We start from the raw sequence: 72,089 nt of genomic DNA on the forward strand, positions 1-72,089 counted from the left end.
TTCCTTACCAACCTGTAGTCCTCCATGACTCACTTAGACTTTTCCTTTGCTTAATCATAATTATGACTTTCCTTACTAATGTGTGGTCCTCCTTGACCCACTTGGACTTCCCTTTGCCTAACCACAGTTATGGCTTTTCTTTGCCAACATGTGATCATCCTTGATCCACTTGGGTTTTCCTTGCCAACGTGTGATCCTCCCTAACCCACTTGGACTTTCCATTTACCTAACCCTCAAGTTAGGACTTGCTTTGTCTAATTTTCAATTAGGACTTTACTCATCAAGTATTGGTCCTTCTTGACCTACTTGACATTTCTCACATATTGTCCAATAACATATTGTCCAAACATTGAAACTCAAGCTTGAATCCACTCGAGCTTAGCCAAACTAGTCAACCTTGACCTGCAGAATGATTGCATTAACAATCTTCCAACACATTTGCCCTAGGCCATTTTTTGAGCACTAGTCTCTGAAACAGTGTCATTTGTCCTCGAACCCAATTCTCGAGCGCCTTCTAATGCTACCTCCGATTCTTGAGCACCCTATGACTTTGAACTTAGTTTCCAAGTGCTTTTTGGTTCCGACTTTGATTCCTTAGCACTAGCTTACTAGACCCAAATGTCGAGCCAAATCTCTTTCCTTACTAGCTTAAACTAGGCGGTCATTTCTCATAATTAAAGATTATTATGGAATATAAACAAACAAATTAAAAGAAAAAGATAAAAACCTTGGATAATCCCCAATTTGATTCACCGGAGCAACGCTATTTATGTAAATATTAACCTTCTTTCAAGTTATTATGCATAACCTTAATTATATGTTTACTAGGTAATCACATAACCAAGGTTATGAAGAATAAAATATAATTTAATGTTATTTGGTTCTACAATAAGTAATTCAATAAAAATTTATTTGTTTGAAGACTTTAGTGTATAGCCTAGTTTAATATTTTACTGTATTACCCTTGGTTTAACCTTAAACACTTTTGTTGACTTCACTTTTAGTGACTTTGTACGTTTGTTAGGAACTTCATTCAACTAGGGAACTTCATTCACATTTGAGTCTAGATATATTAAAAACTTATTAATATGAGTATTTCCTCGACACCCATCATTTACTCAGTCGCTTCCAAATCTCTATAACACTGCGACTACATGATAAAATTCAATGTAATTAATTTAGAAGGAAATGTTGGGAAAAGATGATAGGAAAATCATATAATAGGAAGCATATCTGCATCTCAAAAATAAAAGAACAAAAAATAATATGAAGCATATCTCTCAATTACAGTGACATATATCCCACAAGTTTTGTCCAAAATGGAAATCATCCAACAAATTAAATCTAAATTCATCCAACAAGTTTTGTCCAAAATAATATCATGACTATCCAAAAGCATATTAAAATATAAGTACCAACAACCTGATTCAAATATCTAATTCATTTTGGAAGTCAAAGCTTGGTTTATATGGATCGATCTGAAAGAGCTGTTTTACCACATAATCTCTCCTAACTGTCTTTGGCAATACAAAAATGTTACCAACATTGTATTCATCCTTGAGGATGTACTCCTCGACACCCATAATTTCATACTAAGAGAAATAAGAAAGTTTCATTAACTCATCATATATTCTCATTTTTCTATCAATGTTTTATGTTTATTTCTTGAAGTAGGTGAAAATTTCTTTCATCTCCTCATTAGCCTCCATAACAACAGTAACATACTTATGAATCTCTCAATATCTCTCACCAATTCACCTAGAACATTATTAGACTTCCCTTTTTTCTTTCTAGTAGTTGGCTTCTAGCTTAATGGACAAACTGATGAATCTGGAGTCTCCATCTCAAATTTCCTTATTTCATCTTTGACAAATTCTTCATCTTCGTGACTTGAGCCTGCTCATCTATTTCACGCTCAAACGTGTCAACTTCTTCATCACATAAATTTATCTCTTCTACTGAATTAGCTGGTCTACACCAACTCCTATGGAACGATCTTTCCATCACACGAACATCAAGTCATCAAGGTGGGGGAACTTTTTGTTCCTTAAACCAATAGCGGTCATATAACTCTAAATTAAAAATATATCATTAGAAAAACATCCCACAATCATCAAAGAAATGAAAAACCACAAAATTAAAAAAAGTTACCTTAATCCAATCATCAAAGACATCCTTTGTTACAATGATACACTTCTTAACATCGTTCTACTCAATCCATTACTATGATTCAACATCTTGTTGATAGCACAAAACTGCCTTTTCAGTAGCTTGTACATTGACTCGATATGAGGGCTAGCCTTCGAATTGCTTGATGACACTTTAGCAGCCACGAGTTTCTCCAAATACAGCAAGTACCAAATTCTAAAACCATTCTCACTCTTTCAAGCTGAATCTTTACTCAACTCAACAAGGTTGTCAACTAATGCAGCATCTTCTTGTTTTGTCCACAAGTGTTTGATGCTATGAGTTTTTCTTTTAACCTTCATTGGCATTGAACTTTCTATTTGTTCAGCTGAGATTGATAATAGATATGAAGTTGGTGCATCCTTAACTGTTGCTACTGCTTTTAGCCTCTTCTAGTTCTTTCCTTCCATTGAAAACTAAAATTAAATTATTCAAATACAACATTGTGCATGCGCAAAACATAATCAAAATTTTTAAATAGATAATATATAAAACCCAGATACAATCAAATTATTCAAACATAATCAAATTGTTCAAATTATTCAAGTGGTTAATAAACCCAAATACAACATAATCAAATAGTTCAAATACATGAAAATAAAATCCAAATTTCAAGAAACAACATTATATTTAATTAACTGATGATTGCCAACTTGTGAACATATCATTCATAAGTTTGTCTCTCCATTCAGTCCAAGCAAAACTTATCTCACAATTTCTGATCATCATCATCCTCATCATGGATTTCCTTTGAGTCAAGGAGACCAACCTCATTCTCTATCGGATTAATTGTCATTTTAGATCTTATAAAATTATGGAGAATACAACTAGCAGAAATAATTTTACATTAAGTCTTAACAAAATAAAAAAACTTATCTCTCAATATAGCTCATCTAACTTTTAAAATGTCAAAACACCTCTCAATGCAATTTTTTATTTGAGGTATTTCATGTTAAAATACTCTTTGACTGTCGTTGGTTGGTAACCTTGCCTCCACCTTGCCTCCATTCAATGAAGTGATATCTTTGACCTCTTTATGGTGCCAAAAATCCTTCCCCATTTATGTATCCAACATCACACGAATAATAACAACTTATATATATTATAAGTGAAAATTTATATGTAAACACACACCCCTTGAACCATTTCCACCTCTCATACATGTAATTTTCTAGGATTGGTTTTGACTTCCTAAACAAAATGTTGTGTAATCTTAGAACAGAGTTCAAAACCAAATGAAATTGCCTACTAATTGTCTAGCGAAATCTAGCTGTTTGGCGTTTTAGAACCTTATTCTTCACATTATGTGCAATAATACGAAGAAAAGAAAATAACAAAGTTTAGCTAAAGATATTCTATCCATCCTACCGTTATCAACACATTATCGATCATTATGAAAAACCATCTCAATAAAGTTTATAGATCTAATATTATATTAATAGATCTAATATTATATTAATAGATCTAATATTATATCTACATAATGCCTAATTAGCATATGATATGTTCCTCCTCAACCTAGCACTCCTCTTGACAACTAAGACAATTGTCAACGACAAAAACATAAATATCTTGCTTTCCACCATCTTCATGTGCATAATGAGTACATAAATCATTTTCATCTCTTGCCTTACTGACAACCGAGTCATATCTGTCTATTATGTAAAAAGGGCAGCAAACCAAACAAGAAGTAAAACAAGAGAGTTAAAATTTCAAAATTGTAAACTAGGAACTTACCTCTACACCGACGGCAAGCTTCTAAAACAAATAGATCCAAAGATGTGAGAACCGGTCGGCATTTTGAAAGCAAATTGAAATGAAGAAGATTTGTACGAAGGGGGAGAAACAGTCAGCTAGGGCTTTGATTATATCTCAAGTATAATGAGATTTGATAAAGATTTAGGGGTATTTTCATCTAAAAGGGTAAAAATTGAAGGAGAATTTAGGGATTTTTTGTTAACCTCGAAATCACGTAAAACCTCACACTTCCGAGGTAATCATATTCCAAGTTATATACCTCCACTTGCTGACGTGATGGACATGCTCCATTACTTGAGAATTACTAATTACTTGAACCAAACATGGTTAAATAACATAACTTTAGGTAGATAACCAAGGTTATCAACAATAACCTTCAACCAAACATGCCCTAACTATGATTGGTCAATATCTTCACAAATATGGCTTCAAACGATGACAACGTTTTCCTTTTTTAAAGTTGGCATCAAGTCTCTAGTCAATTGGGGACAACTAGTCCGACCCTATAGAAGTTTTCCATCGGCAATCAAGATAAATCGGGAAACACTCATGATGGTCGATCCAAATGATCCACATTCTCAAGCCTGCTACGCATTGAAGGGAAAATTCATTGTAATTCGCCACAGCTAAGTATCAATTTTGAGATTCCTAATGATCCTGTCCGAGGGCGTGAAGCTAGATAGCCGAGGAAGTGGCAATTATGCTGACTGGATGAAGACCTCGTTCTCTGTAAAACAAAACCAAAATCAGGGAAGGGGTCTCTGACGTTGACCCTCTGACGCTCAAGTCAAAAACAGAAACAGGAGACGAAAATGATAAGTACTCAGGATAAAGTTTTTTCATGTCTTTCATCATACCTAGTATCCCCTTTTTATACTTTTTCGGACAACCTTCCATATTCTCATGTTTAATGTTATTTATTACTGACAGACGATGTCTTTGTCTTGTCTTCTTCCCATTTAATAATAGATAGAGTGTTTTATTTGGTTTTCTCCCTCCTTTATTAATTATCTGTTGTTTCCTCTTCTATCATTTTATTGATTCGTTGTATATAATGCCAATGCCCTTCTCCGAGATAGGCAGGTACCCCACTCGGCTTGGGCTCCCAGCCTGCTTATCTTATTTTCCTGTCGACCAGGTTAACTGTATTCGCTTACTAAGATGGTCGATCGGACAAGGGAACCTTTGATCGGCCAATCAACCGCTCCCCCCCCCCTCGGATGTAGCTGAGCCTCGCTTAAGCCTTGGTGTTGACCGCCTTGACCTTTGATCTACACCGTGGCCATTGACTCATGCCAAGTAGGCTCTTATCACCTCATCACAAGCCTCCCCTTCAAGTCTAGTTGAAGGAGGCTACAAGTTCGACTGACTCGACAAGATGTGTCTTAGACGACTCTGAAGCCCATGCGGCCCCAATGCTAGGCGATCTACAAGCCAATTGCCACGCAGCTGCATTTTGACGTTGTTGGATTCAGCCCGATGGCTCGTTCATTGTGCCAATCGAGCTCGTTCATTGTGTCGATCAGGCTCGTTCCTTAATCGAGCTCGTTCCTAGTAACGATCGGTAAGATGAGCAGCAATACTTGGCAAATTGTCTTCTATTATGTATTTCCTAGGGCGAGTTCGGTTGCGACTGACATCATCTAAATTTCTTGAAGATCGTGCAAATCCCTGCTAATTATGGAGGAGCACGCGGCCATACCCTTTTAATTAAGTGCATTGAATGTTATCCGATGACCGTAGGACACTTGTCCCTTGCTTACGCCGCATGCTCGATGTGACAGGCGAACATTCACTTGTGACGAGACATGCACTTTTTCAAAATCAACAGCTGGATCTACTTCTAGGTTTTTGTAACCTTGGATCGGACGGATGAGGTCGATCGGTTGCGAGGTTTATAAACCTCGTGTGCTTCACTCTCTGCCTCACTTTTGCATCTTCATCTTCGTCTGTGAGTATCTTGGTGACACCGTGCTCTTCACCTTCTCCGCGATCCTTCTCCAGTTATCTCCGTGATCTCTCTAGTAAGTCATCATCTCTTTTCAATCGAAGTTGTTCATCGCTCTTAGTGTCCTCTTTTCCATTCGAGCTTCTTCGTTGTTTCTTTCTTTGTGTCCTTTGATTTCTAATGGCAAGCTCTTCTCAACTTCCTGCCTCTATCCCCGGGCTATGGTATACATCCATTGAGTTCTGGTTCAATGGAGGTGATGCTGAGAATTTGAGAGCTACCTTTGAGATCCCATCAGAGTATCAAATTGGTTTTCCTTCAGCTTTTGACCGCCCGAAAGAGCCGCCTCCGGGTTTTGTATATTTTTTAGGGACCAATTTACCATCGGTCTATGGTTCCCGATCCACACTTTCTTCTCTGCCGTTTGTAAATATTTTCGCATTTTTCTTCATCAACTGGTGTCGAACTTCTTTTGGCTGTTGTGCAGGGTCATCGTTTTATTCCACTTGCACAGCATTCCTCTTACTCCTCGGCTCTTCAACTATTTCTATTATCCCAAATTATCTGAGCCAAGGACTTTTCTTTTTTAGGCACGAGTGGGCTTAGTCTTTTTTGACAAGATGTCATCCTCCAACAAATATTGGAAGGACTACTACTTTTTTGTTCGATTTCCTGAGTCGTCAGACTTCCCAACCAAGTGGCAATTAGAGGTGTCGAACCCTCCAAAGTTTAAGAGATACAATAACCACTCGGACTACCTCCATGCAACTTCCTGCTTGACCGGTCAGAAATATCATATACACAAGTTGCTACTGGAGGGTGTCCTCTATGTGTTCGGTCTGAGTCCGATTCACACAAGACTTCCGTCCAGCCTAGGTGCGCTCCTTCTTGGTCTAACTTTTGAATCTAACTGATTTTTCTTTTTCTTTTGTAGCCCAAGTCATGTTGCGTGCACGTCTGGCCGGCAAAGCCAAGCTCGCGGACGCTGAGAACAATGCAGCAGTCGTGGCCGAATTGGAGGGTCGCAGTTTGCAGCCGGTCAGTTCATATAAGGATCCACTCGATGAGGAGTAAGGAACTCAAGTGGTAGGAAGTGGAGCCGGAGGGTGTCAGACGACCACGAGTGATGCCGTGGCTGCCACAGCTGTAACGCCCGCCCCTCCTGCTAGTAGGGCGGGGTTACTTTACTACTTGCGGAAACATACATACATATTAAAATTTCTTTCCAAAGTAAAACAGCGGAAGTATCATGAAGTCATGCGGAACATTAACATAAATAAACTTAGTTCATGTGAACATAAAAAAAAATATAAGCAGGTCTTTTATTTGTCTTAGCCGAGTCACCACCACACACATCTCTTGACTCTCCTGCGGCTCCCCTAGTTCATCCATTCTTTGCCTTTATCTGCGGTACAAGGAAAGTAAGCTATAAGCACACAGACTTAGTAAGATCCTTTTCTACTCACGAAAACCATATATCATAGCATAATCATATAAGCATATAACAATGGAAACATAATCATCTAACATCATATTGTGAAAACATAGCATCATAACATATCATCTCATAAAGAACATCATGCTATATCATATCATAAATCATAAGAGCATCATGTCATATAAATCATAAGGGCATAGCATATCATAAAGAAATATCATGATGTATCATATCATCAATAAAAGAACATCATGTCATATAAATCATAAAAGCATATCATATCATAAATCATAAGAGCATCATGTCATATAAATCATAAGGGCATAGCATATCATATCATAAATCATATCATGCAAGATGTCTTTTAAAACATGTGTCATGTCATGTGCAAGATGTCTTTAAACATATCATATAGTACTTGAACATAATATCATCATGAGGGCCCGGCTTGTACCACACACATACATAAATGCGCGCAATCCCTAGGACAGGGTAGCTAGCCCCGAACCTACTAGGAAACTAGGTCTGTACTACGACCGTCGACCTAGGGGCGTACTAAGGAGCTCATCCCTTTTTACTAGATCCGTTCATAGTCCGTCGGCCTAGGGCCGCTTATGGAGCTCACCCTTGGTACAAGCCATACAAAGTAAAATAGCATATCATGGTTCATGTCATAACATAGCATATCATATCTTGTCATATCATGAAGAGTGCTCTTAGTCCCCAAGGGGAAGCAACTCTTAGGTCTTCACTTGTCATATCATAGAGAGTGCTCTTAATCCCAACAAATAGGGAAGTAACTCTTAGGCATTTACTTATCATATCATAAAGCATGCATACTTGAGCACATAACATATCATAAGAGACATTATCATGCATGGATCATAAGCATACATAAATGAGCATATTACTTGTCATATAATAAAGCATGCATACTTGAGCATATAGCACATCATAAGAGACATTATCATGCATGGTTCATAGGTATAAATGAACACATCACCTATCATAGAAAAACATAATCATGCATGGAATCATTAAATAATATCTCTTAATTCATAACGTAACATGTGAGGCACATCTAGGCTTCTAATCCCATCATGGCCGAAAGTTCATGAAGGAGGAAATAAGCTCTAAACAACATACAAGCATAAATATCAAGCTAACTTCATATCATATCATAAGGAAAGTCATAAGAATGTTAATCCAATTTTTAAGCTTCCCTAGGTCTCTAATTCTTTCATGGCCGAAAGTCCATGAAGAAGGGAATTAAGCTCTAACAACATACAAGCATAAAAATCTCATGTTAACTTCATATCATATTATAAGAAAGGTCATAAGCATGTTAATCCAATTTTTAAGCTTTCCTAGGTCTTGATCCTTATCATGGCCGAAAGTTCATGAAGTAGGAAAATAAACTCTAAACAACATACAAGCATAAATATCAAGCTAACTTCATATCATATCATAAGGAAAGTCATAAGCATGTTAATCCAATTTTTAAGCTTTCCTAGGTCTTGATCCTTATCATAGCCGAAAGTTCATGAAGTAGGAAAATAAACTCTAAACAACATACAAGCATAAATATCAAGCTAACTTCATATCATATCATAAGGAAAGTCATAAGCATGTTAATCCAATTTTTAAGCTTTCCTAGGTCTTGATCCTTATCATGGCCGAAAGTTCATGAAGTAGGAAAATAAACTCTAAACAACATACAAGCATAAATATCAAGCTAACTTCATATCATATCATAAGGGAATTCATGAGCATGCTAGATTTAATTTTTAAGCTTCCTTGGACCCTAAATTTGATCATGACCGAAAGTTCATGAAGAAGAAAATCAAGCTCTAAACAACATACAAGCATGAATATCTAGCTAACTTCATATCATATCATATCATAAGGGGATTCATGAGCATGCTAGGTTTAATTTTTAAGCTTCCTTGGACCCTAAAATTGATCATGGTCGAAACCCTAATTCCCTAAGGTGGCATGTATTTAGGTTCCAAAAATCATACAAGTGTGAAAAAACACTAAGTACTTTCATAACATATTAATAAGCAAGTCATGATCATGGTAGACTAAATTTTTAACCTCTCTTAGTCAATTTCTCTATTATGACCGAACACTTCATGAGCATAGATTTAGGTTTAAAGCAACATACAAGCATAAAAACACTAAACTAATCTCTTATCATAGGGTACATATCATAAAGACATAGTGAGCATATTTAGTTTAGGTCTTAAGCCTTCCTAATCTTTTATTCACACTTGGCCGAAAGTTCAAGAGCATGGATCTAAGTTTTAGGTAAGCATACAAGCATAAGAAACATTCACTAATTCCTATACTAGGGTACATATCATAAGAACATAGTGAGCATGCTTAGTTGGTCTTAAACTTTATCTAAAATCTTTGTTCAAGTTTTTGGCCGAAATTTCCAAAAAGTGATCCTAGGTTTTTTTTTTTTTAAGCATTCTAACCTTATAGAAAGCACGTAAACAACTTGTACCACAGGTGAGGGGATACTTACAACTTGTTGCTTGTTTTTCCTAAGGAAGATGGTACCCTTGTTAAGAGGAAGAAGAAATTTCTCTTCTTAGTTTTCTCCTTTCTTCTCTTGCTTGTAAGGAGTAGATCTTGAGGACTCCTTCTTGTGAATTTATTTTTATTAGCAAGAAGAAACTTAGCTTGGATTTTCGGAAATGAGAGAGGAAGAGGTTTAGGCCTCGGTGGAGAAGGAAGAAGGAGAAGGAAGGAGGAGGAAGAAGAAGGAAGGAATAATTAACCAACTTTCTTTCCCTTTTCTTCTCTCATTCCTATTTATTCCCAATGAAAATGAACATGTCCCCATTCATCCCCTTAACTCCTCTATCTCCTCACTCTCTTAATTCCCACGAAAATAGAGAAGAAGAAAGAAAGACAACTTGTCTTTTGCTTGCTTCTTTTCTTAACCAAGAGGAAGAGGAGAAAAGCTACTTGCTTTTCTCTTGTTCCTTTACTTAATTATATTCTTACTTTTAACTACTATTTCCATTCTTTTCTATTCATATATTATTCATTACTCTAGTGGTTGCCATACACCAATTTAACTCTATCATTTTTGGGAGGTTCAAGGTTCAAACCTTAACATCTCTTTCTTTTTATTTCATTTTGGTTTGTAGTTCCATTTCTCTTTTTTTTTTCTTTTATTCTAAAAGAAAAAATACCCATAAGTATAGCTTATCATTTCGTGGGTGTTACAACAGCGGACCTTCCACCTGAACGGTCGTCTATAATCCTGATAGCAGTCGCTTCGAAGTTGGCAACCTCCGATGAGCCCCTTTAACACCGAAAAAGGCACCAAGTGAAAGGTTCCTCCCGTACTGCTACCTCAACCCTATAGACTCCCACTGCAATCAGCTCTCGACCCCCTTCCGAGCGGGGTGAGACTCCTCTTCCATCCCTATTCGAGCGGGGTGAAACTTCCCTTCCACCTCTTGAGCAAGTCCTTGGGGAATTCCCTGTGTCTCTCTCCTCCGACCAGACACATTCATCGTCTGGGTTGCCCCAAGAGACAATTTACGTGCCATCAGTCACCTACCACCGCCGAAGACCCAGAAGTCTCACATCCGCCCAGCGTCAACATCTCAGTCAGGTGGCAGAGAAACCTCGGCCCCGTCTGCTTCGAGTGGCCAGCACCATATAACGGTTGTCATCCATCTACCGACAGATGAATGGCGTGACTCGGACGACGCTGGATCCTGGGCCCCAAAACACCAGATAATCATCCAGAGTCCGCTCGCACAGATATGGACTGATGCACGGGCCCGTGTGGCGGTCATGCCTCCAGGGGCGCTTGCCGATAGCTATACCCAGATGTCTACTGGGATAAGTATTTTATATGTTACTATTTGTCACCGCTCCCCTAAGAACTCTCTGCCTCCTCGCAGTATTGGGTAGAGAGCCTAGCCATGTGTCAAAGGTTGGCATATTTGGAGCAAGAAGTCAAGCAACTACGGGACCCAAGCGGCCAATCATCTGCTTCCCAAGCGTAGCTGGAGCAGATGAGTGCTGAAGTGGCTCAACTAAGAGCTGATCTGAGTGTGAGCACCGAGCAACTGGAGGCGGAGAAGAGCAAAGGAGCCGAGTAGGCTGACCAATTGGCTCAACTTGATAAACAGGTCAGCTCCTTCGAGTCCAAGTTTAATTTGGTGAATGCCAGGAAGATCCGAGCCATTGAGGACTTGGAGATAAAAAATAAGGAGTTTCGGGGTTTGGCCCAAAATCTAAAGGACACTGAGGCCACTTTGAAGGCCGAGCGGGATGGACGATCAACTGACCATACCGCAGCGAAGGCCCAACTGGCCACAAAAGATGAAGAGCTGGCCAAGTTCATGGAAGAGATGAAGGCTTCCCATGCGGCCTTGGAGACTTACTAGGGAGCCGAGTCGAACAGGTTTGATCTCATGAAGCAGGCCTACATCCACTCGGATGCTTTTAATAATAAGGTCGTTGATCGACCACTCCGTCTATTCGACCTTGCTATCGACGAAACGCTCCATCAACTGAAGGAAGGCGGCTACCTCCCCTCCGCTCTGACAAATAAGGTCATCAGTCGGGATAAGCTAACTAAGTCACTACTCAATGATTTCTTAGATTATTTGGAGTGAGCCTGTTGAGAGTTTTGCCTTTGTAAAAAATTTGAAGTATCACTGAATGCTTGTCCATCCGACTAACCTTTATATTCTTCTAGTATTTTAATTTTTCGACTCATTTTTCGAGCATCGCGTAAACTCAAGTGTGTTGGTGCAGCGGGGACCGGCAAGAGGGGGGTAAATTGCCTGCAAGTAAAAATAACCCTCCTCAAAGCTTTTCAACTCTTAAAATAAAGCAACACTTAATAACAAAACAAAATGACAGAAAAGAAATAAAACTCAGAGTTTTAACCTGGTTACAACCAAGAGGGTTGTTAATCCAGGGCGATGAAAGGCGCAGTAAGAAAACTCCTTCTCTGAAAGCGGAAAAGTCTTTTACACTTTGAAAGCTCACTAGTTGCTTAAACAGAAATTACAGAGTTGCTTTTTCGTATGAATTCGTTGTATTAAATAGTTACCCGAGACCCCCTTTATATAGGGGTTCTAGTGCTTATCCTATAACCTGAACCTTCGGGATCAGGTTTGACTCGAGAGGGATCGGTCGACCGATCCCCAGGTTCGGTCGACCGAACCTGCTGTACCTGCCAAGTCTTCTGTCCAGGTGTAGTCTCTGAGGATAAAGCTTTTGTTCGGTCGACCGATCCTTATGTTCGGTCGACCGATCGGCCAACGGTCTTCCAACTGAGTTGGCCCGATCATCTTGCGACTAAGTCTCTGGATTAGCTTCGGTTCAGTCGACCGATCAAGAGGTTCGGTCGACCGATCAGCTTCACCAACGGTCAGATTCTTACATGGCAGTCGACGTGTCTGCTGCGGTTGGCTTCGGCTATAGAAGGGTTCGGTCGACCGATCAAGGGGTTCGGTCGATCGAACTGTTGACAAGTCAACTTCCAGTTGACTTGCTCCGGTTCGGCTCCTTGGGTGATTACGGCCATCCGAAATAGGGCTTACCCGAACCCAGTTCTCGGCCTTCTCCTCGAGCAAGCTTCCGTCCGGCTTCTCGTCCCTCGAACGCCGCACGCGTTCTTCTCGCTCCACCGGAGTACTCTTCCGCAGCTCTCTCGTCCTTCGGACGCACAGAGCCGGTCGGCTCCCTTCCCGTGACATCCTTCTCGGTAGCTGCGTCTTCCGCTCGACTTCCTGCACTCCTAAGTTCCTGCACACTCAGACACAGGGTTCAGACAAAACGCAGAACCTAACTAACTTGGTTAATCACATCAAAACTATCACGGGGTTCAACAAAGTGTGGCTTCACTGATCGGCAATGAGTTTATCTGTTTATCTGATCGATCGGTTCCAAGTTTAAGTTCGTCACTCAACCGATGATGAAGACAAGGGTTTAAAATCGTCGCTCGACCATTGGTGAAGACATGAGTTTAAGGTCACCGCTCGACCGTTAGTGAAGACAAGGGTTTAAGGTCGTCACTTGACTATTGGTGAAGACAAGGGTTTAAAGTCACCACTCGACCGTTGGTGAAGGCATGGGTTTAAGGTCGCCGCTCGACCGTTGGTGAAGACATAGGTTTAAAGTCGTCGCTCGACCCCTGATGAAGACATGGGTTTAAGGTCATCGCTTGACCGTTGGTGAAGACATGGGTTTAAGGTCACCACTCAACCGCTGATGAAGAGATGGGCTTAAGGTCGCCGCTCGACTGTTAATGAAGACATGGGTTTAAGGTCGTCGCTCGATCGCTGATGAAGACAAGGGTTTAAGGCCATCGCTCGATCGCTGATGAAGATATGGGTTTAAGGTCGTCACTCAACCGCTGATAAAGGCAAGGATTTAAGGTCGCCGCTCGACCGTTGATGAAGACAAGGGTTTAAGGTCGTCGCTCGACCGCTAATGAAGACAAGGGTTTAAGGTCGTCGTTCGACCGCTGATGAAAATAGGAGTTTATAGTCGTCGCTCGACTTTTAACTTGGCCGATCGACACAAGAGTCTGGAAAACTTTAATTTTTATTCATGTCTACCATGCATCCAGAAGGCATATGCATAAGTACATCTACATTTGCTCATGCACCTCACCCGGGGCTGTAGGATTGGAGATGATTCGTGCTCCAAGGTCGCTCGAGTCATCTTCCGTCTTCGTCCTCCAAATAGTAAGCCCCCGAGCGGAGTTTCTGTATGACCTTATAGGGTCCCACCTATAACGCCTCAAGCTTAGTGACGCCCTCGATCGGCTTCATTCTTTTCCAAACCAAATCGTCGACCTAGAAAGATCTCAGGATCAGCCTTTGGTTGTAGTTCTACCTCATCCGCTGTCGATATGCCATCATTTGAACGGCAGCCTTCTCTCGTGCTTCATCGACCAAGTCCAGTTCCATCAGTTTCCGTTCGCCATTTTCTTCGCCATAGTACTGCACTCGGTCAGACTCCACGCCAACTTCCACCAGGACTAGTGTTTCACTGCCGTACACCAGATGGAATGGTGTCACACCAGTCGCCTCCTTTGGGGTCGTGCGCATGGCCCACAGGACGCTTGAGAGTTCATCGACCCAGCTGCCTCCTGTGTGGTCGAGCCGAGCTCTCAATCCTCTGAGTATCTCCTGATTGGCGACTTCCGCTTGGCCATTGCCTTGGGGGTAGGCACTAAGGTGAAGGCATGCTAGATTTCGTAACCTTCGCACCATTCTTTGAACTTCCGACCAGCGAATTGCCTCCCGTTATCTGAGACGAGCTGGCGGGGATGCTGAACCGACACTGGATGTTTTGCTAGATGAATTTGATGACCATTGGCTCACTTATTCTTGCTAGCGGCTTGGCCTCCACCTACTTTGAGAAGTAGTCCACAGCGACAAGCAGGAACCTCCGCTGACCGATCGTCATGGGGAATGACCCTACAATGTCCATGCCCTATTGGTTGAATAAGCAAGACACCGTGGATGTATTCATCTCCTCGGTTGGTTGATACGGGATGTTGTGATACCTTTGACAGGACAGACAGGTGGCAACTGTCTAAGCGACATCCTCTTGGAGAGTTAGCCAAAAATATCCGACTAGGAGGATCTTTCAAGTCAGGGAACGACCACCCAGATGGCTTCGGAGCCTTGGTGCACTTCCTATAGGATATACTCTGCGTCCTCCAATCCAACGCACTTGAGTAAGGGTCTAGAAAAGGCTCTCTTATAAAGCTGATCCCCGATCAAGGTGAATTGCCCGACCCTTTTCTTTAATATGCGTGTTGCTTCTTGGTCGGTCAACATGATACCCGCTCAGAGGAATTCAATCAGTGACAATCTCCAATCGCTTGAGTAAACTACTCCCTCCATCCGATCGATGTGCGCCACCAGCAAGACTTGTTCAATCGGCTGGTTGATCACGATTGGTGATAGTGAACTGGCTAACTTAGCCAGTTCATCTGCTACTTGATTGTCCGACCGAGGGATCTTCTATATAATGACCTCCTGAAAATTTACCTTTAGCTTCTCGAAAGCTTTTGCATACAACTTGAGTCGGGAGTTGCTAATTTCGAATATTCCTGATAGTTACTGGGCGGCCAACTAAGAATCTGAGTGAATGAGAACTTTTATGGCTACAACATGCCGTGTTGCCTGTAAGCCAGCTATTAAGGCTTCATACTCAAATTCGTTGTTGGTGACCCAATAATCCAACCGAATGGAAAGTTTCATCTGGTCTTCTTGTGGTGAAATGAGTAGCATGCCGACCCCGCTGCCTTGTCAATTGGACGAACCATCAACATATATTCTCCAAGTTGTTGTCGGCTGGTGTTCTGAACCTTTATAACAAAATCAGCCAAGGCCTAAGCTTTGATTGTCGTTCGGAGTTGATATTAGATATCAAACTCGCTAAATTTAGTTGTCCATTTGATCAACCGCCCGGATGCCTCTGGGTTGAGAAGGACTCTTCCCAGGGCACTATTGGTTATGACTACAATCAGGTGAGCAAGAAAATATGGATGAAGTCTCTGAGCGACAAGTACCAGAGCATAAGCTAACTTTTCGATACCAGTATAGCGAGATTCAACATCTTTTAATATATGGCTTAAGAAATACACAAGTTGATATGCATGGTCGTTCTGCCTAACCAATGTCGATCCGACCGCATGCTCGGTGGATGACAAGTAGATCTAAAGAATTTCTCCAGCATTCGGCTTAGCTAGCACAGGCAAGGAGTTAAGATACTCCTTGAGTTCTTCCTAAGCTCGATTGCACTCTTCGTTCCATTGGAATCTGGTAGCTCGGGGCAGTACTTTAAAAAATTGCAGGCTTCGATCGGGCGTCTTAGAGATGAACCTTGAAAGTGTAGTGATCCACCTGGTCAATCGTTGGTCCTCCCTCAAATTGCGGGGTAGGGGTGTGTCTTGTAGGGCTTTTACCTTACTTAAATTTGCCTCAATCTCCCGCTCGGTCACGATATACCCGAGAAAATGACCGCTCCTCACACCGAACAGGCGCTTGCTAGGATTCAGCTTTATCTCATAGGCTCTCAAAGTTTGGCACATCTCCTCGACGTCTACACAGAGGTCGACCGCTCGGAGGGATTTTATTAGTATGCCATCGACATAGAACTACATATTTTGGTCGATCTTCTTGCGAAACACTTTATTCATCAACCATTGGTAGGTTGCTCCGACATTCTTTAGCCCAAATGACATGACTTTGTAGCAATAGGTTCCGTTAGCCGTGATGAAACTGACCTTTTCTTGATCTTCTCGGGTGAGTGGCACTTGGTGGTAGCCTTGGTATGCGTCTAGCATGCATATTAATTTACAACCTGCTGTGGAGTCCACCATTTGGTCTATCGGAGGCAATGGATAGAAGTCCTTCAGGCATATCTTATTTAAGTTGCGGAAGTCGATGCAGATCTGTCATTTATTACCTGGCTTGGAGACTAATACCATGTTAGCGAGCCAATTCAGGAATTGTACTTCCCGTATATGGCTGGTCTCCCGTAATTTCTCTATCTCTGCTTGGATGATCAAATTTGTTCCGAGCTGAAGTCTCTCTTCTTCTGTTTAATCGGTCGAGCGTTCGATCGGACATGTAGCTCGTGTTAAGCCATCCTCGGAGAAATGCGAGATAATTTGTGTGTCGTCCAAGTGAAAACGTCATAGTTTCGTCTGAGGCAGGCGACCAACTCTGTTTTTTTCTTGCTCTCTAGATCGGCAGCGATAAAGGTTGTAGCCTCCGATCAGTTCGGATGGATCTGAATCTCCTCCTTGTCATCGTAGACCAGAGCAGGAGGCTTCTCCATGATAGTGCTTACCTCCAAGCGTGGTGTTTTCCTAGCGGCTTGTGCTTCCGTTATAACCATCTCGACATAGCAACGCCAAGCGGCCAATTGATCACCTCTGACCTTGCCCACCTTGTCCACTACTGGGAACTTGATCTTTTGGCAGAAAGTGGATACCATTGCTCAAAACTCATTCAGAGCCGGTCAACCCAGGATGACGTTGTAGGCTGATGATGCATCCACCACGATGAAATTGGTCGTCCGTATCCTTTTCAACGGTTCTTCCCCGAGTGAGATGACCAAGTGCAGTTGGTCGATCGGCAACACTTTATTGTCGATGAACCCGTAGAGTGGAGTCGTTATGGGTAGTAAGTTGCATCGGTCAATTTGCAGCTGATCAAACGCCTTTTTGAATATGATGTTCACCAAACTTCCTGTGTCAACAAACGTGCGGTGAATAATATAATTAGCTATTACCGCTCGGATAATCAAGGCGTCATCATGGAAGATCTCTATCCCCTCTAAATCCTTCGGTCTGAAGTTGATCTTGTTGGTGCAACCTTAGGTCGAGGTTGACCTGGTTGACCCGACTCGAGGTGACTTGACTCGAGTTGTATTTTGATGTTTGACTTGGAAAGATTGTCGGTGCAACCTTAGGTCAAGGTTGACCTAGTTGAGTTGCATGTTGATGTTTGACACTCGTGAGAGAGTTCTATTCTTGATGTGAGACAAGAATAGATGGTTGGGAGTTTATTGGTCCAACCCTAGGTCAAGGATTGACCTGGTTGACCTGAAAAGTCCAAGTATGAAGACTTGGCACTGGGAAAGTCCAAGCAGGGAGCTTGGCACGCATAAAGTCCAAGTATGGAGACTTGGCACTGGAAAAGTCCAAGCAGGGAGCTTGGCAAGGGAAAAGTCCAAGCAGGGAGCTTGGCAAGTGGGAAAGTCCTAACTGGGATGTTAGGCAGTGTGGAAAGTCCTGGTGAGTGAAGCCAGGCAGTGGGAAAGTCCTAACTGGGATGTTAGGCAGATTGGAAATCCTGGTGAGTGAAGCCAGGTAAAAACCCTAGTGAGTGAAGCTAGGTGAAAGTCCTGGTGAGTGAAGCCGGGCAAGGAAAAATCCAGATGGATCAAGGGTGATCGGACATCTGGTGTTGAGAAGGTCAAGGGAGTGACCGGATACTTGACACGAAGAGAAAAGTCCAAGTGGGTCAAAGGGATTGACCGGACACTTGGTAGGGAGTCTTAGCAGGTCAAGAGAGTGACCAGATGCTAAGCATGAGATACCAATAGGTCAAGGTTGACCGGATATTGGTTTGGAAGACTTGAAACTTGTTTTGGGCAAAACCCAAGCTCTGGATCGATCAGTGGATCGATCCAACGATACGCTGGGTATCTGATCGGTCTGGTGACCGATCAGATAACGATCAGTGGCTTACTGAGGTTATTCTGATCGGTCTGCAGACCGATTAGAAAGCGAAGGCAAAGAAAGGAGGAGGTATGACCACGATCCGTACTACTGATCGGTCCACGGACCGATCGGAGATGATCGAAGAACTTGGCGAGTTCTGCGAAGTCTTGATCGATGCGGGGACCGATCAGCAGTCTGATCGGTCCCAAGACCGATCGAGAGAGATCTGACCGATCGCTTGACTGATCGGTCCACCTGCCGTTGCGCAACGCTAGTTCTCTCTTCTTCTTCGCGGTATAAAGAGGGCTCGGGACTTTGATGCTCTCTCCTTTAGCTACTTCTTCTTCCTTCTGGAAGTTCTCTCCTGCCTGAAGCTTCTGCTTCTTCTTCCTGCTGAGCTTTGTTGAGCTCGTTGGGTGCTAAAGCTTCGTGTGAGCTTCTTCCTGTTGCTGGTTTTCTAGCTAGGCTTGGATCCGAGAAGCTGCTGCTTCACCAGGGTTCCTGCTGACTTCAAGAAGGCAAGCAAGTGTTGTTTACATTTCTGTTCTTGTTTTCTTGTTCCTATTTGTACTCCTATTGCTGTTGCAAAGATTGTGGTGAGGTTTCTCCACCCACAAGGAGTATCTATTAGCCGGGTTTCCGGGGACTCATCCACCGACGGATTGGTAGGCTTCGTCCACCTTACGGACACGCCGAGGAGTAGGAGTTCATCTCCGAACCTCGTTATATGGTTTGTCTTTCTTCTCCTGTTTTCTTTCTACGTTGTATTTCCGCTGCACTAACCTAATCGTAGGAAGAAACGCGAGCGTTTTGGGGTCGGCTATTCACACCCCCCTCTCTAGCCGTACGAAGGATCCTAACAGATCTCATGTCCTTTGGCCTACTCCTTGCTACAATTAACCGCGTAAACTTGAAGTCACTGAGCGTGCAACTTTCTCGCCCTATTGAAATCACCGTCGGTCGCCCCTCCAGCGATCATTCCTATCTGTTCCTGAGCGGCGTTGCTCCTATTTCTTCCTCCCGAGCCGAGGGTTATCTTCGTTCGACTTGCTCCCGAACTGGACTCAGATTGCTTCGTTGTTGAGCTGGATTGCGACATGGTTCAATTTCTGTCCTTTTGCCTTCCCTCTGCCCAACTGATCGACGCCTATATCTCCGATCGGGCGATGATGTTTGACGATACCGCCTTCTCGGGTCTGGTCTATTAGCCAAGTAACAATCCCGGGTATTATGAGTCGCTGACTGATGGAAGGATCAAAACATCGGCGACCCCTGGAGGTGCTTGGGCGTCCGGATCCAACGTGCTGCACGGCATGCGTCCTCGGCTCATGTTGTGATTGAGTTCCCCCCGATTGGGGCCCTTTAGGAGGCTAATGGCTGCTCGGTTGACGTTGCTTGGACACCGCCACTAGTTCAGCGTGTAGCTCTTTTTTGCTGGTTGTCTGGGCTTCTTCTACATTGATGTATTCATTGGCCCTTTTTTGTAGATAGCCAAAGTCCTTTGGTGGTTTCTGGATAAGTGACCGGAAGAATTCTCCTTCAGCAAGCCCCTGAGTGAATGTGTTTACTAAAACATCCAAGGAGACCGCCGGAATGTCCATCGCCACCTGATTGAAGCGCTGGATATATGTCCTCAAGGCCTCTCGCGACCCTTGCTTCACTGAGAATAAGTTCATGCTCGTCTTCTGGTAGCGACAACTGCTAGCAAAATGATGTAGGAATGCCGCTCGAAAGTCTTTAAAGTTGTATCGAGCCACTCGGCAAATGCTTGAACCAGCGTTGCACTGATCCAGACAACATGGTAAGGAAAACTTGGTATTTTACCCCGTTCGTGTATTGGTACAGCGTGACCGCGTTGTCAAACTTAGCCTAGTGGTCATCGGGGTCGGTCGCCCCATTATATTCCCCAATCATCAATGGGGTATAGTGCTTTGGCAGAGGGTCATTTAGAGTTCCCTCTGAAAACTGTTGGTTGACTTGTTCGGACGAGTCGTCCTCCCTAGGTTTCCTTTTTCTTGTGTTTCGAACGGGTGCATCATCAGAGGATGATCCCCGATCTCTACCGGCCAGGCCCCTCTCTTCTGCGGGGGTCCAGAACAATGTTTGATGCAAGGGGACTGGTGCATGAGGTTCTTCCCCATAGGTGCCAATCGACCTCTTTCCATTCGGGTCCCGATTGAAAAGATGTTTGGTTTGATCTTCTCGTTCAGCCCGGCAACCTTCCGCGAAAGTTGTAGGCTCCTGTACTCTTCGTTCGATCGTCGCCTGTTGTTGCTATTGCTCCAACATCTTTGCCACTTGAGCCTATATTAATGCGTCGAGATCCTCTTGTGTCAGCGCCACTATGGTGAGTCGTCCAGTGTTTTCCATCTTCTTGCTCGGATGCAGGTTACGTTCCCACAGACGGCGCCAAAATGATCCTGTCCGAAGGCGCGAAGCTAGATAGCCGAGGAAGTAGCAATTCCGTTAACTGGATGAAGACCTCTTCTCTACAAAACAAAACCATGCCAGGGAAGGGGTCCCTGACGTTGGACCTCCAACGCTCAAGTCAGAAACATAAACAAGAGAGGAAAATAATAAGTACTCAGGATAAAGTTTTTTCATGTCTTTCATCATACCTGGTATCCCCTTTTTATACCTTTTCGGGCGACCTTCCATATTCTCCTGTTTAATATTATTGATTACTAGCAGAGGATGTCTTAGTCTTATCTTCTTCTCATTTAATGATAGATAGAGTGTTTTATTTGGTTTTCTTCCTCTTTTATTAATTATCCGTTGTTTTTTCTTCTATCATTTTATCAATTCATTATATATAATGTCAATGCCCTTCTCTGAGTCGGACAGGTGCCCTGTTCGGCTTAGGCTCCCAGCTCGCTTATCTTGTTTTCCTGTCGATCGAGTTAACTATCTTCGCTTACTAAGATGGCCGATCAGACAAGGGAACCTCCGATCGGCCGATCAATCACTTCCCCCTCCAGATGCAACTGAGCCTCGCTTAAGCCTTGGTGTTGACCGTCTTAACTTTAACCTACATCATGGTCATTGACTCGTGTCAGGTAGACTCTTATCGCCGCATCACCTGAGATCCATATTTGGAGGTCTAACTACAGCACCTTAGCCCAGGTGTAAAAAAAAACAACCACAATGTTTCACAACACAACTAATCTTTCGAATAATCAAATGCAGGCATGGTCTCACGTTTAATCGAGAATGTCCAAACAAACACCAGGCTCTTTGGGAAAAACGTACCCAACTACTTTAATCAGAGGCCCAATTCTGGTCCACTAACCTTGCAAAATCATGATGCCATAAACCATGTAAAAGAATAACAAAAAAAAAAGGGTCCATAAAGAGTATCATGGATCATTAAGGAAAATAATTCTAATTAGCCATATGACACACGCGTTACGTCCGTAGTATAACACATAAATACGTATAAATTATATAAAATAAATATTTATTATTAAATAATTAAACGATATTATTTAATACTAGTATGATTTAATTTATAAAAATCTTAATTCGAAAATAAAATAAAATTTATGTTATTAATCATATTTCAAATTAGGTCGTGAGAATGTCTTATATCACTGGAAGAATCGATGGAATATAAAGATAGATAAACATGGTTGTGATTTTTATCGAATAATCAATGAGATACAGATAGATTGATGAAGCTATATCGATATACAAAAAAGTCAAAATAAATGGACTGATATGTTGTGCTATAAAAATAATAAGAATGAGAAAGTTGTAGTAAAATTAGAGAGAGGGAGAGGAGAGAACGATAAACAATCAATGAAGATTAAAATGGTGAGAAGAAGAGATGCAAATAGTAAAAATTAGGATATACGTCATTGCTTTAAGAAAAATAAAAAGTTAAAATTACTAATAAGTTTTGAAAAGAAAAAAAAGAGATATTAACGTAACTTAATTTTGTATTTCACCAAATCAATTGAGAGATGAGTATTAATGGATTTAAATTATTAATTATACAGTAAGATTAGTCCTAATTACATCTTAGTTTGCATCGAGTGGACTTCAATTGGTGCAACTAATGATGGCCTTGTAAGTAGTTTCCCATCATGAAGCCAGCCAAAGCAGCAATCCATTGCACTTCATCATTCGAATGCTTTGCCCACTCGCTCAAGAGTTAGAGATTGAATAATGCAAGATTGGAAATATATTCATTTTCTTCCCTTTTTGTCAATAGAGTGGCAAAATCCAACGCACGATAGCCGGCATCATGGCATATATTCTCTGCTGGATCGATCATTTCGATTAAATGGGTTCACCTATGCAGCTCTTCGGATCGATTAATTATCTTATCATTTGACGCAAAACCCCCTTGGGCTTCTAAATAAACACATTTGCTCCTTTGTAATATGGTCAAAAAATATGAAACTTGAAAAGCCTTCGAGAGTTCGAGTTCACCAAAAGGGAGACCACCACAATGATAGCTCACAGGTCAAAAGAAAGACCACAAAGCAACCAAAAGAGATCAGAGAGACATTAAGAGGAGAGAAGGAAATTTTAATTCTCCATCTAAAGTTTTTAATTTGATCGCGGAGGGACCAAATCGAATTAAGTTAAATTTCAGAGGGCGAACTAAAATTTCCAAAGGATGTGAAATTACGAAAATGTACACCAAGAAGGAGAGTGCTGGCCCACAGCTGGAGTCGTGGCGGTTAGTTAGAAGTAATCGATGTGGTGAGGGGTTTGGGGAGGCTCGTGATCGCTTTGCTTTTTGTTGCTCAGCTTTTGCGGCACCGCCTGAGGGGGTCTGTTGCTGCTCTTTGATCTGTTTCTGGGCACCTCCGGTGGGGTTACCGACCTGATGAGAGCCCAGTTGATGGTCTTGAAGAAGTCGTGCCGCTTGATCTCGGCGGAGCCCTTGGTGCTCCCTATGCGCTTCTTGGGGTTCTTCGCCAGGAGCTTCGCCATCAGATCTCGGGCGTCGGCCATGTCTTCCGGGAACTTGTTGAGGTCTGCTGCGGGTGGCGACGGGGGGAAGGAGAGCGGCTGCTTGAGGATGTTGACGAGGGTTTTTTCGTTGTCGTCGCCCTTGAACGGGGTCCGCCCGTAGATCATCTCGTAGAGGAACACGCCGAGCGCCCACCAGTCGACGGCGCTGCCGTGGCCGCCGCCGGATATCACCTCCGGCGCGAGGTACTCGTGAGTGCCCACGAATGACTTCGATCGCGCCGCGATCGGCTCGGCTATCAGCTCCGGATCGACCTCGATCTGCTCCTCCTCGTCGTTCTCGCGTTCCCCGTCGTCCGCGGCGGGGTTCTTTCTCGGCGGCGCCCGCTTTGCCTTTTTGTCGCCGCCGTAGAAGCAGGAGAGAACGGGTTGCATGGGCGGCACGCAGGAGGCGGTAGGGGTCTTCGCCGGGAGCTTGCTGCCGCCGAGGCGTTGCATCATGTGGAGTTTGGGGACGACGTCACACTTGAGGGAGAGATCGAAGTCGGAGAGCATGATGTGGCCATCGTCCCTCACGAGGACGTTCTCCGGCTTCAAATCTCGGTAGACAACTCCCATCATGTGGAGGTACTCCAGCGCCAACAGCGTCTCCGCCGCGTAAAATCTGGGAATGCAGGAAAGTTGTTTGTCAAAATGCTCCAGCGGCCATTACAAGAGGGAGATTCGGGAAAATTTACTTGGCGGAGGAGATAGGGAAGCGGCGGCCGGGCTGGAGCTGGCGGAGGACGTGGAGGTCGCCGCCAGGGCAGAACTCCATAAGGAGGCAGGAGTAATGGGCGGCCTCGAAGTCGGCGTAGAGAGTGGGGAGGAAAGGGTGGTCGAGAGTGCGGAGGATCTCCTTCTCGACCTCCGCGCGATGGAGCTTGTTGCGGAAGGCGAGAGCCTCGCGGTCAACCACCTTCATGGCGTAGAGACAGGCCACCTGAGCGGGGGCGCGGAGCTCGCACAGGTACACGTTGCCGAGGTCGCCGCTGCCGAGGCGGCGCAGGAGGCGGAAGTGTTCGAGGCGGACTTGGCCAGAGGAGGCGGCGCGGAGGCGTCGGATGGCCTCCCACTCGGCCTGGTTCGCCTTGTGGGGCTTCAGCTTCGGGTGGTGAGGGCCAGTCCCGCCGCTGTCGCCGGCGCCGAAGTAGGACCGTACAGAGACGGAGCTGGAGCTGCCGAAGCTGATGTCGCTGATCCAGCTGCGGCGGGAGTCGATGGCGGTGCTGAAAGAGGAACGGATGCTGTCGCGGTCGGAGTCATCGAGGCCAACGGCGGCGGCGGCGGCGGCGGCCTCCATGTTGAGTTGGCGAGACAGCGGAGCGGAGTGCATGGATTGGGAGACGCAATTCGACAGCCCCACAGTTTACCTCTTTCGCAGGTATATATATATATAAAAAGAGCCAAAAGCATTGCTTCCGAGGGCATTACGGTAAAATCATTCATCCACAGGTACTTTTCTTAAAATTAAAAAAAAAATTAAAAAAAAAAGTCTTTAGGAAAATTTACATAAAGTCCCCATTAACCAAGATAACTTTACATACATTCTTCATTAGAAAAAATCTTTATTTTTACTCTCTAATATAATATACTTATTTAATTGTCCCTATATTTTAAGTATAAAAAAGTTTTAAAATAATATAAATCCTCTTAAATTTAATATATTAAATTAGAATTTAGTATATTTTTTATCAAATTGAGTATAATTCTTTTTCCACCTCAATTGGATGTAAATATATTAAATTTTTTTTAAATGTTACTCAATTGGATGAAAAATATATTAATTTTTTTTTAAATGATACTGATGAAAAATATATTAGATTTTTTTCAAATGGTACTGAATTTAGGAGGAATTATATTAAATAGGAAAAAAATCGTATTCAATTTAATAGAAAATATATTCGATTCTAGTTTAAAATGTTGAATTTAATAGGAATTATATTCATTTTTAGACTATTTATATTTAAAAAAAATGAAGGATAATTTTCATAAAAAATATATTCGAATATACTAGATTTTTTTAAATGATACTCAATTGGATAAAAAAATATACTATATTTTCTTTAAATGATATTTAATTAGATAGAAAATATACTAGATTTTCTTTTTACATGGTGCTGAATTTAGAAGAAATTATATTAGAATAGGAAAAAAAATATGCTCAATTTAATAGAAAATATATTCAATTCTAATGTAATGTAAAGTGCTGAATTTAAGAAGAATTATATTCATTTTTGGATCTTTTGTACTTAAAATTTTTGAGGGTAATTAGGTCACAATATTTGCATAAATGAGTTGAAGCAAATAAAACTAATTAGGTCACAATATTTGCATAAATGAGTTGAAGCAAATAAAATTTTACATATAGGAAGTGGAAATAAAATTTTTTATAAGTGTGGATTACATATAAAATTCAAATTGTGATTGGAGATACTTCTTTACCTTACTCAAAGTCTTTTTAATGTTAATTTTCATTTTAATCTCTCTGATTAATTGAAGTAGATGAATGAGCTCCTCGGGCAATTTACACTTCGCAGGAAAAAGCAAAGAGGATTTGATGTGCATGCGAAACCCGTGCCACAAATTAAATACTCCACCTCTTTATCTCTTTCTCTTTTTTTTTTTAATCGCCTTTTCTTGCTTTTAACTTAATCTCTTGATAAGCTTCATAGGACATGTGAATTCATTTACTTGTAGAACTCCAATCAACCAAGCCACTGAATTTAAGACATGAATGTGGGGCTGTTTTGGTTTGTGTAGGTTATAAGAATGGGCATCCACGAAGTTAAAAAATATATATATAATTAAATCGAATCAAACTAAATTCAATTTTCAATTTTAGTTTCACGCCATTGATCATTGAATTACTATATAATATTTTATTTATATTGTTTTCTTATTCGTTGAACATTAAGTTATCAAATAATTTGCATGTTCAGAAGTCAAATCTGGTCTCCAATTCCAGAATCACAGAGAAGAATTTAATATCCTCGTGGGTGGCAAGAGACTTACATTTCTCTCATCAACGTTCGTCCCGTACTTTTTTAATTTACTCGGTGGATAAAACATAGAACTGGATGGTTTATTCCGGAAATAATAGGATTGTAAAATATAATAGCCCAAGGCTATGGTAAGCACACCTTGGTGGTTCAAAATAAGAATGAACCCATTAGTAACAAACAAACTGTAAACCATGCTTCATTTTTTTTTATAATTCAGTATTTAGTCACTACGATTCAATTAATTCTGAAGATAATTGACTAGACTCATTAAAAAAAAAATTTATTAATCATCCAGATAAATCAAAAAGGATAGATGGGTATAAACAGTCCAACGCCACAATTAATTGGAATTTCTCGAATATAATGCCCTCTGGATGATGATATAAACATTCATGGTCTGCGACCGCTTACCTTAGGGAACCATGCTTCTTTATGCATAGTCATGCATGCAAATTAAGACCTGTTCCACCTAAGATTTACCAACTCAGACATGGTTCAAATGTTCATGATCTTGTAATTTAAATGGATATTGCTTTTGTTGGTGTTTGTGGATCTGATCCGATTCAAGATTTGGAGTAAATATTTGCTGTGTTCCTAGGGAGATGACTGAATGTATTATCAACTGTGTTTTTTTTTTTCATTTATGTCAGCAAACGAGGGAAGCAAAGGGCCTCGGAAAGGTTGAAGACCCCATCACTGGTTGCAGGCTTTGCTCCCTCACCCACCAATTCCATGCCCCATTCTGTCCATTTTCTGTGTGCTCCTGTGCTTTGATTGCATTTAGACTCTGAAGTGTGTATGTGTTCAGACAATTTGGATTCAATATCTTCGGCATCGATATCAGTTGATGAAATTCATGGTATTGCATTAATTGGTTCTCCTCTCGGGACGATCTAGTGGTTAGCACATGAGATGTTATCATCATAAGATTTAAAATTCAAATCTCGGTAAAATTGAGGTAAATATCTTCCTTATGTGTTAGTCATTATTCCAAAAACTAATAGTCGTCCGTGATTTATCTTCTCCATGTTGATCTTGAGACAGATTGACGGAGATGCTAAGAACGAGCGTATTCACTTTTTATCACCTTGAATAAGGAGCAGTTATCCTTCAGGACGATATAATGGTTAAGATATAAAATGTTACTATATTAGATCATGAGGTTAAAATTTAACATGTCTAAGTATGTCTTTCCTTATACTTTAGTCATTACATTAATGGTTAGTAATCATTCGTGATTTACTTTTTTCATGTTGACTTAGAGACAGATTGATGGTGACACTGAGGACGAGCGAATCGTTTTTTACCACATTAAATAAGAAGTTGTTATCCATATATTCATAATTTGATCCTCTAACATATTTGTAAAAAAAAATTTCTAAATAAAACACACAACTATGAGATATTAAATTTCGAGATCATCCGTAGTTAACATAACTACGACTGATTACATATAAATAAAAATTTGATAAAATCAAATAATTCGAACTAATCGAATTTAACTATTCAGTTAGTTAATTCAATTTTTATTTTTTAAAAAATATTTGATTTATTTTTTATTAATTCGTTTTAATTTCGATTTTAAATTTTATAATTCAGTTAAATCACATAAATAGGATAAAAATATTAATTTAATTATTTTTATTTAAAAATATAATAAAAATATTATTAATTAAATAAAATCATATTTTTTAATTAAAACAAAATAAAATTTTAAAATTTTAACTAATTCAGTACAGAATCAAATTAATTGATATTTTCTCAGTTTAGTTAGATTCAATTTTTATAAAAAAATTTGATCAATTCTGTTGAATCGAAAAAATTTTATTTTGTTCAATTTTTGATCTATTTAATTCTGTCAATCCGATTTTGACCGAATACTCCGCCTCACAGTGGATGAAAAAATTCTATGAAATTAAACGGATCACCTCAAATTTAATGTTATCTGATTTTATTTTTTTTTAACAAGGAGCATGGGCATAGATTAGATAAATTAGTTTAAAAATTCTACTAAAATCAATCAGAGGTAATTGTGTTCTTGTCAGGCTAATTCAATGCAAGTGTTTCTCTTTCTATTTTATTGTCAGTAGTTTTTTTATGTTGTTCCTGTTGGGATCAATTGGGTTGAGAGTGAGTTTGTAGTCTCATCCCGCTGGGTAACTCTGCGTGTTGACAATGGCTCCGTCTGGGGTTCAAAAAGAGCTTGGTCAAGGCAAGAATTGAACTCTTAAAACCCCTTGGATGAAACTATCCAGTCCAAGTGCTTAGGGTTGAATCACGTTCATAGCTACACCTGATTCATATGGAAATGGCCAGATATAAAAGCAGACAAATTGAGGGGAAAAAATCATTTACACTTCTCAGTTATAGAGTTGTAATATAATCCCTATTAAAATGCTGTAACAGATTTACTATAATAAAACAGATTAATTTTCAACAGACACAAATTCTCGGAGAAAAACTCCTTCCACCCCTTAATCAAACTGCAATTCATCTCCCTTTATATAATCCAAAAACAGATTGTACTTAATCACTTGATAACCCAGAAAACATAATCACTTTTTATTACAATAAAATTCTAATGTAAACATACAATTAATGTCGTATCATATCGTAAAGAATTTGAGAGACGAACTATCACTAAAACACAAAAACCCTTGAAACACCACGAGGAACAACCCATAAAGAGCTCAGAATTAATGAGGCATAATATTATTAATTTGAAAAATTGAAAGACGAATACCATAAGGGTCTTGTAGGCCTATTTTAAAGCCCCCAGGTCATGGTACAATGGTAAAGACATTTAGTTGTCTCCCACGCAACTGTCGCAAGTGCTTCCCAATTTACTATAGTACAGGTCACCCTGACTCGATATTACCCAGTCTGATTAATTGTAATTATATATTATAGGCCCATTTTAAAGATTTCAACCCAAGCAAAATTAGAAATGAACTAATAGAACAATTTTATAGCTAGAAAGGATTAGATGAAACTTGAGATAAATCTCCTAACTGAAAACAAGACACCAATTTAAAAAACTGTCTAAATGATTTTATTCTCCTAAAGAAAAGAACCTACCAAAAAAAATAATGCCTTAATCCACATTAAAATTTCATGAGTAAAACTCAAATACTAACAGAAATTATGTACAATGTTACTCTAAAGACAACACTGTCAAGGACTGGGAATCTATCTTGGTACAAGTGAAACTTCCATATGATAGTCTGTAGCACCAAACATCTAATTAAAATGTTATGTGCGAAGTAGAAAATGTTTGCCTATGCTGTTTGTGCCACTTCGTGAGCAGTCTTGCAGCACAAACTAGTTTCACTTAAATAATATCTATGAATCGTGTGCGCTGTGTCCATAACAATTATCAGAATTTTCTTTCTAAGTAAAGAAATGAAACAATTGGATTATGCAATGAAACAAAGTACAACAAAGGTGGCCAAAGATTAATCAGTTCCTGTTACATTGAATTAGGTAGATGGACAGGTAAAAAGAATTGCCAAAGGAACTTTATAATACCAACACGATCGTTCTCTTGAAATCAGTAGACTAGTTAAAAGGTGTGAAAGAAAGGCATACCTTGACTGTCATGGACATGGAGAAAATACCGAACAAACTTTACAAAGTCTACAGTGATATATCTTGAATCAATCTGGTCAATATACAACTGACTCTTTCTCTGTCTTCGCAACTAAATCAGCCAACATCATCACCTAAAGGACTAAATTTAAGATTGATAAACTATTCATGAAGGTGATTAGAAAAAAGGACCACCTGAAATTTGAAATGTAATTACTATGACGGGGTTAATTATGCAGGTATATTTGCACTAGAAAGTAGGAGGTTGGAGCTGCTTTAACCGCTGAACAACTTGCTTCATTGTTGGCCTTGTCGAAAGTGAATCAACTGTACACATGATGGCTAGATGCAATGTTTCCACCAAATCATCGTGAGGCCCAATTTCCCAGAGTTCTTCCATGAAGAACTCACGAGCCCGTCCCTCACGGAGAAGCATGCATGCCCAAGCAACAATATTAAAGCCATTCCCATATGGAGAAAATGACGGATCCAAGGCTTTCTTGTCTGATATCAATTCCATCAGCACCACACCATAGCTGTATACATCAGCCTTATCAGAAACACGGCAAGTCATTGCATACTCTGGAGCAACATAACCAAATGTTCCAGCCACACCAGTAGTAGCATGTGTCTCTGAGTTCCCCAGAAGCCTTGCCAAACCAAAATCAGAAAGATACGCTTTGCATTCATTGTCTAACAAAATGTTGCTTGGTTTAACATCTCTGTGGAGAATGCGAGGTACACAATGATCATGCAGGTAAGCAAGTGCACATGCAATGTCCAGAGCAATTTTGTGCAGTACTCTCCAATCAACAGCTCTTTTGTGCCTCCCTTGTATAAACCTCTCAAGATTTCCGCCTGATAAGTAGTTGTAAATGAGAAACATTTCTTCCTCACTGAGATGGTACCCTATTAAAGTAACAAGATTTGAGTGCCGCAGTCTCCCAAGTGTCTTGATCTCAGCATGGAACTGTTGTAATCCTTGAAATCTTCCTATGGAAAGCCTTTTTATAGCCACCAACACTCCAGGTGAAATCTCTGCTTTGTAAGTTGCACCAAAGCCTCCATGTCCTATACAATTGCTTGCATTAAAGTTGCCAGTAGCACGCACAACTGTCTCAAATGTAATTGGAACCCCAATGTCTGTGAAAAGCGTGACTTCTCTACTTCTTGAAGATCGAGCAGCAAATCTCGGGGCACATTTTCTTGTGTATATGTAGACGACAATCAAAGTTAAAAGGACAGAAACAATGGCTGCAGTTGATGCTATTGAGGCAATCTCAATGTTACTAAAAGCAGTCTTGTTATTATTGTTTGATGGACTTGCAGATGAAGAATCAGTAGAATCTTGTGCACTGCGCCCCTGCCATCCAGATGGTGTAATAGAGAGAGACTTTACAGGACAATACTTGATCAAAGGGTTTCCTAGGACACTGTCACATGTCAATACACTGGCATTGTTTGGTAATGATCCAGACAAATTGTTGAATGACACATTCACCATTGACAGAGATGGCATGCTAGCCAAACCAATCGGAATTTTTCCAGAAAGATTGTTATTATCAAGAAGAAGAATGCTAAGATTCTTCAGGCTTAAAATGCTTCTTGGAATTTCCCCATACAGACAATTAGAAGAAAGATCTAAAACCTCGAGATCATGCAACTGAGCAAAACCAGCTGGGATGCTCCCTGTAAGATTGTTCTTTTGCAGTGAGAGATACTGCAAATGCTCCAAATTCTCAAACGTTGGGGGAATCTCACCGTGGAAAAGGTTTCTGCTGAAATCTAAACGAACAACATTAGTCAACAGCCCAATATCTTGAGGAATCACACCAGTGATCTGATTACCAGAAACATTAAGAACCACAAGTGAAAGGAATGTAGAACCAATTTCTGAAGGGAGTTGTCCAGAAATCCAGTTATTACTCAGATCTATGATTGCTCCTTTCAATTCATTGCATTTATGAAATGCCACATCATCCAGCGGCCCAGAGATATTATTGTCATTCACTAAGAAAGCATAGACTGCCTGGCTTAATCTGTCAGTCAAAAGTGGTAAAGATGGCAAACCGCCGGTAAACTTATTCTGGCAAAGATTATGAAAAACTGTAATATCATGACCAATCGCCAATGAGATTCTAACCTTTGTTCTATAAAAAAAGAATGAAGAATAGCCAGAAGCTAGGCCATCCGGTGGCAAGTGAGAAATAGGACAAGATTTCAAATTAAAGATTGGAATGGAACCAGAAAGAAAATTCCCACTTATGTCAAAAATATCCATACAAGGCACGGGAAGATCCCGATAAATCAAACCAGTCAGCTTGTTTGAGCTCAGATTAAGAAACTTAAGATTGTGGCATTGGCCAAAAGCTTTTGGGATTCCCCCAGTAAAAATATTTTCTCCCAAATTAACCATTTCTAAGCTCTTGCAAGCACCCCAACTGTTGGGTATCTCTCCCTCGAGCATTGCCTTTGGTGCCCATAACACTCTAAGTTTTGGCAGCATTGTAATGTTTTCAGCGAGCTTACCTTGGAAATAATTGAACTCCTCACTGTCAGCATAGCTCAAAATTTCAGACAAGATTGTTGGATTGTAAGGGTTAGAAAGCACAAGAACAGATAATTCCAGGCATCCTCCGAGATCAACAGGCACAGGCCCACTAAGAGAGTTCCTTGAAACGTCCAAAACTTGAAGCTTTCTCAATCGACCAAACTCTAGAGGGATGACATCATCCAAAAGATTGGCTGATAAAATGAGCGACTGAAGCTCACCACAATTTCCCAAGCTACGAGGAATGCTACCAACCAGAAGATTGCCGGAAAGGTCCAAATGCTGCAGATTACGGCAACCACTCCCGAGTTCAACTGGGATCGTACCACCAAGCTGATTAAACGACAGATAAAGCTCTCTGAGGCCAACCAAACTGGTGAGAAAACCAGGGATGGTGCCATTGAGTTGGTTGCCAGAGAGATCTACTGTTTCCAAATCAGCATTACTAGAAAGAGAAACAGGAATCTCACCACCGATCAAATTCGAAGCCATGTTTAGGACCCTCAAAGCAGGTGGGAACTTCGACGGCAGGAAGCCGGAGAACGAGTTAGCTTCGAGAACGACCACTTCGAGCTTCTCCAACTCCCAGATCGCGCCAGGGATCACCCCACCGAAGGCATTGAACGGCAAGGAAAGCACTCTAAGCTCTGCCAGTACGCCCACAGCAGGGCTCAGCTTCCCACCGAGCCGCCGCGCAGGATCCGGGCAGCGCTTCCAGAACGGTCCTGAACGGGAACAGGAGGCAAACCCCGCGCCGCCTCCACCTTGGCTTGAGATGTTGAGCGCCACTACTCTGGATCTTTCGTCGCAGGAGACGCCAGGCCACTCGCAGTGGCCAGAACCGCTAGATTCAGACCAGAGAGCGAGAACCCCGGCAGGGTCGGAGGTAACGGAAGCCTTAAACTGGAGCAGCGCTTCTATTTCAACCGAGCTGGCAAAGGTTCCCAGTGGGAGGAGGAGAAGAAGGAACCAGAATAGAGAGGAAAGACACACCCAGCGGCGGAGCAAAGCCGGCGGCCGGCGCATCGTTTGTGGAATCGGAGATCTCGTCGCACGAGAAGGATATTAAAAAAACACCCAAACCCTAGTTTTTTCACTCTCGAGCGAAGCAGATAGAGAGAGAGAGAGAGGAGGGAGTGATGAAGAAGAGGACGAGGACCAAATTGTAATTTGGTGAAATTCCAAGGACATAGGCCGAAGAGTCATCTCCTCGTCGCCACTCGCCACTGCCAACCTTTTTATCCTTTTCCATATTTTCTAAATATACTCATTGATCGTTACCAACTACCGTACTCCAATAAACAATAGATTTTATTGGCCCCCGTAAGCAACTACTATGGGTCGGGCCCCTGGGGAAGCGTCAACAAGTAACAATTCAGGACGGTTGCTTTCTTGCTCGTGCTCTAATCTCTATCTCTACATTCACCATCAGCATTTTAAAAAGGAGTGTTCATACGTTCATACCCACGTTCTGAGCCACAGTGCGCATATGTGGATCCCACTGTACGGAGCATTTTGGCGTGTGAGTGAGGCATCCGGGTAATATTCACGATTCTGGCACAATTCGGTGGACGCGCAATACTAGTGGTCAACTCTCACGTCATTTAGTCAACCACAAGGATTAGGGGCTGATGACACGTGGCCGACAACATCGGCGACACGGAGGCGTGAGCATTTTGTTTTAGATTTCTAAGCATTTTTTGTATTGATTGATAAATAAAAGATATTCTTACATTCATTTTCTGATACTATTAAATCCATTTTAATAAATGTTTTTAATTTTTTTATAATTAAAATATAAAAGGTTATTAGTTTTTGAACAGTGACTGATAAATATTTTTTAAAATAATTAAAAAAATAGGAGGAAGTCGTCGTTTTTGATTGACTAAGGACCGATTTATAGTGTATGTTTTGACCACGTGTAAAAGGGCATTTTAGTAAATTGGATACGCTTCTACGAGTCCTGCCCTCATCGCCCGACGCGAAAATATTATTATTTATTTATTTATTTATCGGAAAAACGAGAGGAGGACTTTTCGCCTTTTTCGTTCTATTTCCGTTCCAAATTTTCACAGATTTCGATTCCGATCGGCCTCCAATCGCCCCCTCGAACGCCATAATTGACGCCCTATTCGATCTCCCCTTGTTCCTCTCCTCCGATTGGTACTGATTTCGTCCCTAGTTCGAATCACGCGATAATTTCTAGGGTTTGCGTTTCCGTTGGCCGATCGGGTCTCGATTTCTCCTCGATCTTCGAATCGGTTTCGTCATTAGGTTGTATGATTAGGTTTCTATGTTTCCCCCAACTTGATTTTGCAGGATAGGTTTCTTGGTCGGTAAGATCTGAATCTAGGGTTATCCTTTCTAGGGTTTGGGTTTCTGTCGTTAATCTGCTCTCGAATTCTTCTCGAATTTCTAATCGGTTTCGTCAATAGGTTGTTTGGATAGGCCCCTATCTTTGCCCCATATTGATTTTTCATAAAACGCTTGTTGAATTGTGAGATCTAAATCTTGGTTTAGAGTTTGCTTCGGGTAGCGAACCGGAATGGTTATATCTTCACTCATCTCCTAGAATTTTATGTAAATTTATTTCCTTTTGGATTTTCAAGGTCTCCCCTTTAGTGATTCAATCTTATTCTTACGATTCAGGATCTCGGCCAGGTCTCTTCATTCAGGAATAGGAACTTCTTCATTTGACTTATTACTTTGGTCAAATCTCATCCCCCTCAGCTTGCTTATCTGTTGAGACACATCCTCATTTTATCAGAATTGTTTTATCATTCTAATTGTGCTAGTATATTCCACTTCAAGCGTGAAGCGCACGAGCTCATTTGCTGGATTTCTCATTAATGGTTAGTATTACAGCAAATGCTCCTGTCTTCATCTATGATTTCAATTATGTACTTGGAAAATGAAATATAATATTCAATGTTTAGTTGTCTGACATAGCTTTACACTGATGTCGATGGCTTCATGTTAGTTAAACTAGGACATCTCGATTATGCATTACCTTTTTATATGCGCTTTCATTCCTAGTCATGGACTTCATTGGTCACTTGATGTTGTGACTGTGCAGTCCTCAAATATAAGGCATGATGTGCCCGATTGCTGGACTTGAAAATTTGATACAATAAGTTAAGCTTCATGTAATAGTTAGAGAACCTACTCCTTTATGTTGAGATGATTGAGATTTAGGGATTTCTATCATTATTTAAGTGTAATTTGCCTCGAGTTGCACTTGAACTTCTGATCGTCAAACATCTGCTACTGATTGAGGATCTAATGTGTTGAAGCTTTATTTGCAATTCATTTTATTAACCAAAAACCTCCATGTCAGTGTGGGTTTCCCTAATGGAGTTAAATTTTTGGTTTCAAGTTTTTCCCACAAATAAAACCTTTGTGGTACTCGGTATTTTCACAAAAAAGGCCCAAATCGTTACATCCTTATGCCTGATTTGTATCAGTAATTGCAAGATCATAATTGTCTAATTCACGTTCAAAACTAAAAATTGTTTCCAGGGGAAACTGTGGAAGTGTATACTGGGTCTGGATGATCCAACATAGTAACATTACAAAAGATTAGTAATTATAGTGGTATTCTATTTTGGTAGTTCTAGGACATTCAGTTCATGAAAGATATTGAAAACTTCTGTGTGACACGCAAAGTTCCTAAATGATCACTGTGTTTTGAGGAGTCTGTTGCTTAATGCTGAATATTCTAAGTTGAAAATTTCTGTTTGTGTTGATTTGGGATGTAGCTGGAATACTGTAAAAGTTGCTATGGACATTAAACTTCTTGTCCCTAACTAAACCAATGTCTCTTTTTATTTAAAAACTGCATGAGTATAGTATTTGACTTGCTGCCAGTAGTATTGGTTACACACAGACCCAATTACTTGATATTAGAGTCCACTCTTTTCCTTTGACATGAAATGTTTCTTTACTTTTCAATGTGATATCATGTTTTCTTTACCTAAATTTATTGGTTATTATATCTTGTATGTTGTGGATGTTGAAATTTTGAAACAGTTGAATCCTGAGCCTGTCAATTACAAAATTGCTGCTTTTCTTTAGACAAGTCTGCGGTTTATCTTGCTGATAATATACTTAGTTTCACACTTAAAGTCAATCGTGGGACATAAAATCCACTATTTTCTTAGGAAAATACTGATATTTTCTGTGTACATTCATCTATTTGGCTTTTATGGTCGCACATAAATGTTAAGAATATTTTTTTTTATCTATTTTGTGGTCTATTTATAGTTCTTTTGCTTGTAAGTTCTGCAGGATAAAATGGTTTTTGTTCATGATGATAATTGTTTTCCCAACGAATTTGCTTGTCTAAGTGAAAGACATCTTGCTTGTGATGATCAAATTACACCATATTCTGAAGATTATGTGTATGGATTTGCGTCTGCTGAGGGGCTAGCATCAGGTAATTTGAGCCGGTACTTAATCTGCAAATTCTGGGGCTTATTAGTGAAAACAACACTTAACTTTTCTTATGCTCTGTATATAATTAGAATGATTTCCATATCTATTACAAATATTTTTAAAATATGACTGTTGATCATCTATACAATAATCATCAATGTGGATCTCAGTAGCAACCCTTGCTTGCTGTGGGTGACAGGCAATACCAATGAAGTTGCTTTATCGGATAAGGACAAAAAGCGTCCTTCAGATAGTGAGTCTTGTTTACAAGCAAGCAAGCGTCTAAAACAAGTCGATCAGCATTTGCAATCGAGTTCTTTTGAAGAAATTTGCACCAGTGCCGCCCAGTTATCTCCAGGTACTTGGTTGTTCTATGTAAAATATGATTCAAAGAGAACGTGTGATTATAAAACATGTTCTTTTAGGTGTTTTTGACGATTCAAAGGATCATCAGCTGCTGATTGTTGATTCGGAGGAATTTCCTACTGAATTAAAGAGCCATTGCTTTGCTCAAGAGTTGCCTGTCAGGCTACCTTTCTGTCTGGGTTCTTCTGGATATGGCTGTCGAGCATCTGACTTTGATCGCTCTGAAGAGATACTTTTGCCTCTTTATTATGGATTCAGTCGGAAGCGTGTTGCTATTGGTGGCAATCATCAGGCTGATATTCCAGCGTGGCGGCCTTGTGAATTGAAGAACCGATCGAGGGATTCTGAATGTGCTTCTCATTGGAACTCGATCACGACTTCTTCATACCATAATTTTGAAACCGACAGCAACAAATGGCTTGGGACACGGGTAATGCCTATGCCAGAATCTTCTCTGCTTGCCTTAGACGACCCAGCCTTGCATCACAAGGTCGATTGTAGTTGTATAGATGATGGTTCGATCAGATGTGTGAGGCAGCATGTTACAAGATCAAGAGAAAGGATCAAACAAGACATAGGTCTGGAAAGATTTGAACAGTTGGGTTTTGGCAATATGGGTGAGGTGGTGGCTCAAAGTTGGACCGAAGAGGAGGAGCAACTTTTCGCTGAAATTGTGTCTTTGAATCCTGCCTCACTGGGCAACAACTTTTGGAATAAAATGCCTCTATTTTTTCCTGATAAAAGTAGCAAAGAGGTAGTCAGCTACTACTTCAATGTATTCATGCTCAGAAGGCGAGCTGTCCAGAATAGGTTGGACCCACTACACGTTGACAGCGATAACGAAGAATTGCAAGAAAATGACGACGGTGAATTTGTATCAGAAGAAGATTCTGTGGAGTCACCTGTTTCAGCTGAAGAAGATGATGTTGCCGATGATGAAGACCTTGATGAAATGGAAACAATCGAGGAAGTTGACTGCACGGAGAATCACCGCTGTTACAAGCATACATATGATGAGAAATATTCCTGTGGTGATGCGGAAGGATACATCGATACAGAAGAATCGACTTTTGCATCTGGTACACAACTCGCCGGGAGCAAGTTGCCCCCATCTGTGGATTACGATATCCAGGATGAATCTTGCACATCGTTTGAAGGCACACACAACGGGATTGGTTTCGAGGACCCTATTGGTAGTTTTCCATTAGAAGATGTGAACTTGGTTTACAAAGACGACCAGACCGATGGGTTTTTGAATGGTCATGGCGACCTTCAAGCTTGGGACAAGAGCTATAGCAGTGGCGGATCAGAGAAAGATGAGTTCTTATCGACAGTTCATGTGATCGAGGAGGTATTTGGCAAAGAGGACATGTGAGAAATGAGAATTAGAACCCGTCTCTCATGGTTCGAGCGAGTAACAATTGAATTCCTCTTCGTCGCAATGTAGTCATCATTGCAGTTGAGTTAAATATTTAGCGATTAAAAGGTTGTAAATGAACTTAATGTTTGTGAATAACTTTTATGTTATTTATCAAAGTTGGATAGAGTAGAAATAAAAATTAAACAAATTTATTTGTAAAATAGAATAGTTTGAATAATATAACAATTTAGGCCATATCTAAATTGAACTCTTTTTCACATCTAAATCTTTTTAAAAAATATCAGATCTGAAATTTTACTTTCGAAGGGTATTAAATTCCCTAATAGAAAAATGAACCATTGATTGGAGACTAGTTTGTTTGAGTTCTATGCTTTCTGTTTCTTGCAATGTAGTATTGTTAAAGGTTTTTTTGTGTAGATTTTCTTTGTAATTTTTCATATCATGACATTAAAGTGTTGTTCTGGTAAATAGGAAAAAAATTAAAATACTATCAACTTGTTTGAGATTGAAAGAAAAGTTGAAAATTGCAAAAATCTTTTCAGCTAGTTATTTTAAGGATTCAAGCATTTGCTCTTCTAGCATTCTTCTCGACTTATTGCTCAAAGATTAGATTTTGGAAGAACAGCTCAAGGTATTAGAGCTTATTTTCAATCATCAGACAGAAAACTTGAAGCTTGAATTTGATCTGGGCGAAACATCCAAAGATGTTCAAAAGGGTAGAGCAACAATCAAACTAAAGATGTTCAAAGATGTTATTTTTACAGCCCACTGGAGTGAAATACAAGCACCATTCATCACATCAAACAAGAACTATAACCTTATTCAAGATCGACAACTATCACAGAAATCAAGACCTTAACAGCATACACATATGTTATTACCCAATTCCCAGAAGCGGATTTAAGACGACGATAAGGAAAATCTCATCAACAGATAGGAGAGAACACGGCTACCTTAGATCTTGTCGATATCTTCATCCTCGAACTCGATGTAGTCATCGGCACCGCCCTCGTCTTCCTCGTCGAGCCCTCCGATGCCCTCGTTGAGGCGGATGTTCTCAGGGAGCTCACCGTAGGCCTTAAGGAGACGGGCCTCGTCAGGCATATACTTGAAGATGACGTCCGCCTTGTCGTCCTGGTAGTCTCGGAGGCCGACGAGGATGATGTCCCCGGCGGCGATCCAGACCTTCTTGTGCATCTTGCCGCGGATGTGGCAGAGGCGCTTCGATCCGTCGATGCACGTCGCCTCGCAGCGGCCGTTTCCGAGCATCCGGAGGACCTGAGCGTACTCCTGGCCGTCCTCCTTGAAGACCAGCTCGCGCTTCTCGTCGTCGGCTTCGTTCTTTCCCCTCTTCCGGTTCTTCCCTCCCTTTCCCTTGTTCTTCGGCATACTTGGATCAAAACCCTAGCGCCGATCTCCCGCTTCCCTGCTTCGTTTCTTCGCCGTGAAGGATCGCGTGAACCCGACGCCTACGCGCAGCCCTAATTTTATATTCCTCGAAGCGGGCGGATGGCCGTCGATCTGCGTCTGCGCGAATCTTGAAGCACGATCCTTCGTCAACTTATTTATATTCCTCACTTATTTTGGCAAAAAATCAAAAGGCGACGTCGCTCCCAATCCTCAACACGCGTCTCTCGAAAATAAATAAATAAATAAAATCAAAAAACGTCCCTTCCGAAAATATTCATTAATCTAACTACATATACGTTATAAGTTATTAGATAAATCCGTTACTTTAACCATCTGATCTCTCATATATATATATATATATATAATACATAAGCCATATATATATACAGGGAGGCTATACTACGGACTAAAATGTGCGAACCGCTATGGGCTGCCCTCGTGGCAAAGTCCGCGTCACAATATTTTCATTTACTTCTCGTCATGAGACCCTGACGCTCTGCCCTCATCTTCCTCCCCGCTGTCCCCTAGCTCCCGACGCTGCCCCAACTCGTCGCATATCCTCTTCCTCCCGACTTCCTCCCGACGCTGGCCCCAACTCGTCGCAAATCCTCTTCCTCCTGACTGACCTAGCTCCCTACGCTAGGCCCAACTCGTCGTAGATCCTCTTCCTCCCGACGCTAGCCCCAACTCGCCGCCGATCCTTTTCCTCCCGGCGCTAGCACCAACTCGCCATAACATTCCCCCTCGCCCAATCCCTCCCTGTGCCCTAGCGCCTCTTCCTCCCTCCCTGTGCCCTAGCGCTCCCGATGCTGTGCCCTAGCGCCTCTTCCTCCCGACGCTCGCCAATCCCTGCAGAAGCCCTCCTCTTCCTCCCTCCATGCAGAATCACTTCGATCTGAAGTGTAGAATCGTAGCAAGGAGTGGAACCTCTCACAGGCGCAGCATAACTCGCAGTCCTCACTAGCTTGTGTAACTCCTCGCTGTCCTCGTCCCTTCATTGTCGGTAAAAACTTATTTTTATAAATTGATTTTGCATCTATGTTATACCGGCAGAATAAAGTCCAAGTTTTTGTTCCTGATTGATCAAGAAATATATTTTTCCGCGTCATGTTTGGACCTATGTAGTGATGAACGGGATAGATCTTAGCTTTTTAGCTATCAATTTTTTATAAATTGTTGTTAATTGATAGAGTTCTTTAGCTTTCAGAGTATGCTAAAATTCCCTTTCTTATTTTTTTATATTTTGTAAGATTATGTTGAATGTCTATTGTTGGAGCTAGTTTTAAAAATTAACTTACATCAAATGTGTTTATATTTCTGTTGCAGATAGCATCATATTGGGTTCATAACATCATTCTGAATCTCAACATATAAGACAAACAACAAGGACAACAAATAAGTTGGATTCATTTGCGTGATTGCAATGAAAGTAGGAGCAAGTCTGTCCAGAAACAACAAATGAAGAGATCTTTCATGGCACCAACCAGATCTTAGTAACCTCACCATGGTAGTAAAAAAGGTCATTAATATTTACTCAGTTTTTATCACCAAACAAGATGTTAAAACAAAAATCAATTTATCAAAAAAACATATATCAGGATTCACAAGTGATAGGGATTATTTAATAAAAACAATCTGTCAATCAGATGTAGATAAAGCCAGGGCTGCAAACGAATCGAGCCGGCTCGCGAGCTTTTCGAGCCGGCTCGAAAAATATTCGATTCGTATTCGAATCTATCGAATTCGAGCCGAACTCGAACATGTTCGAACTTTTTTTCGAGCCGAACTCGAACCCAAATTATATTGTTCGAGCCGCTCGCGAGCCGCTCACGAGCCTTAATATTTATTAATATAAGTTAAATATATATTAAATAAATAAATTTCGAGTCTTTCGAACCTATTTTCGAGTAATAATTCGAATAGTTCGCGAACATGTTCGAATATTTCGAGCCGAATTCGAACCCGAATCCTAATTCGAACCGAACTCGAACCAAATATTTTAAAATTTTCGAGCTTCGAATCGAGCTCGAACTCGAATATACCTATTTCGAGCCGAATTCGAGCCTTAAATTTTTCAGCATATTCGGCTCAATTCGATTCGTTTACACCCCTTCATAAAGCGTATGGGTAGTAAAAAAAAGGTCATGGATCAAATACATGAGCAAACTAAAGAAGTCAAATAAGAATTTAGATGGAGTTGAAAGGAATGAAGATTAATTACATATGTAATTGTAACCAAAATCTTTTGTGTCATATTTTGGGATTGCAAAAAATTAAAGTAACACATCATCACTAATTACCAATCAAAGATCTTTCTTTTTTTTTTTTTTTTTTTTTTGGAGTTGGTGGCAATCCTGAAGAAGAATCCAATTATCATGGCAATCCTGAAGAAGAATCCAATTATCATGGCAATCCTGAAGAAGAATCCAGTTATCATCTTGACCAACAAAATTAGGATGTCAGGGACCACAATGATGCTAGTTAGCTAAATCCTGATCAGAATGTAACTGTGCTAAACTGGCATTCAATCATGTGTTTGTATTGTCTGATTATTATTTCCAGATCTCTATTGTACAATTATCAGGCTATTGAAACATATAATCAAATGCACCAAAATTAAAGAAGCATCTTGAGGGACTACAAAATAGCTCATAAAAGAGTAACATTTGGAGGATGCTCTCCATCATCAATAATAATTTTAAAATGAAGAATACAATTTACAATAAGAAGAAATAGTAAGCATAATGATTCTAGATTGCAAAAGGGAACAAGTATGTGAAGCATACAACAACAACATATGTTTCACAACATATTAAGATAACATAACATATGTTTTAAATTCGAGACACCACTTGCAACATCATTGTTCAACTTGAACTCAGATTAAAATAAAAAATAAAAAATAACACCAACAATAACAACAACTAGGAATTGAAAAGTTGCTCTATTTTTTTTTAATGTATCCTTCAACTTAGTTTTTTTTTCAGAGCTCAAAAGTTGTCTGTCTAAATTTGAATTTGATTCCGAAGTTGAAGTTGCACATGATGAAATGGAACTTGGTGCAAATTTTTTATCCAAGTGCGCTTGAAAAGCTTTTTGTGCCTCTATTCTATTTTTGTATGATTGATGTATGACGCCTTTAAAGCCAATAACTTGACTTGATGCTTCTATCCTTGTTTCATAAATACACGGATTATATCCAACAAATACAACATACGTTTTCCCTACAATAAAAGAATATTCAAAATTTTGTATAAATAAAATATTAGAACTTAAAATGAAATGATTTACCATTCGTTGATAAAAGGAAATGTTGTTTTGCAAGTTTCCTGCATAACCAATATGAAAAACATAATTGACAATATACATAATTGACAATAGATGACGGTATAACACAGAAGCAAAACAAAGATTCAAATCATGTTTTTAAATTTACAACAAAAACAACAAATTCATTAATTTAAAGATATTTCAATAACAAAAAGATTAGGGGTTTTTTTTAAAGACCCATGGCTCAATCCCCAAACACTAAAAATTTTTGGTAAACAGATAACTGTTGGGGCAATTTCCCTAGGTCATGTTTGACGAGTTTGACTAAGCTTGAGTTGAGTCAAGCTTGAGTCGGGAATTGAGTTTTGATGTTTGACAATGTATGGAGATTGCTGGAGCAATCGTCCGATTATGGAGATGGTCAAGGGATTGACCAGGTTGATGAAAAGACAAGTCAAGTGGGTCAGTGTTGACCGGAGACTTGATCGAGTAAATCCTAACTGGAGTTTAGGCAATGGGAAAGTCCTAACTGGAGCTTAGGCATCTGGGAAAGTCCTAACTGGAGGTTAGGCAAGAGAGAAGTCAAGTAGGTCAAGGTTGACAGGAGACTTGACTGGGAAAGTCCTAATTGGAGATTAGGCAAAGGTAAGTCTAACAGGAAGGTTGGCAAGAGTGAAAATCCAAGTAGATCAGTGTTGATCAGACTTGGTGGTGAAAGTCCTGATAAGTGAGATCAGACAATTAGAAATTCCTAGTATAGCTAGGCAAAGGAAAAGTCCTGGTGAGGAGCCAGACAATTGAAAAGTACAAGTGTAATCTTGGCAAAAGGAAAGTCCTGGTGAGGAGTCAGGCAATTGGAAAGTCCAAGTGTGATCTTGGCAAAAGTTGTAAGTCCAAGCATGTGGTCTTGGCAAGGTAAGTCCTAATGTGACTTGGCGAGGAGAACCCGACAACTAGGATGAGGCCGTTGGAAGCTCCAGAAGGCAAGGCGTGAAGGATGGGGAGATATCCGAGGGACGCGACGATGATGGAGGAGGCTAGAAGGCTAGTTCGAGGTTGATCCAGTGTGGTGTATAATCCGACAACTAGGATGAGACCAAAGGAAGTTCCTGAAGGCAAGGCGTGAAGGATGGGAGATATCCGAAGGACACAAGGCTGATGGAGGAGGCTAGAAGGCTAGTTCGAGGTTGGTCGGATGTGGCCAAATGCTAGGCATGGAGACCCAACAGGTCACGGTTGACCTGGAGTTGGGTTGGGGGCTTTGGACTTGAGTTTGAGTCAAGTCTAGAATGTTCAATCGATCGGGCAATCGATTGAACTGGGCTCCAATCGATCGGTCGATCGATTGGAGTGTGCTGCGAGTGTGGGCTGGCTCCAATCGATCGGCCAATCGATTGGGAGCATTACTCGCGAGCACAAAAGTCATCCTAATCGATCGGTCGATCGATTGGGAGCTACCAATCGATCAGTCGATCGATTGGGGAGGAGAAGCTCTCGCGCGTACGCGAGAGCACAGAATGGTTCTGAATCGATCGGCCGATCGATTCAGATGGTCCCAATCGATCGGTCGATCGATTGGGAAGTGATCGTTGGACAGGAAACAAGCGATGGACGACTGGGATGAAGCGGTGCTGACATGGCAATCAATCGGGGATGGATTGGATCGATTGGGAGCACTGTTTAAAGCCTTGACGGAGCGTTTTCTCCGCAGTTCTTTGCGAGCTTCATCTGCGACTTTTCTGCGATTCTTCACGCGAGCATTCAGATCTTCACTGCCAGTTCTTGAAGACACTTGGAGGTGTTTCTCCAAGGTTCAAGAGGCAACAACGAGCAACAAGTAAGCAAGAAGAAGTGTATTTCACTTGTATTTCTGTATTCTCTTCTTGTAGTGGTGTTGTGTTGTTGTGTGAGTTTGTACGAGGCTTCTCCGCCTCCGGCTGCCACCGAAAAGGAGGTTTGCATAGTGGAGATTGTGTCGTGTGTGTGGATCCTTGGATTAGCCACCTCTTCTTGAGGTTGATACCAAGTAAACCCTAGGTGTTAGCGTTGTGAGTATTTTGTTTTGTTTTGTCTTTGTATTCCGCTGTACATTATCAAGACAAAGCAAACGACACAAGGAGCGTGATGAAATGTTATTCACCCCCCTCTAGCGGGCACAAAGGTTCCAACAATAACCACTTTCCAAATAACTTTTTTCTACTGCTATAAAGTATAAATAATTCTACTGTGTTGTGTATTTCAAAACATATGCTTACAACTTATTAACTTTATAACTGTATATTTCAAAACTTTTAAAATTTTGACCACTAAAGAAATCAAGTATTAATGATGTTTTTAAACCAGATTAGAAAGTACATCAGAAAAGCATGGTCTCACAGAAGGTATTTAGTAAGTTGGTCTTATATGAGAATCCTATTTACGGTGATATTACTCTATGGATTATGTACCTCCCCTGCATTCCATGCATGGTTATATTACTAATATCTAAATAATTCAGCACTTTAGCAGACCATGTAAAAGAGAAATCAAACAGAAAATATCATCTTGACCAAAATTAGGAACTTATGTTTTACTTGAAGTTCACTGTCAAACCTTCTTTTGTAAAATAACTAGTAGATGCATTTAGGAAATTTAAATATGATTTACATAATTTTACAAAGATTATATACAACCCTCCCAGCATATGAATTTGAAGACATTAATTTCAAAGAATCAAAAATCAATTTATAAAAATAAGATTTTACCGGCAATGAAGGGACGAGGACAGCGAGGAGTTACGCAAGCTAGTGAGGATCGCGAGTTATATTGCGCCTGTGAGAGGTTCCACTCCTTGCTGTGATTCTGCACTTCATATCGAAGCGATTCTGCAGGGAGGGAGGAAGAGGAGGGCTTCTGCAGGGGCTAGCGAGGGGGAATGTTATGGCGAGTCTGGGCAGCGTCGGGAGGAAGAGGAGATAGGGCACAACGTCGGGAGGAAGAGGAGATAGGACACAGGGAGGGAGGAAGAGGCGCTAGGGCACAGGGAGGGACTAGGCGAGGGGGAATGTTATGGCGAGTTGGTGCTAGCGTCGGGAGGAAGTCAGGAGGAAGAGGATCTGCGGCGAGTCGGGGCCAGCGTCGGGAGGAAGAGGATCTGCGGAGAGTTGGGGCAGCGCCGGGAGCTAGGGCACAGCGGGGAGGAAGATGAGGGCACAACGTCAGGGTCTCATGGCGAGATGCAAATAAAAACGTTGTGACGCGGACTTTACCACGAGGGCAGTCCACAGCGGTCTGCACGTTTTAGTCCGCAGCATAGCCTCCCTATATATATATATATATATATATTTTGATAGAATAAATTTTAAATCATCAATTTATGAGATTTGATCCTAATTATTACACTTAAATACCATACTATATATATATATATATATATTTGATAGAATAAATTTTAAATCATCAATTTATGAGATTTGATCCTAATTATTACACTTAAATACCATACGCTCATACTATGCCCTGAGGCACGTTATAAATTATTAGGACTTTCATATTGCGTTATCAAACGTATGTTATAACATGTTATATATATATATATATATATATATATATATATATATATATATATATATATATATATATATATATATATATATATATATATATATTTTGATAGAATAAATTTTAAATCATCAATTTATGAGATTTGATCCTAATTATTACACTTAAATACCATACGCTAATACTATGCCCTGAGGCATGTTATAAATTATTAGGACTTTCATATTGCGTTATCAAACGTATGTTATAACATGTTATTAGTGTTAAAATCAGTACGACTTGTATATTAATTTTGACTGTCAATAATGATTTTATTGAACGATGTTCTATTTATAAAACGTGTTCAATGAATTATTTGATATAAAAAATAAAATAAAATTTTCACCTTGTGCAGACATGCACTAGGTGAGAGAAAATTTTTTAATTCATAAAATTAAAATTTTTAATTTTAAAATTAAAAATCAATAAATAAAATAAAATTAATGGTATATTTATATGACAATGAAAATGTTCATATAATGTATAAGTAACATGGATCTCATAATTCAAGTGTTGAGGTGAAAATGAATATGAGAGAATGAATTTATTAATATAATATATATATAACATATAGATCTTATACTTTTTTATATAATACGGTGGATGTTACAATATTCATCAATATGGATGCTTTTAGTAGCAACTCCACTATCTAAAATGAATTTAAAATTTGTATTATGTAAAAGCTACCTAATAATTATTATAAGCTATCTAATAATTGCTATAATTTATTTAGGATGAATTTAGATTTTAAGTTTACGATTTAGGATCCTACTATTATATCAAAATATTATTTATCAAGTTAGTCAAAATTATTTAAAATTTAGTAAAATTACTTTAGATAATTGTAGAAGTTTTATATAATTACTACAACTCTAAACTCACCCTAAATTATTGTTGGGGTTGATTTGTAGCTAGAGGGTGAATAGCTCATCGCACTTCGTTGTCTTATTTCGTGATGATGATATGTAGCGGAAAACACTCAAACAACACTAACGCTAGGATTTACTTGGTATCCACCTCAAGAAGAGGTGATTAATCCAAGGATCCAACCCTCACTCACTTATCCACTATGAAAACACTCCTTCTCAGTAACTACCAAAGATGGAGAAGTCTTGTACAACGCTCACAATACAACAAAAAGAAAAGGGAAACAAATACAAGTAAAATCTTATAAGATTTACAACATACAATCGAAACCCTAGCGTCTTCTTCTTGTGTGGAACATCTCTTGACCTTGGAAGTGCAGCAACACTTTACTCCAAGAAGTTTCAAAAAACTGGCATGAACCTGTGAGAATCGTGAGAGAAAAACAGTGGAGAGATCTACCAAGTCACTACGAGGAAGAAGGCTTTAATCCCGACGCTTCCTTCGCAACGGTCACTTCCCAATCAATTGACCAATCAATTGGGGAGACTTGAATCGATCGGCTGATCGATTCAAAGCGCCTCTGTGCTCTGCTGGAGAAGGCCTGAATCGATCGCTCGATCAATTCAGCCTTTATCGTGACTTGCGCGATTTCCAACTGCTCAATCGATCGGCTGATCGATTGGGCAACTCTATGTACTCGAGATAATTGCTCCCAATCGACCTGCCGATCGATTGGGCCGTTATTTGTCGCAGCACTCTCCCAATCAATCGACTGATCGATTGAGCTTAGGTCAATCGATCGGCCTTGACTTGCCTAAACTCAAGTCCAAGATTTCCAAACCCAACATCCGGTCAACCGTGACCTATTGGAACTCCTCATGCCTAGCATACGGTCAACCTTGACCTATCGGGACTTCTTCACCAAGTGTTCAGTCAATCCTTGACCCACTTGGACTTTTCTCCTTATGCCAAGTGTCCTATCAACCTTGACCACTTGGACTTACCGTCTCGTGCCAAGTGTCCTGTCCTTCATGACCCACTTTGACTTCCACCAGATATCCGGTCACCCTTGACCCATCTGGATTCCCTAGTGCCAAGTATGCGGTCAGCCCTTTGGCCTACTTGGGCTTCCCAACACCAGGTGTCTGATCAACCTTGACCCACTTGGATCTCCACGTGCCTGCTTCACTCACCAGATCTTTTTATATGTCTAGCTTCACTCACTAGGACTTTCCGTCTACCTGGCTTCACTCACCAGGACTTTCCATCTGCCTAGCTTCGCTCACCAGGACTTTCCATCTGCCTAGCTTCACTCACTAGATCTTTCCATCTGCCTAGCTTCACTCACTAGGTCTTTCACCTGACTTCACTCACCAGGATTTTCCAATTGTCTAACTTCACTCACTAGGTCTTTCACCTGGCTTCACTGACCAGGATTTTCAACTGCCTATCTTCACTCACCAGGACTTCCAATTACCTGGCTTTACTCACCGGGACTTCCAATTTCCTAACCTCTAGTTAGGACTTTTCCAGTCAAGTATCCGGTCAACCCTTTGACCAACTTGACTCTTCTTCACATCTAATTGATCAGTCTTTGACCAGAAGGGAATTGTATCAACAATCTCCCCAATCGGATAATTACATCTGTAATCTCCATATATTGTCAAATATTAAGACTCAAGCTTGAGCCAACTCAAGTTTAGTCAACCAGGTCAACCTTGACTTAGGGATATTGCACCAATAATTATATTATAGTAGCTACATGATAATTTCTATCTATTATAGTAGTTGCTCGGTAGTTTTTATATGGTATAAATCTTAAACCTTAAATTATAAACTCATCCTAAATATATTATAATAGTTACTGGATAGGTTTTATACAACTACTACTAGAATAGTATTAAGTCAATGAATATTTTCAAGATAAAATCACTTATGGAATGCTCATTTAATTATTTTTTTTATACTCATTTGATGTTTCTCAGAATTTGAGAAATGCCCAATTAATTTTTACCCCTTATTCTTTGTAAATCCTTCTACCCCTTATTCAAATAATTTATTGTTTTGTTACATAAAGCAATATTAGATATAAATAATTTATTATTATTAGTACAATTTCTCTTGGGTCAAAGTTGACTAAGCTTGAGTTGGCCTGAACTTGATTTTCGATATTTAACAATATGAGAGGAAGGAGTCAAATAGGTCACGATTGACCAGATATTTGACAATATATAGAGATTGCTAGTGTAATTGTCCATCTTGGAAATTAACGGTCACAGGTTGACTAGAAGAGTCAGGTAGGTTAAGGTTGATCGAATACTTGACTGTGGAAGTCCTAACTGGAAGTTAAATAAGGATAAGACCAACGAGGATGTTGACAGAAGAAGAATATCCAAGTGGGTTAGCATTGACCGAATATTTGGTGTGTGAAAAGCCCTAGTAATAAAACTAGGCAGTGAGAAAGTCATGATGAATGAAGTTAGATAGTTGGGAAGTCCTAGTAAGTGAAGCTAGGCTGATGAAAAACCCAAATATTTGGTCAATCCTGATGAGTAAAGGCAGGTAGGAAAATCCAAGTGAGTGAAGTTATGTGGTGAAAAATCCTGGTGAGTAAAGCCAAACATGTAGAAATCTAGGTGGGTCAAGGTTGACCGGACATCTGGTGTTTGGAAGTCCAAGTGGATCAACAGTTGACCAGACACTTGACATAATACAATAATTCTAAGTGGGTCAAGGTTGACCAGACACTTGGCACGAAAAGAAAAGTTTATGTAGGTCAAAGGATTTACTGAACACTCAGTACGAAGTCCCAACAAGTCAAGGTTGATTAGATGCTAGGCATGAAGAAGTCCCAGCAGGTCATGGTTGACCGGATGTTGGACAAAGAAATCCTACACTTGGATTAATCAAGTTAGGGTTGGGCAATCGATTGACCCTAAGCTAATCGATTATGAGGATTTTTCAAGAACACAGAAATGGTCGGAATCGATTGGTTCAGCTTAATCGATTGACCAATCAATTAGGGTATGTTCTCGCAAGAACAGAATGTGGCGGAATCGATTGGCCAATCGATTCCGGCCATACTAATCGATTGGATCAATCGATTAGGCAGTGTCATGTCGCAAGGCAACCATAATCGATTGATCAATTGATTCTGAGGCCTCTCGCGTGAACACAGAAGCCAGCTGAATCGATCTGCTGACCAATTCAAATACCCAATCTATCGATTGGGATATGACCGTTGCGTAGATTGCTAGATCAGACAGCTGGTAACTCTCAGATCTCACGTGGCAATCGATTGGGGAGTAAACCTAATTGATTAGAAGCCCTAGATCGCGAAGAATAAAATCGTTGGTGAGGTTCAAATGAAGAACTCTCTCCACCTTCATCTCTGCTTCGTTCACCAGTTCTTGAAAGTTTTGGGAGATAAAGTGCTACTATATTTCCCACCTTCAAGAAACATTCAAAGTAAGAAAAGTTCAAGGGATTTAAGGTTCAACGTGTAAATCATTTTTTATTTGTATTTATATTTGTTTCCTTGTTTCGAATTGTTTCTTATTCTTGAGTTGTACGGGGTTTCTCCGCACTCAGATTATTCCGAGAATAAGTTTTTACATAGTAGAGAGCGTGCTCGAATGTAGATCCTTAGATTAGTCATCTCTTCTTAAAATGTATACCAAGTAAATCCTTGTGTTAACATTAGTAGAGTTTCACTTCATGTTTTCCGCTGTAAATCATCATCGACAAAGTGAGCGAAAGTTATTCACACCCCTCCAGCCCCTCTAACTCCATAGTGCCCCAACAATTATTTCCTTGATATAAATAATTTAATAAGTAATAGACCTTTCGTTCTCCTATCGTAATTAAAAATATTTTTTTTTGTAGTACTCCAAAATATTCATATTCTATCATTGATTGCCTAGTAGACATATACATATGTATTTACCGCATAGAGTAAAGGTCAAATTCAGATGAAATTGGTGAAAAATACTCTTCCACATACCTGATTTATTTCCTCTCAATAACCAATAACATGGGATAATTGCGGGGAATAATTAGTTAGGATGACGAATTTCAATATGTATTTATTTACATTCCAAAATAAATATATATTAATAATACATTAAATATATATATATATATATATATATATATATAATAATAATAATAATAATAATAATACATTTCCAATCCATCAAAAACAACCAAGCCACGCATTGCACCCTCAAAGCTTGAGTTTTCTCTCCAACAAAAAAAAAGATTAAATACAAGAGATTAATTAGACTTGGAAGAAAAAAATATATAAAATTATAATTATTATTTTAAAAAAAAAGTCCACCTTAGCCTCCAATTCAACGTTATAGACAAGCCTCCAAAAGGCAGCAACAGCATAGAGCAGCACAGCTACAAGCATAAATATATATATAAGAGAAAAAAAATACTTTTTTAAACAAAAAAATAATAATAATAGATTAATTTTGTGCTAGTAAGAATCTTAAGTTGTATGATTTTACTTCCCCTCTCTTCTTTTGTTAATTTTTTTTATCCATTTAAAAAATTATTGTTCTTAATTTATAAAAGTAGATATAAGGGTATAGATATATTAAGAAGCATATACTATTTAAAAATTAAAAAATTTGATATATTTTTTTTAAAATCCGAAGAGTCTAAGAATTTATTGATGATGTTCATTAGTAAGTATCATTGTTTCGAGTCTTATAATGAATAAATTTTATTATCTTTTATAAGTTTTAAAATTCAATACTCTTAATTTTTGCCATTTAATTCATCTTCGAAGGCATGAATATGTTAAAGAAACTTGTGGGAGAACATTGATTTTTTTTCAAAATGATTGAGAGTTTTATGAGTCTATCCATCAGAAGATTTTTAAGTCATTTTAAATTAAAATTAACTAAATTCCCTAAAGGGTATAATAAAAATTTAAATGCAGAAAGAAAGAAAAAATACTTACCATCCTTCGATGAAAGAAGGGCTATTATTGCTTTGATATTGCGGGGGAGGTGGTTGAGCATAAGGCGGGAAATAACCGGGTGGAGGGTAATTTGACGGTGGGTAACCACCCGGTGGAGGGTATCCACCCGGTGGAGGGTAGCCTGCGGGAGGATATCCTGGTGGTGGGTAACCTGATTGTGGGTATCCCATTGGTGATGGGTAGCCTTGGGGTTGGTATCCTGGTGGTGGGTAGCTTGGCGATGGCTGATTAATATCCTTGGTATGTTCTTCCATTGGAGGACCTTGTCAAAAGATATATATATATCTATATCTATATATTTATATCAATTAGATAATGATATATTAATAAACTAGATTTTTAAAAAATAATAATAATATTGATTGAGTTGTTCGGCACCTTGGGAGGAGGGTCTTCTGATGGAGGCAATGAAGAACAATGTTTGTGATGGGAGCTCATCCCCTTCCTCTCCTCCTCCTTGTCTTCCTCGATCAATCCTTTACTAATAACGGAGAAGAGAGGATGCAACTTATCAATATAGAGCGATAAATGACCTTTAAAAGTTGATAGATTTAGAGGTTCAAATCACCCGTAAAAGATATATGATCGATTGGGTGGAAAGCCGAAAATCGAAGTTCAAAATTAGAATTGAAATCCTCTAATTTTAGCAAATTACAAACAATGTAATCGAGGCTCCTCTCTCTCTCTCTTTTTTTTTTTTTTTTTTTTTTTTTTTTTTTTTTGCAAAAATAAAAGAGGGATTTCTATCTTGGTTATCATAAAAAGCATTATCCCATTTAACTTAAGGAAATATTCAAGAATAGACATCTCTCATAATTATCCGTCATCATATTTAAATACTATTTAATTTCTATACACAAAATCAGATGAAACCCTAATTAAAATGGCCTTTAATTCATTTTTTTGTAAGTTAACTTGGTTTAATGTAATTCAGGTTTTGAATTTGTATCCTCTGTATACCCACGCATGAGAGAGTCTTTCTTCGTATATTTGTTCGCATCATCAATGCATGTGAATCAATATAAACCAACTAATATGACTTGAAACTCTTAATGAATGACTAATGTTTCATTCACAATGAAGTCTCTTTCTTCTCCACCTCTTTTCCATTTACATATATTCAACACAAACAAAGTGATCTTTTGAGTGATCTTCAAAGAGTGATTATGCCCTACAATTCAGAAGGATGCAATTGTTTGTCCTATGAAGCAAATCAGTGGCACCCTCAAAAATTCATTACAAGTGAACTTCTTGCAGATCTTTAAACACTTCGAACTAAAATAACCATCATTTAGTTGAATCTTTTTCGCAGGAAGGGATTTGATGATGGAGAACAAAACTACTGATCGCGTGATTGATAAGCGCAAAATTCTACGTGTCACGAATGGACTTATCAAATTAACACAATGTTTTCGAACCCTTGATTCACACAAGAAATAATGTAGTATAGGGCCCAAGTTGATTTCCTCCAGGAACCTAGTAGGAGAGTGCTTGATTAAGATTCAAATCTCTTCTTGGGGTCTTTTTGGGGTTTCTTCTTAAAAGTAGGGTTATGGTGTTTTGAACTAAATCCTAGATTAAAATCAAAATGCAAACCAGTAAAAGAGAAGAAAATTATCTAAATCTAATCTAAAGCATAATTTAAATTCAACAAGAAAGTTAAATTTCTTAACAAGGAAAGGATACTTATCCTAAAGTAAATAGAAAAGAAACCAAGCCTAAGATCAACACAACTCAACTAGAATTTGTGGAAAATTTCAGAAACTAACAGCAAAGTTGAAAACAAAATGAACACTAAGAATTGCTATTTCCAAAAACAGAATTTCCTGAATTAAACGAAGAACAAAATTGCAGAATCTAAAATTTTCAGAAAGCATAAATGCAATACCAAGGCTTCAAGAACAGAAAATTGCTCAAACAAAGATGCAGAAATAAAGGAACTACTTAAAGTAAACTATCCACTTGTATCAAACAAACGAACCCTTCTCAGACTTTAAAAGAACACTTGTATAAACAAAATAAGAAATGAATTGAAAGACAGAGGCACCGAAGTTTTACTTGGTAACAACCGGGGAGATTGTTAATCCAAGAAAATGGAACACACTAATATCTCCTTCAGAAGGAGAAGCCTCTTTACAGCAATGAAAGCTCAGAAAAGAAGAAGGTAAATGAAAACTGAAAGCATACAAGTGTTTTTACTCAAGATGTTTGTTCTGTCCTACCTTCTGGACTAAGACTGTATTTATAGCCTTGGTCGGAGAACCTGGAAGGGTTCCAGGCGTCTGGAGTGGGATAGAATTATATCCCCAACATGTCAGTCAAAGTCCACGTCGATCATGATAAATTTTGGGTTCTGGGCCCTCTGCTCCCGTGCTGCTCACTTCGGTCCGGGTCTTCCGCTCCGACTCCACTCGCTTGGGTGATTTCGGCCATCCTGAATAGGGCTCACCCAAACCCAACTTCCGGCCTTCTTGAACAACCTTTCGCTCCGGCTTCTCGTCCCTCAGAAACGTCGTGCACCTCCTTCTCGTCGCTCGGGTACTCTTCCGTAGCACCTCGTTCCTCAGACGCACCGAGCCCGTCGGCTCTTTCCCGTGCTCGTCGGCTCTTTCCCGTGCCGTCCTTCTCGCTAGTTGCATTTTTTTGCTCGACTTTCTGTGCTCCTAAGCTCCTGCACACTTAGACACAGGGTTAAACACAACAGGATCTAACATAACTTGTTTGATCACATCAAAACAACCTTGGGGTACCAACAATCTCCCCTTTTTGATTTGAGTAACCCAAGTTAAGTTTGGGTAAACCAACATAAAGTACTATAAAGTAAAAAATAATAAATTTTGCAATAATATGCAAAAAGTAACAAAAATTTTAAGTAAAAGTAACAAAAATTTTAAGCTACCTCCCTATAGACTTAATTCTCTCTTCTCCCCCTTTGATCACATAAAAAATGGGGTACCATAAAATCCAAGGGTAATTCTGAGTTTCAAATAATTTTGAAAAAACTTATCAAGTTTTAAAAATTCTAAAAATTATTTTGATAAAAGAAATTTTGCAATAATTTTAGAAACTTTAATTGTTGCATAAAAAATTTCTAAGTAAGAAAATTTCAAGCAGAAAAATTTTCTAAGTTTAAAGATAAAAAAGTTTGTGTAACATATAAAATAAATTTTAGTAAAGAAAAGTTTATAAAATAACTTAAAAACTTTAAGTTAAACAGATTAAAAAATGATAAATTTTTCTAAGTTAAACAAATTTTCAAAAACTAATTTTGTAGAAATTTATGGAAACTAAAGCCGATACTTAAAAAAAAATTTAAGTCTTTTTTTAAAAAATTTCTAAGTAAAAATTTTCTAAGAAGATTTTTTTTTTCTAAATTAAGGATACTGTAAAATATTTAAGTAACTATTAAAGCATTTTATAATTTCAATTTTAATGCTCTATCAGTTAATCAATTAAACATTTTATTTCAATATTTGACTTCCAGGCTGTGGCGAGACACTAGACCTTCTTGGTTATTAGATCATCAACCACTTTTAGATAAAGCCTCTTAAAGAAATTCAAACGTTTAATTTTCTCGCTGAAAGAGCTAAGTCTAATTCAGGTTCAAGTTAGACAAGAATTTGGAATCCAAAATAGGTTAACTTCCAACTAGGTTAATTAGGAATTTCTTTAGAATATATTTCTGAGAAATTTTTTTAATTTTTCCTTTGTGATATTTAAAATACCAGTTCAAATTATATCTTCTAGTACTTGTACTATATGTGCATGTATGATTTTTTAAGTTTTTTTATTTCTTTTTGTAAATTGTCATTTTCTAGCTTTAATTTATCAAAATCTTCTAATGGACAAGATTTTGCTAGAATTAATTTCAGCTCTTTAATTTCCTTTTCTAATTTGTAACAATCTTTAGTTAATAATTTTATATACTTAAACAACTTGTCAGGTGGGAGAGATCATACCTGACTTACCTTGTTGATCTGGTTGTCTGTATCTCCCCCTGAACTGCTACTTTCTTCCGATATAGCTCCCCCTTCATCGATGCTCTCGATGCTTATTTCGGACGAGTTTGCTTCGTGTTCATCTTCTTGATGACTTGCTATTAATGCAAGTCCGAAGAAAGCCTCAAATTCTGATTGGGACGACGTTTCATCCCACGTCGCCTTTAAAATCTTGTACTTATTCGTTTGGACAGGCTTCTTTCCTTTGTCCTTATCCTTGTTCCTTAGCTTAGGGTAATTGTCCTTAACGTGTCCTTCATTACAGTGGTAGCATTTGATTTTCCTTTTCTTTCTACCCTACGGATGGTTAGTTTTTCTTGATTTAAATAACTTTTTAAAACGCCTTACCATCATTACCATTTCATCGTCGTCGAGAGAGGATTCTGACTCATGTTCGTCTCTCGTTGCCTTGAAGGCGATGTTGTGCTTCAGCTCCTTCGTACCTGCACATCTCTATTCATGCACTTCAAAAGTTGAAAATAATTTTTCTAAGGTAAAAGATTCTAAGTCCTTAGAGACATAGAAGACATCTACTAGTGATGCCCATTTTGTATTTCTAGGGAATGCATTAAGAGCATACCTTAGCGAATCTCGGTTGCTTACCTTTTCTCCTAGATTCGAAAGTCCGGTGATGAGCTCCTTAATCCTCGAGTGAAGGTGTGCAATCGTTTCATCTTCTTCAAATCGTAGGTTGGTGAGCTGGTTGTGAAGTAAGTCCCGTCTCGCAAGCTTGGCTTCGGACGCCCCTTCGTGTAGCTCAAGGAACTTCTCCCAAAGCTCCTTTGCTGAGTTGTAGCGTCGATCTGATTGACTTCTTGTGGCAGAAGGATGCTTAACAGATGGAACTCTACTTTGTCGTTTGCCACGTAGTCGGCCTGCTCCTTCTTTGTCCACTGTATTCTTCCTTACCCTCCAGTGCTACAAAATCGAACTTTATTATTAAAAGTAATTCAAAGCCGGTTTTAAAGAATATCTGCATTTTCTTTTTCCAGCTAGCGAACTCCCTCTCGAACTTCGGTGGGTATATGCTTGGTCCGATCATTGATTCGGTGCTTCGATCGACAATTAATCCTCCTGAAGCGTTCTGGCTCTGATACCATTTGTTAGGACCGTTGGCCGACTAGAAGGGGGGTTGAATAGCCCTGCACAAATAAAAACAAACGAACCCTTCTCGAACTTTTAAAGAACACTTGCATAAACAAAATAAGAAATGAACTGAAAGACAGAGGCACAGAACTTTTACTTGGTTACAACCGGGGAGGTTGTTAATCCAAGAAAGTGGAACGCACTAATATCTCCTTCAGGTGGAGAAGTCTCTTTATGTTGGTTGCTACTCGGAAAGCCTAGAGGTTCCACTGTACAAAAATTTTGTACAAAGGTTTGAACCTTTTCCTAGCTACCATGTGTTCTTTTAAATTAAATTTTGGATCGCCTGCGGAACTTAACACGTTTGATCCAAAACTTAATCTATTCGTTCTTTTAGGTTTTGACTTGGGTCTCCTGCGGAACTTAACACGTTCGACCCAAATCACCTTAAGTTATTAATTTCATTAAATATTATTTTCCATAATTGGTTCCCAGTACTGACATGGCGAGGCACACGGCCTTCTTGGATATGGGAGCAACCACCACCGACTAGACAAAACCTTTTATGGAAAGCTAATATTTAATTTCCTAAAATAACTTTAGGTTAACCGAAAAGAACAATCAAATCACAAGGAAAAATAAAACAAAAGAACACAACATCGAAAAACATATTCGAAACACTAAAATCATATGCCTCTTGTATTTGGTATTATTTCCAAAAATAACTAGTATGATGCGGAAAGGAAAAATACTAGTTATATCTTTTAGAAAGACCTCTTGATCTTCTACCGTATTCCTCTTCTAACCTCGGACGTTGTGTGGGCAACGATCTTCCGAGATGAGAACCACCTTCCTTCTTTCTTCTAGATTTCGGCCACAATAAACTCCTCCAAGGATGAAGAATTTCGGCCACCACCAATGCTCCAAGGGATGCTAGAGACGAGGCTTGCTTTCTCTCCTTCTTCTCCTTCCTTGATCCGGCCACAAACAAAAGCTCCACAAGGAGATGAGTTTCGACCAACAAGAGGAGAGGAGAGAAATAGGGCCGGCCACCAAAACCAAAGAGGAGAGGAAAGAAAAAGAATAGAAGTTTTTTTTTTCATGAAGGCTCCTCTACCTCCTCTTTTATAATCCTTGGTTTTGGCAAATAAGGAAACTTTAATAAAAACTTCCTTAATTCCTTTGCCATGAAAAAGAAAATTTAATTAATTAAAATCAAATTCCTCTTCTTAATTAACATGGCCGGCCACACAACAAACCTCCAATCAAAGGAAATTTAATTCAATCAAGAATTAAAACCTTCCTAATTTGTTTCCGGAAATTTATAAAAAAATTCTCCAATAATTTAATCCCTTCATGATTGGTTTATAAAAAAGGAATTTAATAAATTAAAATCTTTCTTTTAAACATGTGGATAAAAAGAAAATTATATCTAAAAATTAAAATCTCTTTTAATCTACAAATAAGGAAAGATATCAAATCTTTTCTTAATCTTTTGTAGAAACTAATAAAAGAGAATTATTAATTTTTTAAACTTTCTTTTAAATCATGAACATGGTTAAAAAGGAAAGTTTTTACCAAAATTAAAATCAACCTTTTAATCTACAAATAAGGAAAGAGATTTAGCTCTTCTCTTAATCTTTTGTAGAATCTTATAAAAGGAAAGATTTAAATTTTTAAACTCTCTTTTAAAACATGTTATCCACATAAGAAAAATTTTAAAAAAATAAAAATCCTTTTTATTTTAATTTGGGCTGGCCACACCAAGCTTGAACCCAAGCTAGGGCCGGCCACCTTGAAGCACCCATGAACCAAACTTTGGTCGGCCCTAGCTTGGTCTCCAAGCTAGCTTGGACGGCCCCTTATGGGATGGGTAAGAATGTGGGTATAGGTGGGTATAGTACTCTATAATTAAGAGGCTACGATAGGGACCGAGAGGAGGAATTGGTTTTGGTCTCCCGATAAAATTAAGCATCCCGTGTTCGCCCCGAACACACAACTTAATTTTATCAATAATAATTCATTCCACTAAAGAACTATTATTGAACTACCGCACCAATCCCAAATTACATTTTGGGCTCCTTCTTATTATGAGTGTGTTAGTCTCCCTGTGTTTAAGATAACAAATGTCCACTAATTTAGTAAGTTACTGACAACTCACTTAATTAATATCTAGCTCCAAAAGTAGTACCACTCAACTTCATCGTCATGTCGGACTAAGTCCACCTGCAGGGTTTAACATGACAATCCTTATGAGCTCCTCTTGGGGACATTCTCAACCTAGATTACTAGGATACAGTTTCCTTCTATAATCAACAACACACACTATAAGTGATATCATTTCTCAACTTATCGGGCTTATTGATTCATCGAACTAAATCTCACCCATTGATAAATTAAAGAAATAAATATCAAATATATGTGCTTATTATTATATTAGGATTAAGAGCACACACTTCCATAATAACTGAGGTCTTTGTTCCTTTATAAAGTCAGTATAAAAGAAACGACCTCTAATGGTTCTACTCAATACACTCTTAGTGTACTAGAGTAATTATATAGTTAAGATAAACTAACACCTAATTACACTACGACCTTCCAATGGTTTGTTCCTTTCCATCATGGTCGTGAGCTACTGTTATAATTTATAAGGTACTGATAACATGATCCTCTGTGTGTGACACCACACACCATATTATCTACAATATAAATTAATTAAACAACTACATTTATTATAAATGTAGTCATTTGACCAATGTGATTCTTATTTCTAGATAAATGTTTATACCAAAAACTAGGCTTTTAGTATACATCCTAACACTTTACAGCAGTGAAAGCTCAGAAAAGAAGAAACTAAATTAAAACTGAAAGCGTACAAGTGTTGTTACTCAAGATGTTTGTTCTATCCTAGCTTCTGGACCAAGGTTGTATTTATACCCTTGGTTGGGGCACCTAAAAGGATTCCAGGTGCCTGGAGTGGGATAGAATTCTATCCCCGACGCATCGGTCAAAGTCCACGTCGATCATGATAAATTTTAGGTTCCAGGCGCCCGGATCCTAAAAGTCAACAGGGTTGCATCCTAAAAGTCAAAGGATCCCCGGATCCTTTGCTCCGGTGCTGCTCGCCTCGGTCCGGGTCTTCCGCTTCAGCTCTGCTCGCTTGGGTGATTTCGGTCATTCCGAATAGGGCTCACCCGAATCCAAAATTTCGGCCTTCTCGAGCAACCTTCTGTTGGATTTTTCGGGCCACAAAAATCGCTTTTTACGTTGCGGAAACCCCGAAACCCATGCCACCGGATCCGTGCGAAGAAAATAATTTCAAAAACTTTACGTGTACTAGTTTCTAAACCTAGATCTACTCTAGATCTACAAGAAGAGGCTTATACCTTTGTAGCGAAACCCTTGGCTAATCCCGCTCGTCCAAGGTTCGCCGGATCTCGAGAGTATCAAAGTAGATACTCCTCTATGTGTATCCACACAAGCAAGAGATGGAGAAACTAAACAAAAGGTGTGCTAGCACCTTTGAAAGGTTCGGCCAAGGTGGAGGAGAGGGAGAGAAGAGAGAGCTTGAGGAAGAAGATGAGAGTTACACCAAGCACATCAAATGCACACATAAAGTGGTCGACCACTTCATGAGGGGATTTTATCTCCATGGGATACCAAGAGTCACAACTCTTGATCTCCCTCATGAGGTGGCACACACATAAGCCAACCTTGATGATGTGGAACATCATCATTGGCCCACTTAATGCCAACTCACAAATGAGGTGGCAATGGATTAGGACCGTTGACCGACTAGAATGGGGCACCGGAGCAAAGGATCCTACTGGAGAAAAAGTTACATCATAGTCAATACCATGAATTTGCTTGAAACCTTTAGCTACCAAGCAACACTTATAAATAAGTCCATCCATGTCAGTCTTTCTCTTAAAGACCCACTTACACCCAATGGGTTTGACCCCTTCAGGTGGATCAACCAAAGTCCATACTTGGTTAGTATACATGGATTCCATCTCGGATCTCATGGCCTCTAGCCATTTCTCGGAATCTGGTCTCATCACAACTTCCTGATAGGAGGTAGAAATACCCCAGTCTTAGCCACAACTATCTTGTGTTGACTGGAATGTAGAAGTAATATCCCTTCATTTCCTTGGGATATCCAATAAAATAACACTTATCGGATTTGGATCCCAATTTGTTCGAGACTTGACATCGAACGTAAGCCTCACAACCCCAAATCCTCATAAAAGACACCCGGACATCTCTCCCAGTCCATATCCTATATGGTGTCTTTATTACAGTCTTAGATGGAACTCGGTTGAGAATGAAGGTTGTTGTGTCTAGAGCATAGCCCCAAAGATACATAGGAAGATCTGTGTGACTCATTATAGACCGTACCATATCTAATATGGTACGATTCCTCCTTTCGGATACATCATTCCACTGTGGTGTTCTAGGAGGAGTGAGTTGAGATAGAATTTCACACTCAGCTAGATAGTCACGAAACTCATGGCTAAGGTATTCACCACCTCGATCTGATCGAAGTATCTTAATACTCTTGTCAAGCTAATTTTGTACTTCATTCTTGAGTTCTTTGAACTTTTTAAAGGATTTTGATTTATGTGTCATCATATACACATAATCATATCTATTAAAGTCATCAGTAAATGTAATGAAGTACATATAACCACCTCTAGCAGCGACATTGAAAGGGTCACATACATCACTATGTATAAGTCCTAACAAGTCAGTCGCTCTCTCGTTGTGTCCATTAAAGGGAGTCTTGGTCATCTTGCCTAGAAGGCATGACTCGCATGTCTCATATGATTCAAAATCAAATGAGTCCAACAAACCATCTTTATGGAGCTGGGATAAGCGTTTGTCATTTATATGACCTAAGCGACAGTGCCAGAGATAAGTTTGGTTCATGTCATTTGACATGAATCTCTTGGTACTTATGTTATAGATAGGGTTCTCAAGGTCTAGAATATAGAGTCTGTTCATCAGAGGTGCACCACAATAGAACATATAATTTAAATAAACTGAACAACATTTGTTCTTTATTGTAAATGAAAAACCTTTCTTGTCCAAACAAGAAACTGAAATTATGTTCTTAGTTAAAGCAGACACATAACAACATTCATCTAATTCTAATACAAGCTCAGAAGGCAGAGATAGATGATAAGTTCCTACAGCAACAGCAGCAACCCGTGCTCCATTGCCTACTCGTAGGTCCACCTCGCCCTTCGTCAATGTCCTGCTATTTCTCAGCGCCTGCACATTAGTACAAATGTGAGAAGCACATCCGGTATCTAATACCCATGACGAAAAAATAGATAGATTGACTTCTATAACATAGACACCTAAAGTGGAAGTCTCACTTCTCTTCTTCTTAAGATCTTCCAAGTAAACTTTGCAGTTCCTCTTCCAGTGCCCGGTCTAACCACAGTGGAAGCAGGTAGCATCCTTGGCAACCCCTCCTTTGGGTTTCAGTGTCTTTCCTTTGCCTTTGGCTTGGGACTTTCCCTTGCCTTTGGGCTTGCCCTTGCCCTTGTGTTTCTGAACCATCAGAATAGAGTTGGGCTTAACCTTCTTAAGGTTGAGCTAAGCAGTTCTTAACATGCTAAGCAGCTCGGACAGTGGCTTGTCAATTTCGTTCATGTTGTAGTTCATGACAAACTGACTGTAGCTCTCTGGCAAGGACTGCAAGATCAAGTCAGTGGCCAGCTCTTGGCCAAGGGGAAATCTTAACCTCTGTAGGTTTTCTATGTACCCAATCATCTTGAGTACATATGGGCCTACGGGAGTCTCATCTTGCATCTTGCACTGAAACAGTGCCTTAGAGATCTCGAATCTCTCGTGCCTCGCTTGTCCTTGATATAGTTGACGAAGATGTTAAATCATATCATAAGCGCTCATCAACTCGTGTTGCTTCTGAAGCTCAGAGTTCATGGTTGCGAGTATAAGACATGACATATCTAATGTGTCATCTTGATGCTTCTTGTAAGCATCATGATCAGCTCGCGTGGTAGTGGCAGGAGGTGTCTCAGGAATGAGCTGCTCCAGGACGTACAGTTTTCGTTCCTGTTGAGAACTATTCTCATGTTCCTGTACCAGTCCAGGAAGTTAGCTCCATTGAGCTTGTCCTTATCGAGGACAGAACGCAGGGAGAAGGAGTTCGTGTTTGACGATATGGTAATCTACAACAGAAAAATACAGAAAAATAAATATCATATTCCAATTAATCATCTAATTAGGCCTTTAATTAAATGATGCTCCCACTAAATTCTATAATTCATGTGAGACAAGATCAACATCATACTATGCCCTGAGTTAGCTTTAGCTAAATCGCCCAAGACTTAGTATGATCGGTAGGTAACTAATTACCAATTACATCTCTATGCAACTCTTGTATATAGGATCAAGATCCGCATTTATATTAAAACTCGAGTTAGCTTTGGCTAATACGCCCAAGAGTTAATATAAACGTGATTTTGTCCCATCTTCCAACTAATGGATAAATGCCTACAGTTAAACTTGATTTAACTAGTTGTACTCAATCTAATTGAGTTTTACTCACCCATGCGTTAATAGGCGGGACCAAGATTGCCCCTCCGTACCCTACCAAGATAATATGTGTTGCTCTGCTTTGGCAGATTCAACAACAACATGTGATCGAGGTAGTGATAGGTATCACGGCATGGTAGGCATTTTGAGTTAACGCAATTGAGATCTAATCTAATTGACGATGCGTATCATATACTCGATTTAGATCTAATTTAATCCTGGAGGTGCATCATGTGCGCGACTTAGATCTAATCTAATCGTTAAGGCACTAATTAATTACTAATCTAGCATGCATCACATATATGCACACAAACAATTAATTAATTTTGTGATTAGTCATGGTCCTACTACGATCTTCTCAAGCCAATGAGAAAATCGGATGGTCAACCTAAGGCCAACAACTTCTCAAGCTCCTTCCTTTGACCACCTTGTGTTGCTCGCACCCTCCTCGTAACTCCGTCTCGAGTGAACCTTCCACCGCGTCATTTTGTACATTACAAAAGGTGAAACTCGAATTATATTCGAGTCTAAACTATTTACAACAGGAATAAATAAATAGAAAGACATGACGCACAGGTCGCGTATCAAATATATAACACACACAATCACATGACTGCACGCAGGCCGTATTATGAATTACAACACAATTTTCAATCAAATTAGGGTCTTTTAGGTCATGACCATCACAAAATGATACACAATTCTAAATTATATAATTTCCATAAATTTCTGTAATTTTTGTCTAATATTTTTACGATTTTATGAGTAAAAATTCCCGGCGGTCCTGTTTAGCGATTTTCGGGCGCAATCGCGGAACGAAGTCCCTTGCGAGGTTAGGGGCAGCACCCCTACTCGCGATATAACCATCGCGAGTGTTCCTAAGTGATCCTACAGTGCCTTAGCCCGCTATCCCAAAACGATTTGGGGCGAAACCTTACCGTTTCGGAAAAATTTTCTCGGTAGTTGAAGCCTACAAGTATCTAAACTCTTGTGCTTCGCTTCTACGAGAAAAATACCTATAAAATCTATAAAAACAGTAAATTTCCAGAATATTACAGAACTGATATTTTTCATAAAAATACAAATAAAAACTCGTACGCGCGCACGTGGCTCTGATACCACTGTTGGGTTTTTCGGGCCACAAAAATTGCTTTTTACGTTGCGGAAGCCCCGAAACCCATGCCACCGGATCGGTGCGAAGAAAATAATTTCAAAAACTTTACGTGTACAAGTTTCTAAACCTAGATCTACAAGAAGAGACTTATACCTTTGTAGCGAAGCCCTTCGCTAATCCCACTTGTCCAAGGTTCGCCAAATCTCGAGAGTATCAAAGTAGATACTCCTCTATGTGTATCCACACAAGCAAGAGATGGAGAAACCAAACAAAAGGTGTGCTAGCACCTTTGAAAGGTTCGGCCAAGGTGGAGGAGAGGGAGAGAAGAGAGAGCTTGAGGAAGAAGATGAGAGTTACACCAAGCACATCAAATGCACACATAAAGTGGTCGGCCACTTCATGAGGGGATTTTATCTCCATGGGATACAAAGAGTCACAACTCTTGATCTCCCTCATGAGGTGGCACACACATAAGCCAACCTTGATGATGTGGAACATCATCATTGTCCCACTTAATGCCAACTCACAAATGAGGTGGCAATGGTCAAGTCAAACTTGACCTTTCATCTTCCTCTCAAGTCAAGTCAAACTTGATCACTTCTCTCCCATGGTTGATCAAATCTAACCATTGGTTCAAGTCAATTTTAATTTAATGAATCTCTGTTCATTGAATTAAATTGGCTCAATGAGTCTAAGTCCAAATTAGACTCATTTAACACATGAACCAAATTGAGTCCAACTCAATTAGTTTACTTTGGATTACTCTTAATCCAATTTGGTTCATCACATGAACCTAATCCTCTTGGTTCATCAAATGAACCTAATTTTCATCTAATTGCCCTTTGTGTGTGACCCTATAGGTTCTTGTAACGTTGGCAATGCTCCTAAACCCATTTAGAAGCATAAGTAATGAGCGGTATCTAGCAACACATCATTACTACCCAATTTACAAGAATGTTGAGATCCAACATCACCTTGTGACTACTAATTGTGACTCTTCACAATATGTGACAAGTGTCCTTCTATCCTTGACATCTAGATTGATCAATATGAGGCATAGACCGTGTCATCCTCTAATCAATCTAAATCTTGAATCCCAAGTAGACTCACTCAATCAAATGAGCTCAACATCTCATATTGACTCATTTGGGCATGACCATGCATTTAGTGGTCTCACTCTATCAAGAATAATGATGTTACTCCCATCATATAGGAGGGATAGATCCCATCTACATCACTCACATCCCTCCGCATAATTTGTTACATACCCAGTAATCATCTTTATAGTTCACCCAGTTACGGGTGACGTTTGACGAAACCAAAGTATGTAACTCCTTATGTAGGGAACCACGGTGACTTCAGGTCCAAGAACTAATAGTTATACTAATAGCACATGAGAAAGTATATGACACTCATATAACGATCCATGATACTTTCTCATAGCGGGTCATTCAATATACATTCTCCAATGCATACCCATATGTCAACTTGATATCTCAATATCCATGACTTGTGAGATCAAGTCATCGAGTTGACCTACATGCTAGTCTCGTCGCATTAACATTGTTCTTGAATGCTAATACTCGACTAGGAATGATTAAGAGTAGTGTTCCCTATATCATCTCACTATCGATTCAACTAACCGATTGATATAGGTAAGAATCTTCTACTCAAGGACGCTATTATACTTAATTATTTGGCACCAATACAAGTAAGCATAATAACCATAAACAAATGTCTTTATATATATATAAGAAATATGATACAATGAGTTCATACAATAATCATCAAATGATTGACTTTAGGGCTCTAACTAACACCTTCCGCTCTGGTTTTTCGTCTCTCGGAAACGTCGCGCGCCTCCTTCTCGTCCGCCACGTACTCTTCCGCAACACCTCGTCCCTCAGACGCACCGAGCTCGTCGGCTCTCTCCCGTGTCGTCCTTCTTGCTAGCTGTGTCTTTTGCTCGACTTCCTGTACTCCTAAACTCCTGCACACTTAGACACAAGGTTAAACACAACCGGACCTAACCTAACTTGTTTGATCACATCAAAACAACCTTGGGGTACCAACACATTTTCTTTACTGTGACACAACCGTCAATTAATGGAGAGAGAATACTATCTTAGCGATAGTATAAAAAGAATTTGTATCTACGGACCAACGTACGCATAGACACTTCCTCTACTATTATTGTTCATCTTCCTCCCCTGTCGAAAACTAATTTGGGTGTTGAAATGATAGTATCAGGGCACCCTTGACTTTTCTTCTAACACTCCTTCTTCCTTTGTCTCTATTCCCAGTTTGGTGAGGTTTCCTGACCTTCAATCGTTCATATTACTCAACGACTAATCAAGTCCACATCGAAGACAGCTCACCAGCGACTCATACGTTGACGATCTTACACGATCAATGTTAATTTAAAAGATGGAATACATACATAATGTTTTTTCATGACTAAATGATTTTGGTGAATAAAGTGAGAGAATAACACAGACCAAGAAAGTTAATTGTAATAAATTAGTGGGATAGATCTATCAAATAATTGGCCAATGTGAGACAACTAAGTTGGCCATCAATTAAGTCTGTAGGACAACTGAACTAAGCAAAATCGCCATCAAGTAGGACTGTAGGACAACCGAACTAAGCAGATCTAATAAATCAAACAAGTTGGTTGAGCGAATTTAATATATAGGCCGAACAATTTGAGTGAGTTTGGCAGGCCAAACGGTCTTAGCGAGCTATGAGATCTATGATTTGGCCTTAACTTGTTGAAAACTCAAGTTTGAACCCATAAATATTTCCCCCTATCTCAATCTACACATGGGATTTGACCTTAATTTTAATGCATGCATGCAGTACTGAGTCTTATTCTGATGTTAAACCCTTAGTTATAATAGTCATTCATAATTTACTTCTTTGTTGACTTAAAGATAAATTGACAAAAACATTAAAGATCTTTTACCATATGAACCCAGCCACAAACTGATCCATAAAAGCTTGATGCCAAAGTCTCGTCAAATCTCACTTATTTTATCGACGTCTGATCATTGCTATGGGATTCCAATATAGCTACAGGGAAATGCCAGTTCCAAGTCCTACCAAAACTTTGTTCCTCTCATAGGATTTTTTTTTTTTTTTTTTTTTTTAAATTAGTTCTTATCATTGGTCGACATAAATGAATTTAGGCCTTACAATTTTGCAAATGAACGAGTTGAGTTAGGTTTCATAAATTCACCAATGAGGGCACCCCTAATATAATTATTTAGTGGTCGACTATAAACTAATCTCATAATTTACTTTCCTTAATATAATCTGAAGATAAACTGTGAAAATAAGGAAATAGTCACATTCAAAGCTACCTAAACGGTAGCCTGAGCCCAATCGAGTTTTGAAAAGGACAAACTCCAAATTTACCATGAGAAAGATAAAAGCACGCAGAAGTAGCCTAGGATAATGACGTTGACATCAACTTCGACGCTTATAGCTCATAACTCGAGTAAATCACTCGGATTAACTCTACTCTTTTAATAATTTCCACTATGTCACATAAATATAGCATCAAAATTATACAAACTTATTATTCTCTCCATATTATAAATCATATATCTTTATTTATTATTTTTTTATTTAATATTTCAATATATTTATAATCTTTAATTTAATATATAATTTTTAATTAATAAATTAATTAACTTATAATTTTTAATTTAATCAAATTTATAATTTTTATTTAATATTTAATTAATTTATCAATTTTAATTTAATTATACTCATTTGTTTAAGTTTTTAAACTTATAGAATATATTTATTTTTAAAAGAAAAAAGTATCATTTTAATTATTACTAATCATTCATAAATAAAATATTATAATTAAACACTTCAAAAATAATTTATTTTTTTAATTATTTTAAAATTTTAAATCTATAATATTATTTTATTATTAATTATAGGCTCAATCTCCAAGAAAATATAATAGGTGATTTTTCAAATATGCTTTTAAATTATAAACCCTAAATCACACCTTCACAATCATTCAAGCTTTTCTATTCAGTTTTTTTCTTTTTTTACAAACCTTTTAAAAATCTTGGATTGGAGATGACTGTAATTAAATTAAAATTAATTATAGTCATTCAAAGAATAGTGTATGTAACCCACAATCCTCATGATGGATATAATTAATCTGTATTTACAAATATACTTATTTTTTTAAAAAAAAAATAAGTTTAATTTATTGAATAATTCTTTTATTGTTTGTTTACATTTTCCAATTCCCTCCTGTAGATGTGCATTAAATTTCCAACTGCCCCTTCTACCTCCCCTCCCGAATGCAACTTCTATATAAACCATCCATGGCCGCTCTTCTCTCCACCACACTTCCTCTTTAACATCCGCTCCCTCGGTTATTTCTGCAGGCATGGCGCGCTCTACATCTTGTGTCGCAGCAGCTGCTCTGCTTCTGCTGGTGGCCCTGGCGGCGGTGCCGCGGAGGGAGGCGGCGCTGACGTGTGGTAATGTCGTGATGTTCCTGTCGTCGTGCATCCCGTACGCACGGGGCACGACGGCGGAGCCGTCGGAGGCGTGCTGTAGCGGGGTTCGGGGGCTGAACGAGGCCGCAAAGACGACGCCGGACCGGCAGACGGCCTGCAACTGCATCAAGTCGACCATCTTCTCTCTGCCCGGCATCAAGCCCGCCGTCGTCAGCGGCGTCCCCAGCAAGTGCGGCGTCAGCGTCCCGTACCCCATCTCCACCTCAATCGACTGCTCCAAGTCTGTCTCTAGCCTCACTCACTCACTCACTCTCTAACTCGTCGAATTTAATTCTATCGATCTAAAAGATTATATGGATTTTTTTTTGGTTGATTTGATTTGCAGGGTGGAGTAATTAAGATAGAATACGTGGATTAGAATAAAAAAGGGTGGAGACGCGAGGCGAAATGCTCAGCAGTAGTCCTACTTATTACCTTTACTTTGTGTCTTAATCGAACTGCTTGTGTACGTCTAACGTACGGTACGCATGGTATTGTACATGCATACTGTATGGTAAGCGTGTATTGTAATATCGTATGGAATAAATAATACAATGTTTAAACTGGTATTCCTCGGGGATCGTCTTCCCTTCTCAGGTCATATTTACTAATTAATTTTGATGAAGCATCAAATAAATTAAATTATGTTAATAATTTTTTTTAATCACGTCAAAAATAATTCTAAGATTTATTTTTAATTTACACGAATATATCAATAAGTATATATAATTCAAGATTTAACTACGATATATTATTAGAAAAAAATTTATTAATCAATCAGAGATTTATAAGAGTTCGAGACTCAACTGAGACATATTATTGAAAATGATCATTAATTAATTAAAAATTAAAAATTCTCTTTTCTCCCACATCTTAGAATTGGCAACACTGTGAGTAAAGAAATTTCTATAAATACCATGAGCTTATGATGTATAAAAGCATACTTTTCTTGCTTTTTGGCTAAGATTTATTGGTGTAAGGAGCACCAGACAATCGAACCTGTACTTTGATAATGATAAAGAGATTCAAAATTAAGCTATCTTATGATCTAACAAGTGTAACTAAGTATGCAGGAAAGTGCTAAGTGATCTTAGGTAAAGGAAAGTCCTAGTTAAGGTTAGGCAAGTGGAAAGTCTTGGCTGCGGTTAGGCAACGAAGTCCTGGTCCGAAGGATTGAGCAAAGTCTTGGCGAGTCGAGGATGTTGTGTTGGATCGTAGAGTTTCGCTAGAGGGGGGAGGGGGTGAGGGTGAATAGTGATTTAAAAGTTTCGAAAGAGTACGCAACGGAAAAAGAATAAATGACACAAGACAAAGGGCACCAAGATTTTTACTTGGTTCAGAGCATTTAACGACTCCTACTCCAAGGCACGCACACAAGGGTGCTTTCGATGGGCAATCACTATCAATTCGTAAATGATTACAAAGATGAAGTACAATTAGAAAAAAGTAAAGTCTACCAACGAAAAGAAAGCACAGAACTTTGAAGCTTTCGTTCGTCGGAGTGACAGAGCGTAGTTGAAGTGTGAGCAGCAAACAAGAGCACCGATTGATCTGTTCGAGTTGTGTTTTGAAGCTGCACCTCGAGGCTCCTTTTATAGCCTCTGCAAGACTGATCCAGATCCTCGAAGCTTGGGATCTGTGTTGACCTGAAGCGGATTGGTCGACCGATCCCCGGATCGGTCGACCGATAAGATGACTTCCACCTCATCTGATCCGTTGTCTCCGCTTCGATCTGGTCAACTTCTATTACCGGTTCGGTCGACCGATCAGCCGCTCTGACCCAGTCCACTTGGCCTGATCCAGTCGAGACTCA

At 39.4% G+C, this 72,089-nt stretch overlaps 6 protein-coding genes across 8 annotated transcripts; 2 read left to right on the plus strand and 4 right to left on the minus strand.

Annotated features, from left to right (window-relative positions):
* Positions 1-14,215: 14,215 nt before the first annotated feature.
* LOC121990734 lies at positions 14,216-14,599 on the minus strand. Its single transcript, XM_042544811.1, has one exon. It carries the CDS (start codon positions 14,597-14,599, stop codon positions 14,216-14,218), a length of 384 nt encoding a protein of 127 aa, XP_042400745.1.
* Positions 14,600-23,060: 8,461 nt separating this feature from the next.
* On the minus strand, positions 23,061-24,898 carry LOC121991872 (protein kinase PINOID 2-like). Its single transcript, XM_042545941.1, has 2 exons — positions 24,234-24,898; positions 23,061-24,160 (listed from the first exon to the last, which is right to left on the minus strand). The coding sequence occupies exons 1-2, from the start codon at positions 24,869-24,871 to the stop codon at positions 23,266-23,268; spliced, it is 1,533 nt and encodes a 510-aa protein (XP_042401875.1). The 5' UTR covers positions 24,872-24,898; the 3' UTR covers positions 23,061-23,265.
* A 5,216-nt stretch (positions 24,899-30,114) lies between these two features.
* On the minus strand, positions 30,115-33,820 carry LOC121991873 (LRR receptor-like serine/threonine-protein kinase RPK2). The gene has a single exon (XM_042545942.1). The coding sequence runs from the start codon at positions 33,703-33,705 to the stop codon at positions 30,379-30,381; it is 3,327 nt and encodes a 1,108-aa protein (XP_042401876.1). The 5' UTR covers positions 33,706-33,820; the 3' UTR covers positions 30,115-30,378.
* Positions 33,821-34,685: 865 nt separating this feature from the next.
* On the plus strand, positions 34,686-39,060 carry LOC121991874. Of its 3 annotated transcripts, XM_042545944.1 has the most exons (5): positions 34,690-34,842; positions 35,329-35,531; positions 36,967-37,114; positions 37,313-37,471; positions 37,539-39,060. In XM_042545944.1, the coding sequence occupies exons 2-5, from the start codon at positions 35,529-35,531 to the stop codon at positions 38,852-38,854; spliced, it is 1,626 nt and encodes a 541-aa protein (XP_042401878.1). In that variant the 5' UTR covers positions 34,690-34,842; positions 35,329-35,528; the 3' UTR covers positions 38,855-39,060. The 3 variants fall into 3 exon arrangements, with proteins under 3 accessions (XP_042401879.1, XP_042401877.1, XP_042401878.1); XM_042545945.1 differs by having other exon boundaries at positions 34,686-35,531; positions 36,959-37,114; XM_042545943.1 differs by having other exon boundaries at positions 34,686-35,531.
* A 505-nt stretch (positions 39,061-39,565) lies between these two features.
* On the minus strand, positions 39,566-40,324 carry LOC121991875 (eukaryotic translation initiation factor 1A-like). Its single transcript, XM_042545946.1, has one exon. It carries the CDS (start codon positions 40,247-40,249, stop codon positions 39,815-39,817), a length of 435 nt encoding a protein of 144 aa, XP_042401880.1. The 5' UTR covers positions 40,250-40,324; the 3' UTR covers positions 39,566-39,814.
* A 29,788-nt stretch (positions 40,325-70,112) lies between these two features.
* On the plus strand, positions 70,113-70,657 carry LOC121989917 (non-specific lipid-transfer protein 1-like). Its single transcript, XM_042544217.1, has 2 exons — positions 70,113-70,517; positions 70,623-70,657. Exons 1-2 carry the CDS (start codon positions 70,165-70,167, stop codon positions 70,630-70,632), a joined length of 363 nt encoding a protein of 120 aa, XP_042400151.1. The 5' UTR covers positions 70,113-70,164; the 3' UTR covers positions 70,633-70,657.
* The last annotated feature ends 1,432 nt before the right edge of the window (positions 70,658-72,089 follow it).

This window comes from Zingiber officinale, chromosome 6B (genome assembly GCF_018446385.1).
Source record: "Zingiber officinale cultivar Zhangliang chromosome 6B, Zo_v1.1, whole genome shotgun sequence".
Taxonomy (NCBI): domain Eukaryota; kingdom Viridiplantae; phylum Streptophyta; class Magnoliopsida; order Zingiberales; family Zingiberaceae; genus Zingiber; species Zingiber officinale.

Bases quoted from the DNA above. Each gene is read 5' to 3' on its own strand.
- LOC121989917 (XM_042544217.1), top strand. From the start codon at position 70,165: ATGGCGCGCTCTACATCTTGTGTCGCAGCAGCTGCTCTGCTTCTGCTG.
- LOC121991874 (XM_042545943.1), top strand. The intron at 37,115-37,312 runs GTAATTTGAGCC...TGTGGGTGACAG, and splicing joins TGCTGAGGGGCTAGCATCAG to GCAATACCAATGAAGTTGCT. The intron at 37,472-37,538 runs GTACTTGGTTGT...ATGTTCTTTTAG, and splicing joins TGCCGCCCAGTTATCTCCAG to GTGTTTTTGACGATTCAAAG.
- LOC121990734 (XM_042544811.1), bottom strand. From the start codon at position 14,599: ATGGTGCGAAGGTTACGAAATCTAGCATGCCTTCACCTTAGTGCCTAC.
- LOC121991872 (XM_042545941.1), bottom strand. From the start codon at position 24,871: ATGCACTCCGCTCCGCTGTCTCGCCAACTCAACATGGAGGCCGCCGCC. The intron at 24,161-24,233 runs GTAAATTTTCCC...CTGCATTCCCAG, and splicing joins TTCCCTATCTCCTCCGCCAA to ATTTTACGCGGCGGAGACGC.
- LOC121991875 (XM_042545946.1), bottom strand. From the start codon at position 40,249: ATGCCGAAGAACAAGGGAAAGGGAGGGAAGAACCGGAAGAGGGGAAAG.
- LOC121991873 (XM_042545942.1), bottom strand. From the start codon at position 33,705: ATGCGCCGGCCGCCGGCTTTGCTCCGCCGCTGGGTGTGTCTTTCCTCT.